The following is a 65445-nucleotide window of genomic DNA, read 5'->3' as shown; positions in this document are numbered from 1 at the left end:
AAAAAAAAAAAAAAAAAAAAAAAAAAAAGCTTCATATTTACATACATTGTTTGAAGAAGGTAGTTGGTTAGAATCCTGTCATGTGATCAACTACTTTGGGTCCGCCACCTCCCTCACCACCATCCCACACTTCCTCCCATCACCTTTGTTACCACCAGCCTCTCTGTCTCCACTGCTATCTCTAACACCATGTCCATGACTGTATGTCAAATGTTACGTTGACAAGGACTTGTCAAAAAAGAAAAACAGAGAGGCGTTAGGCAGAGACTTGAGCTATTTGGACAATTTTTTTTTTTTTTGAGATGGGTCCCACTATATTGCTCAGGCCGGTCTCGAATTCTTGGCCTCAAGTGACCCTCTCACCTAGGTAGTTGGACAATTGAAGCTAAATGATTCATTAACTTGGCCTCTTCCTTCTTTTCTGTGTCCTTTATGATTTCCGTCTTCATCGGTGTGATTGCTCACCAGGCAGCTTAACATTTCTTCAGTCACTGGGGTTGCATCAAGCACTGGTGAGAAGAGAAGTAGAAACCAACAAAGTCCTTGGCCTGTTTGGAATTTGGCTTAGCAAGAAACACCGGGAAATCAGATAAAATGCCTGAGCCTTTCCAGCAAATTGAACTATCTTCTGAGGCTAGGGAGTTGTATGTTGACCAATTGTTAAAATTATGTCCTAATTCCAGTTTTTCATCATATCCAGCAATTTGAAAGCTTCTGTTCAAGGGAAGGAGTAGATCATAGGGACGGAAATGGGGATTAAGGCATGTTGCATGTGTGTGCACAAGAAAAGGAAGAAAATGAAATCAGCATACTGTGACAAAAATACACGAGGAGATACAGGTATCTTGAATTAAATAATGTGATCAGAGAAGCTTTCATAAATGTGCTGGCTATGAAGGCATATCTACTGGAGAAATCTTTCCAAAGCACAAATCTGATCCTACCACGCATCTGCTTAGATTCCCCGCAGTATCTCCCTATGGCCCATAGGATAAAGTCCAAGCCCTTTGATGACATCCAAGTCCTCCACAATCTGGACTCTGCTCACCTCTCCAAGCTTACTTCCTGCTGCCATCCCTCTCACAACCAGGCTCTAGCCATTTTAATTTACTGGCCAGTCCTCCAACACTCGGTTTGTTTCTGTCCTGAAGACCTTGCCCACGTGCTACTTTTGCTTGCATCCCCCTGGTCCCACCTCACATGCTGCCCATCCAATGAATTCCTATCCGTCTTTCAAGACCCCTCCAGGGAAGCCTTTCCCACTCTGCAGGCAGAGCTGGCCACTTCTTCCTTCATGCCCTCATGAAGGCCTGCATAGACACAGCACCTCTCAGTGTGTTACTAATGTCTCTTTGCATGTCTTTCTTTGTGCCAGATGGTGAGCTATCTGAGGATAGAGAGTGTGTCTTAGTTATCTTTACACACCAGCAACAGGCTCTGTGCTGGGCTCAGAGTAGATACTCAATAATGTTTATTCTGATTTTTCGCATAAACTAGTTGTTACTTCTGTTAAACACTGTATAGTACCAGAGTTAAGGACTGGAGTATGCTCTTTATAAGATGGGGAAAAAAGAGGGAACCCTTCTGAGGGGCTTATTTGTAAAAGTGCACATGCAGAGGTCACCATCACCAAAACGGAAGCCTCCAGTGTAAAACATACGCTGTTCAAAAGGAATTGAGCTGGTCACTATTTTTGCGCCTGGCCTACTTTTTGGTTACTTCTGCTGTTGCAAAAACTTCCATTCTTATAAATGAACCAAGCCACTTTTTAATGGTTTTGTGTTCTGTTCTCTTAAGGTAGTTCTTTACTGAAATGACAGTCTGTATGGTCTCTGAAACCCAGCTTTAGTACAAAGGCATCTATGGAAGAGAATTATTCTCAGTAGGACCAGCTTCCACAGAACTCTCTTAATTGTTTTTCCATGGAAGAGTTTAAGGCCAAGAATAGCAAATCTATCCACCATGATGATGGCACTTATTTCCTTAGTGCTTGTGGTTGTACTCCCTGGAGAGCAGGAAGGGTTAGATGCCAGTTACCTCCTGCCACCTCTTCCCAGCTTTGGGCTTGCCCTTGCTGAGCTGTAAGCCTGCCTGAACCTGTGTCTCTGCTGGCTGGCTGAAGATGGGACTCTGGCAGTAGAATATTTTTCAATCCAGATCTCTTCTTTGTGGTTGTTGATTTGCAGAAAACAATTGGTGAGTTTTTAAATGCAGGATATTGTAACTTCACATAGTGTTGTGAACTAGGGTGAGGGGAGGAGTAGAGCTGTATGGGGAGAGAGTACTGAAGGAGAAGACAGAATGCTGGCTCATGATCTGGTATAAAACACATGGGAAACAACTGAAGAATCCTTTATTACTGTTTTATTTATGAAGACCGCTAATAATAAGAGCAAACGATTTAAAGGGCAGCTGGGTTAAAGGGATGCTGAGTAAAACACCAAGGACTTGACTGTGTTGTGGTTGATGATAACCTATAAGAATTACCAAGTAAACGCTGACTCTTCCAAATTTCCCAGTTTCCCAGAGGCACAACTTGAAGTCTTCAACCACCATTAACAGGAGAAAATATATTTAAGAGAATACTAAGGAGTTTTCAAAAGGATTAAGAAGTGGCCAGGTTGGGTGGAATCCCAGCACTTTGGGAAGCCGAGGTGGGCAGATCCCTTGAAGTCAGGAGTTTGAAAATGGCCTGGTCAACGTGGTGAAACCCTGTCTCTACTGAAAAAACAAAAATTAGCTGAGTGTGGTGGTGCCTGCCTTTAATCCAAGCTACTCAGAAGGCTGAGGCACACGAATGGCTTGAACCTGGGAGGTGGAGGTTTCAGTGAGCCAAGATTGCGCCACTGCACTCCAGCTTGGGCAACAGAGTAGGACTCCCTCCCTGGGGGGGAAAAAAAGAAAAGAAGAAATGAGTAAAAATGGAGTCTGAGAGGAAAAGTTATAGGATTCAGAATTATTTAGCTGACAGATTTCGATAGTCAGCAATGCACCCAGAACTGTGCTTTTAAAGACAGGTGATATGTCTGCTGCTGAACAGAAGAAAAGGAAATAGATTTGCAATGGAGGCATAGATAACGGCTAGGAGGAACTTTGGATGATGAAGAGAGTTAACTTTAAGGCAGCAAGAGTGGACTTCCGAGTAACGTGGGAAATAGGTAAAGGATAAAAATGCATGCTTATGACTGTTTCCATGCTAACTCCAGAGCACACAAAGCCAAAGAAAATCCTGTTCTTCCAGATCTCTAGCTCATAGAGCCCCCAAATTTTTGCATCCTATGGAAAATGCTACATTGGTGTGGGCTCCAACTCATATTTTAAAGCTCTTCATTGCAATGGTGTGTTTATTCAATTCAGCAAATACTCAAAGTGCTAGCATTCTTGGCTCAAAAAACTGACTTGCATCATATTTTTCATACATCTGCTGACTCTATTCACAATGACTGGAGCAACCATCTATAGTTGTGATCAAATTCTCCTCGAAGCCATCCATACTTGGCAGCTTTAAGGTCTATAAATGCTGACTCTCCAGGCCAATCAGTTTACCTGTGCCCCAAGCTAGGAGCTTAAAAAGAGTTGATAGGATAACAAGCAGACAGAATAGAGAGGCATTACTTTCTCTACCCTCTCTTCTAGAATCCAAATTTGTCCCCTGTACTGGAGTTAGAAAAGCTACCTGAATGTCCTGCCACTATTCTTGGAATATTTAATGTCAATTACTCCCTGGGCCTCAGTTTCTTCATCACAAAATGAGGGAAGCTTAATGTTTCATCGGTAAGGTTTCATTTCATTCCGAAGCCCCTCTTCCAAGGGAAGAAAAGAAGGATTTTTCTTAAAAAAAAAGACTTTTCCTCCTTTGGTTACCCATTTCCCAAGATGTCTCTCTCACATCTGAGACTTCTTTCTGTACCTCAGTCCTGGTCATGCCTTACCTTTTTCTTTACCTCATAAACTTGTGAGAATTCAAGGGCACTGTGCATCTAAAATTACTGTGTGAAATCAAAAGCAAAATACAGATTTAAGATAATGTTTCTTACATGTTTTGCCCTTTCGTCACACTGGAACACAGCTAGAACTTTGGGATCCTCCTGAAAGGACCTTTGGCAATTTTCAGTTGCCAAATAAATGGCTCCACAGACAAAAGGAAATGCCTTGATCTATCAGGGTTATTTTGTTGAGTGAGTGAATGAGAATTTTACTTAGGAAGGGAGCGAAAGGAGATGTGCTGGCAGGAGAAATCTGCATTGTTCTGACTCTTGCTTTATATATTTAGTTGTTGCTGCTGCACTTTTCCCATTCAGACCAGCGCCCAAGAAGTAATCTTAAATAAGCTATCTTTAGTAAGGAAAAGCGTCTTACAAAGTACAGTAACGGAGGCTATCAAGCATGTTAAGGAAGCATTTTCTAGAAGCTTAGAGATGGATCCCTGAACACTCTGTAACCCTCTGTTGAATTAACAGTCTTGGGAATTCTGTTGGGAATTTGGGTCCTCTTCTCCACGCAGTCGGGATTTCGAATTCTGACAATTCCTCTGCTCTCCATGGCCTGGAATGATTGAACCAAGTCTCTAGATCACTGGAGGCAACATCAACCCTTAACAAACATTTTTGAGGAAGAAGAAAGAGACTCCTAATAAGCAACTGTCTTCTGAGAAGGGATGAGAATTACCCTAATGATGTAACTGACAACACAGTTTCTAGCGTTCCTTTCTTTCCTTCCTTCCCCATTTTTTCCAGCTTCATATCCTGATTTGTTCATGTTACATGAATACTTGAAGTTGATAGAGTTGGCTTTAACTTAGGAACCTTTGCTTAGATATTCAACATCCTGGCCTTTCTCAGAGTACTTGGCTTTCTGCAAATACTTTGTTTTTTAAAATGTTGAAGAATTTCAGCCATTGCAACTTCTTGCTAAGAAGTAGAAGCTATAATGAGAGAGAAGCCACAAAGTGCAGTGGGACCAGGGTTCTCCGGGGAGAGGGGTGGTTTCCAGGGCCCCCTTAGAGAACCCAAGGCCGTGACAGCTGGAGGCGTGGAGAGGCACCTGACAAGTCCTCAAACGCCTCCCCCTTGATTTAGCTCCTCTAACTAATGATATGCATTCCTTTGGGTTTCAGGTTTTTCTTCCCTAAAAAGAGAATCCCCAAACTGGACAAGCAGGTTACATTCACACAATAGCGTGAATGAATTCGCTGGTCGCCCTTTGGATTCTCATTTTGGAATCTTGAAGAAAGAGAGGTGGTGGGAGGAGGGTGCTTGGAACTTCTGGCGAGGCCAGTTCGGATCCATTCCCGCTATGACGGAGCGGAAGGGGATAAGAGGACCCCAAGTCACTGGAGGCACTCGGAGGGCAGCAAGCGCCTGGGGAGGGCAGCAAGCGCCTGGGGAGGCCATCCGCAGGTGGGCGCGGGGCCTGGATTCCACAGTGGGGCGGAGTCCCTCAGTCGGGCGCCGGCTGCAGTCACACCCGAACGCCAGCCCCCTCCAGCATCCCTGAGTCCCAGAGGAGATTCCCCAAGCGCTGGCAAAGCCGTTCCGCGCAAGGCTTTTGGTGCCGAGTCGGCGGCGATGGGAGAGCCCAGTTCCGAGACCGTAGCGCACCCACTGCGGACCTCCCGTTCCTACACAGCAGGCGGGTCACGCCTGGCGGCGGGAGGAGGGGCGCGGGAGGGCCAAGGCCGCCGAGTCCCCGCTGCTCAGCCAGCAGGCCCGCCCCGCAGCCCTCCCGGGACGCGGTGGGCACTCTCGCCCCGGGCCCGGGCGCCCTCCGCGGGAGCCTGCACTGGCCGCAGCAGGGGCGGTCCGGACCCGGGGGTGGGACTTGGGGAGGGGGCGGAGCCAGGCCCGCGGCCGGTATCAGGTTGCTCCGGTAACGGTGACGTTTCGCGGCGTGGGCGGGGCCAGCACGCAGGTTGCATATTTTAGGAAGTGAGGAGGAGGCGCGGGCCGGAGCTGCGGCGGGGTCTGGGGCGCACAGCAGCGGCGGGAGGAGGTGGACACGTGGCAGCAGCAGCGGTAGCAGCCCCGGCGGCGGCGGCGGCAGCAGCAGCAGCGGCGGCGGCATCGGCCCGAGCCGCCGGCCGCCCTCCCTCCCTCCCGCCCCGCGGCAGCCCTAGCTCCCTCCACTCGGCTCCCCCGGCCCCGCTAGCTCGGCCGGGAGCTGCTCTTTGCTTTTCTCTCTGACTCTCCAGCGACAGGACCCGGCGCCGGGTACCGAGCACAGCTACCATGGGGAAGGGGGTGAGTGTCCGGCGCCCCCGGGGAGGGGGCTCGGGGAGCCCTGGAGGGCAAGAGGAGGAAGTCCGGAGGGCGACTGGGGCCCGCGGGAGGCGGCGGAGGAGGAAGCGGCGCGGCGCGGGCTGGCAGAGCCGCGCGGCTTAAAAGACGACGCACTTTGGAAATGGAGGGAGCGCAGTAACGGGGGGCGGGGGAAGGGAGAACCGAGAAGCTGGAGCGCTGCAGTGTTGGGCGGTGCGCCGACCCCGGGTGGGGGCTGCGCGCCGCCGAGGCCGAGCGGGCAGGGGGCTCCGGGAGGCGGTGCTTGGGAAGCCCCGGGGCCGGGAGCAGCGGGGGAGAGCGGCAGCTGGGCGGCTCCGGGACCAAGCCGGCATCCCCGAGCCCGGCTCCCCTCCCCGCGCCCGCCCTCACCTCTCTCCTTCCTTTTCCCTCCGCCCTCCGTACCCGGAGGAAAGGCGCGCTCCTCCCCTTCCCCTGGGGCGCTCTGCCGGGGCCCCTCCCGGGCCTCCGTTCCCGCCGCGGCCTCGGCGCCGGCGGGGGCAGCCTGCGGGTTCGGGGCTCCTCCTGGAGGCGCTGAGGCTTAGCTGGCTCCCCGCAGAGGCGGCCGCCCTCCCCCAAAGAAAAAACTGGCTTCCCCTGAGTGCGGAGCCGGCTGGGCGAGCTGGTGCCAGAAAGGGTGTGTCTTCACCGCCCTAAGATGGCCTTTAATGTATACTTTTGAGAGCTCTTTTGGGCCACTTTCCGTAAACACTGGATGCGCCGGTGCCAACTGGAGTTATAATCCGAAGGTGGGGAGAGGCGTGCAAATTTTTTGTTGCGGGGAGGAACCTTGAAGGAAAATAGGCTGACCCACCCGGGCCTTAGGGTACAATAAACCCGAAAAAGGACTGGAAGCTGCGGGCAATACGGTGGTAGGAATACTCTGCCGGTTTCCAGTGTCGCGGACTCACCAAAGGGCAGTCCCTTAAGGAAACGAGGGGTCTTGGGACAGGAGAGTGGCGCCGAGCGCGGTGGGAATATCATCACAACACCGCTTTCCTACATTTCTGCAGCGAAGCCTTGATTACTGGTAGGTACCTGCTGCAGGAGACTGGGTCCCGGACTCCAAAGGAGCCAAAGGCCAGTTGAGAAAAATTTACACAAAATAACCTCGGAATTCATGGGATGAAAGTGACCAGGTCATTAGAATAGAGATGGGAGAAATGCCAGATACAGTATGCACCTAAAGTAAAATAAATGAATTATTAAAAAAAAAAAAAAGAATAGAGATGGGAGAGAATCCACTCCGTTGTCTCCAGGGTTTAGCACAGTGCAGACACTGAGTAGGTCTTTCAAGGCCCTGAGGCTTCTGGGTGTAGACCGAGTGTCTGGAGCGGAGGGATGCTGCACTCTTTGGGGACTGTCTAAATGGGTTTTGAAGGAGGTAATTGAAAGGCTTGAACCTGGTGAGACGAACAGGTGCAAGTGAAATGCACAGCTCGCCTCGCTTTTAAAAGCATACGGCGTGGAGAGCCGGTCCAGGTCGAGTGGCATCAAAGAGCGGAGTGCAGGGCCTCTCCGTTCCCCTAATGGAAACTGGGTTAGTGGCCTGTGCTTTTACCACACCATCAAACCCTTGATCGTTCCCTGTAAACAAGCACTTGAAAGCTCATTCGTTGTCTCTCCTCCCTTAAAAAAAAAAAAAAAAGTTCCTGAGCTAATTTTGGGGGGTGTTGAGGTCATAGATGTGTGCCCCAGGCCTAGGAAGGTGAAGTGACTTGCTCAAGGTCAAACTGTTGGCTTGTGACAGATCAGGCGTTCCTGATTCTTGAACAGCCTGTGGCGTCAAGCCTGCACATACATTTACTCTTTTAACATCACCTTCTGTACAGAACTCAAAACTTACCCTTCAGATGAAACTAGGATATTTGTGATGTTGAATTAAATGGTTTGGGTAACTAAGTTATGTCCATATATCTAGATGTCTCTTTTATAACCACACACAGGCACACATGCACAATAGTAACCCACCTGAATAGTTAGTAGAGCTTCAACCCACACGTCTTAGAACAAAATGTATGGTGGCTAGCAGACAGAGGATTAAATTACAGCAGGCGAACACTGGGATGATAAGCTGCCTGGCTGCTGGCTGGTAGGTAGTGTCTTGGGTATTCTGATACATACATTGAACATGAGGTTACTTTTATGTGTGTTTGTCCTCAGTGACTTATTGTGATCGTCCAAATGTTCAGGAGAATATTTCATGTTGGGATTTTTCCACATGGGGATTAAAATGTGGGTGGAGCGGTGACTAAAGCCCTGCTGATAATTGGTTAACCAGGAAGCCTGTGCCGGGAGCTAATTTTTAAGGTCATTGTAAATTTCTTCCCCTCCTCTCCTCAGTATCGTTTGTGTCCTAGCTGTTGATGATATTTCAGGTGATTTTGTATGTCCTTAAAAGTCTAATTCCTAAGCATTTGTTAAGAAAATGAAAGAACAGCTCTTGCTGAATCATTCCTGGATGAAATAGGATTTTGTCCCTTTTTTTCATCCTGGGTGTTATTGCCAGTGACTCGGCTTAAACCTTCAGCTAGGCCTACCACCTGCAACCGTTCGCTCACCAAAGGCACACACCATAACTGTGCAGAAACGTGAGAACGTTTGTTTTCTCAAGTGTGTAAAAGATGAGGAGGAGGGGGTCTTACCAGGTGTTTCACTGCATTCGGGATTTAGTTTGACTATTATTACCAAAAAGAAAAAAAAAAAAAACCATAGCTTATGAGTGGTGATTTAAAGAGGAGCAGGGAAAAAAGGTTCCAGGGAAGGTGGCAGGGGGATGCACATGTCAGCAGAAATCTTGGTTGTACGTTATCAGCTGCCCTTTTGGAGCTCAGCTTGCAAGTGTGACTAAAGCTCCTCTGTCTGCTATAAAGCTAGTACTTTAGACTTACAGCATTGTAAGGCAGAGGCCTCAGAGTGGAAAGTTGCCCAGGCCTGGCCCGGAGCTAGTGGAGCAGTTACAGGAAGAACCAGTGCCTGGAGCTGCGGGGCGGAGAAGAGCCCTGTGCCTCACCCTTGCCTGTCAGTTGTTGAGTGTGTAACAGTTCTCTGCTTCTTGGGTTCTTTCTGTACCCTTTTATGAGGGTGTATCCCCTTTTAGTAACTTACTGTTTGTTAATTTGTAGTGTTCTCTGCCAGTAAGTTTGTAACACTGTAGTGACTCACCTTCGGGTGGGAGGGTAGGAAAGAGTAGAGGCCTGCCTCTTAAACCTGGGAAGATGGGGAGAGAGTGGTGAACCTGGTAGCCCAAAAAATGAAACAAAACAAAAAAATGCCTTTTAAAATCCAGTTTGATGTTTGTCCAGATGAAGGCTAACAGTTAAAATATACAGATTCCTGGGAATGTTATTCCTAAATTGCATTTAAAAGTACAAATGAATTCAACATTTTATAGCACAATAGACTTGGCACACATCCATGCTCCAATCCAGTCCCCTCAGTCATTGTTTTCCGATTATTTTAGCAACAAATGAACAGATAAGTGACTTTCTATTCAAATCAGGTTATGTTCTTTTAAATATATCTAAACCGTAAGAAGGGCTTTAACTAAAATAGATTTGAAGGATTTGGTATTGTAAAGTAAAATTGGTTTCTTCACTTAAAAAGGAACAGGTTTAAAATAAAATAAAAGCCCTGAAGCTTCAGTTTCTCACCGGGCTCTTGGATAGAATGTTCATCCTGGGGATCAAGTGAAGTGATCTATGTTCTGTTTATGGAAGGAGTGCAGTGCCAGCCCGAGTTGTGGCTATTGTTACTGGGCTTACATAGGTACCGTAATTAGAGCCGAGAGAAGATCACAGCTTTACAGACTGGGTTTGCTGTTTGTCAGTAAGTCGTTAGCCCTTTCAAAATTAGAGAGCAGGTTTTTTCTTTCATCAGAAGAACATACTACGGTTTAAAAATAATGGAAAATACTGTTAATTGCCCTTCGTAGGAAAGTCAAGTAGAGGTGTCAGTTGACATGACTGCGACTGTTATCTTTGCTCAACAAGCAGATCTGTCTAATAGCATCTTGCTGTCTGCTTTCACTTTTCAGGTGAAGGACTTTGTTCATGGTTGATGATCATTTTTACGTTTTTGAAGCCTTGCAAAATAAAATGGGCTTTTCGGCCTTCTGTGATGAGAGGGAGCCTGAACATTTGTGCTGTGCTAACTTCTTCTAGCTGCCCAGGGCTCTCTGCCAGCCAGCAGGCTAGAAGAAGAAACCCCAGTGTCAGATCAGATGGGCTCACAGTAATCAGAGTGGCTGGGTTTGGACAGCAAAACACCAGGCAAAATGTTTCTCATCCCTGCCAGAGCTGTCCAATTCTAGATTACACTGAAAGTACATGTCCAGTACACGATCATGTGCAGTAGAGAGAACTGTAAAACCTACTCACTCATTTTTAAATCTCTCCTTCATTTATTACATATTTTGGGGAAAGGATATGGAACCTAGTCAGGTCTGAACTTTCTCACGTTGCTATGAATTGAGGGTATGAGAGGAAGTGTGTATTCTTTGGCTGGAGTCATAGAGAGACTGTTCTTTGCATATGACTCACCTCATTAGTTGTGCCGAAATCCGTTGTCAGGAATCCACAAGAAGCTCTTCACATTTATTTGGTGTTTGGGGTAGCAGATTCTGTTAGGAAAGAGGTACCTTTCACTGTATACTTTCTCTTTGGTTTGGTTTTTATTTGGGTACTGAGCAAAGGGATTTTTGACTAGTAGACCTCATTCCTTAGTTCTTTTGTGACTTCACAGTGACACTCTTTATCTGGTTTTAGACCTAACTCACTAGTTCCTTTGGGATTTATGATGAAATATATCTGCATGTGATCTCTTTCTGGTTTTATTCAGACCTTATTTAGTAACGACTGTCGGCTGTTTCGGTGATTTGAGAAGTTGATTCGTGGTAGCTCATGCTTTGTCCTTGGGACTTGTATTGTTTGGGGGCCTGATAATCAGTGTAAGATTTTGTGGCTCAGTGGGGCTTGCTGTGTGGGTCAGTGGGCCATGATTTCTCTTTCTAGTCTGTTCCCATGTGGGGGCAGGACCCTAATGTGCTTTGGGGGTTATCCTCTTAGGTGTTTCTTTTATCTTCCACGTAATGCTTCCATGGCACCATATTTGTTTTATTATTTCAACTCATGTGGCATTTCTTTAGGGCCTTGGACAGCCTTTACCCTCTTCAGCCTGGCGGTCATTTTCCTTCCTAGCCCCGGCTTCAGGGTACTCATTGAGGAGTGATCAGCACTTACTGGGAATTGATTCAGTCCTCTCATAACACGTGTGCCGATTATTAATCAGTTGTCTCTCAAACTGGAGCAGTCTGGCAAAATGAAAAAAAAGAAGGGTAAGGTGGTCAGCAAATAGGGGGAGTTAAGGAGTAATCAGAAAGTTTTAACCCTTCATAACCCATGTGCCTAACATAGAGGTAGAATAGCCCATTGAAGAAACTGAAGTTTTTGTCTGATTGTTCTTAATAATTGTAAAAAACAAAAGTGTATCTAAAGTGCATTGATTCTTTACACCTTTTAGGATTTTTATTTTTTGAATGATCGTGGATGTATCCTAACTACTGCAGGTAGGGTAGGTTGGCAGGCTCCTTAAGAATTGACATACAGGCAGACTGGGGAGGAAGGTTAGGTCATGTTCTTTTGGGCTGAGGGAACCTGCTGGCTAGAACTGTCGCTGTTCTTTGACCATGGCTGGCTGATGGGCTGCAGCCCAAGTTTGGAGATACTGAACTGGGCTCACAAAGGGACCTACTGCTTTGGCCTTGGTAAATTACCTTCTCCAGGATGCATATTTGGGTGGGCGAGAGAAGGAGGATGAAGGCATGGTGGCCCCACAGGCTCACCTCCTCTGCAGAGAACTGCTGCCCCCTGCAGTGATGTGCTGCTGCTGGGGCTGGAGAGCGGCCATGGTGCTGTGACAGTGTCCTCCCTCAACCCTGGCCATCCCTCAGCTCCCCCATCCCTGCCTAGACAATTCCTTGCACATAAACTAATCTACTTAGTCATTTAGGAGCAAATGGAGATGTAATAAACTGGGCCCGATCATTTCTTTACTGTTATTTTCTTTTTTGTTTTTCCATGCTAAACTGGAGAAGACTGTTACTTTCTTTAAGTTTTCACTGATAAGGTCAAATGAAAAATAAAGCCAAAGGAGTTTTTTCTTTAAAGGTTTAAAAGAATTTTCATGGAAAGTGAAAAATGGCAGCAATGTATATGTTAATTAGGACCAAGTTTAGTGATAGCCTTTGTGTAGTGCTTTTTTTTTTTTTTTTTGGGAGACGGAGTTTCGCTCTTGTTACCCAGGCTGGAGTGCAATGGCGCGATCTCGGCTCACCGCAACCTCTGCCTCCTGTGTTCAGGCAATTCTCCTGCCTCAGCCTCCTGAGTAGTTGGGGCTACAGGCACGCGCCACCATGCCATACCTTTACTTACACAGTTGTGTTGGATGGTTTTATTATGTATCATCCAGGAAAATGAGAAAGCACCCCTCCCCCTTACCTTTTGCATTCAGGGTAGCCCAGACTAGGCAGCCTCTAGGAAACCAGCAGGGTCAGAGTGCATCCCCCAACTTTCCTGCTAAGGTGGAATTTGCCAAATTCTGTCCTGAGGTGCCGTTTCTACAATCTTCTTGGCAACTCTGAAGTGGGCTGCATTTGGGGCACTTCCTTTGGCTGTCCTTCGAGCCCTTCTTGCCAGTCCAAAGCTTTTGTTCGTGGACTTTGGAAATAGTCCAGTTTTTAGGTGTTTTATTTTTCAGAGTTGATGGTTTCTTGACTAATCAGATTATGAAAATACCTTCTCTAGGTTATTTAATAGTTATACCAAGTGTTATTCCCATTTTGGGGCTTAGGAAACTGAGGCTGACAGGCAAAGGCTGGTGTTTGGGATGGGCGTGAAGGCCTTCGGCGGTAGCTGTAGCTTATACAGACCTCAAGTGATGTGCTGCTGGCATGGAAGCTCCTGCCTATTTTGGGATGATTTCTACATCTGTCATCTCTCTCCCCAACTCTGTCCCCATTAAATGGCTGGCTAATTTCTAAAAAAGAGGAAGGAACATCTTAAGCTCTAGCAGGTCTTTGGAATGTCTCACTCATTGTGAGGACTGTGAGGATTCGATATATATTTTTAAGTGAGTGAACCTTGTTACATGTTTTAACCTTGGTTCCTCCTGTCAAGAATGTTCTCTTCTCATCTCTTGGGCACCTGTTCCCTCTACCCAGATCAAATAGCAAAATCCTTAGTTAATCTTTGACAGGATGGAATCCATGGGAAGCACAGGATGAAATGGTGACGCTGTCCTAAGCTGTGTCACAGTAGGTAAGCCCCTGCCCTTGCTGTGACTTTCGACTTCCCAAATTAGAATGGAAGGGGAAAAAAAAAACCAACCCAACTTCATTTTTAGGAGTGGCCCTTTTGAGGATGGTGTAACCTGTTGGGCTTTCATTGTACCTTTCCTCAGAGATGCTCACAGGGGTGGGGGTGCCCTTATGTGGAACATGATGAGAGTGAGGATTAATCACTCCCAGTCCTCTGGCAGTGGGGAAGTGACTGAACTTTCTAATTGAAAAAGTAGGAAGTATGTGCCCAATGCCCAGATGAGCCGGAAGGTCACTGTAGTTGATCAAGGAAACACCATATTTATCATTCACCTTTCCTGTGACCTTCGTTTTTCCCAAATGCCTTAAGTCATTGTTTACAATAGCAAAGACTTAGAACCAACCCAAATTCCCATCAATGATAGACTGGACAGGGAAAATGTGGCACATATACACCATGGAATACTATGCAGCCATAAAAAACGATGAGTTCGTGTCCTTTTTAGGGACATGGATGAACCTGGAAACCATCATTCTCAGCAAACTGACACAGGAACAGAAAATCAAACACCGCATGTTCTCACCGCATGTTCTCACTCATAGGCGGGTGTTGAACAATGAGAACACATGGACACGGGTAGGGGAGCACTACACACTGGGGTATGTTGGGGGGAACTAGGGGAGGGGACAGTGGGGGGTGAGAAGTAGGGGAGGGATAACATGGGGAGAAATGCCAGATATAGGTGATGGGGGGATGGAGGCAGCAAACCACATTGCCATGTGTGTACCTATGCAACAATCCTGCATGTTCTTCACATGTACTCCAAAACCTAAAAAAAAGTTAATAAAGAAATACTGTCTTACCTGATTCCACCACTATTCATGTCACCCAGCATGCACTCCCTGACTCTGAATTTTGCAGCTTTGAGACTGCGATAATTGAGACTGATAGGGACTTAAGTAATAATTGGTTCCCACCAGGATAAGCTAAGAGTAAGGTATTATTTTACTTGTGGAGATGAACGGAATTGTATAAGCTGCCTGGTTCTTCTATGCAAACGTTGCCTAGTGAAAAAATTAAAGTTTTGAAGAAAAAGCAGTTTCACTTGGTAATACTGACCATGTCTCATTCACAAATGGCCTCATTTAAAACTTTGCCTTACTTAGCATGAATGGATACAGAAAAGGGAGCGTTATTAGGGTATCTAGATTCCCAGCTGACTTTAGCATTGATAGCGATGAAGCTGTGGGCAAGACAGTTATTTTGTAAGTAGTGGTAAAGCTTTGGAATGTGTTCAGAGCCTAGCTGCTCTCTCCTCTTCTGGAGTGGAAGATATTGGAAGTCTGAGAATAATCAAAGCATGCAGATGATGAAACTGAGGGGTTGCAACTCTGATTTTCATTTATTAAAATATATTTCAATGATAGTCAACTTGCTTAGAGAGAATTTGTGAGCCGTATTTTAAAAATCAATACGAAGTGGTCACATCAATCTTGTGAAGATCCTTAGTCAATGTTTTAAAATGGTTTTTAAGTGTTGTGCTTTCTCGTTAAAGGTACGAAGGAAATAACCACTTTAGCTGTGGTTCCTTTCTGGTAGATGAGCTGCCTTTTCCTTTTTATTCGTCCATTTGTATGTGTTATTATTTTTTCATTTAAACTCTGGCACCAAGAGCTGTACTGACGGAGGTGCCTGCAAATGTAGTTGTTCCATAATGGAGAGAATGTCAAGAATGTTGACTATCTTTAGACCTGCTTCATTAATAGATAAGATAGAAACTAATAACTTTACCCGTTTGGAAGAAGTTACTAGTCAAGTAGTCCTGCACACGTGACCACAGACATTACAAATGTAAATGATGTGTCACTACATGTGGGCCACACCAGTGAATTTGGAGAAGGATTTCTCCTTGGTGTCTTAAGGGAATATTTCTAAATTTATGTGAACACTGTATTTTATTTGCAGCTGTATTAGTTATGACTGAAACACACACACACTTTTTGATTGTCTTTTTTTCATTTCAGCACAATAAAATTATAATATGGACACATGAGTTCCTAATTATTGCTTTGGTAGCTGGTAATGCACTTTGGAAAGTTAGAAATGAGTAAGGGAGAGCCACAAAATAATGGGAATAGCACCACATGTCATGCATTTTAAGAACATTGTTAATGTTGCCGGGCGCGGTGGCTCAAGCGTGTAATCCCAGCACTTTGGGAGGCCGAGGCGGGTGGATCACGAGGTCAAGAGATCGAGACCATCCTGGTCAACATGGTGAAACCCCGTCTCTACTAAAAATACAAAAAATTAGCTGGGCATGGTGGCACGTGCCTGTAATCCCAGCTACTCAGGAAGCTGAGGCAGGAGAATTGCCTGAACCCAGGAGGCGGAGATTGCGGTGAGCCGAGATCGCGCCATTGCACTCCAGCCTGGGCAACAAAAGCGAAAATCCGTCTCAAAAAAAAAAAAAAAAAAAAAGAAAAAAAAGAAAATTGTTAATGTCTACTTTTTGGCCTTCAGTTGTCCTTGTGGGAGGCTGCCTGGGGGGAGGTGTCTGGAACAAGGGGCTTTTCTGCTCCACTAAGCTTTGGAGCACCAAGTTCAGGCTTTGTGTAGAAAAGCTCAGAGATTTTCAACAGGAGTGGGGGAGTGGAACAATCTAAATTTAAACTATAGAATCAACATTTTCTTTAAAAATTGTTCCAGTTTTCAAGAGGCGTAGGTGGATCCTGTGAATTATGTGGTAATGCACATGCTTTTCCTACATCCTGCTTATGTCAAAACATTTCCAGAGACTTTCATTTTGGAGGTTTTATTTTCAGGCTACAGAATGGGGTGGGGGCTCCCTTTTTTATCTCATGGAAAGAATTTTAAGGAGTCTCAGGGTGACTTTTTAATACGAGAAGCTGGAAAAGGTCTGTGCTCTTACGTGAGCACTAAAGATACTTAAATTTGATATGTAATAATGTCTTTGCAAAGCAAAGAACATAAACAATATCAAAGTAACTAGCATTTAGATGTATTATATCATTTAATTCTTAAAAATACAAAAAGGTTGGCACTCTTCTTTATCTCCATGCTATGGAAGAGGAAATTGAAATGTAGGAGTCAGTAACTTGCCTAAGGATACATTGCTGGTAAGTGGTGAAGCCCAGGATTTTAGCTCAAGCCTGTCTGATTACGAATACAGACTCATAAGCACAATATTGCACTCTAAGTTAATAAGGTAAAGTTAGTTTTATTCTTTCAGTAGGGAAGTTGGAAGGCTGCAAAATAGGGATTTTGATAGCAAAAATCTCCTCATTAACCCCAAATGGAAGTGGCACTGGCAGGGCCATTCTGAAGCCTACCACTAGCATCAGAAGCATTAAGACTTTCCTACTGGTCGTAACGCTCTTGGTTGGAGAGGATGTGTCTTGAGATAATGTATTATTAGTAGGTTGCTTTGCATATGTAGGATGCAATATAAGGGCATACGTTTTCATGACTAGTATCATAATGACTATTCCAAATTATGGCTACCCTAAAAACTACCAAAATCCCCTACTCCAGAATTTTCAGTTTCAGATGAGGTACATAATTCACAGCCTCACTTTTCCCACATTGTCCTACAGGTTGGACGTGATAAATATGAACCTGCAGCTGTTTCGGAACAAGGTGATAAAAAGGGCAAAAAGGTCAAAAAAGAAAGGGACATGGATGAACTGAAGAAAGAAGTTTCTATGGTAAGTACTAGGAGGAATGCTGTATTCCATCCTCATTAAAAATTCACTGTATCCTATATCTTGGATCATACACTACCCCCAGGCCTCACTGAATTCTTCAGCCAGATAATTGCTTTATATTAAAAGAGATCATAGCAGTTGTACAGATCTCATCTAGTTGTAGAGGTTAATGTTGAACATTTTCTTCTTTAAAAGCTGTTAGAGCGTTGGAAAAGTTAGTCACTCTGGCATAACCAAAAATCAATGGAAGGAACTGAGGTTGATATCATGAGTCTTTGCTTTCCTCTGGATTATATCAAACATTGGGAAATTCAGTCTCTCCAGGCTATGGAAGCTTCCAAGACTTAGCCTGCCTGGAATTGACCTGGTCATCAGAGAGGGCAGATAAGGTTTTACTAGATCCCTGAGAGCTGCTGGGCTTCTCTGAAGTGTTGTGGCAAGTGGTGACGGGCCACTGTCACTCAGCTCTAGCCATTCTCCAGTGAAGAGCTAGCTGTCACGATAGCTGTGTGCTGGCGAAGCCACGAAGTGACGGTGAAAGGTGTACCAACGTCTGCACTGAAGAAAACACCTGCGCTTCGTTTATTAAGTTTCATGATGATAATGAGTAATGCTGGGGTTTTTTTTTGGTCATTTTTCATACTATAGTGTGTAACTATTTTCTTTGTTTCCGTTCTCCCTTAGGATGATCATAAACTTAGCCTTGATGAACTTCATCGTAAATATGGAACAGACTTGAGCCGGGTATGTTCTCGTTTGAAAGCTGTTATACAGAATCCTGGTTTTCCTTATTACATTTTTTCCCGTATTACATACAGGTCTAACCTCATAGGCACTAGTAAGAAAATGACAGCCACCATCTGTGTATCTACTGTGTGGCATGCACAGAGCTTCGCCTTTTATATCCTCCTGATGTTATTTTCCCTGAAAACGTCCCAGATGTTAAAAAAAAAAAATCCCTGATGTTATTTTCCCTGTTTTATAGTAGTTGAGAGCCAATAAGTGGGAGCCCAGGACTTGCAGTTGGCTTCAAAGCTATGCTTATGCCTTGACCTTTTGGATGATAAATTTTCCCTTTATTTTTCTACATGTGTTAAATTGAGTTGAATATTTCACCTAGTTGAATCTTCAACAGTTCACATTTTTGCACTTTTCCCAGCTAGCCCATTGCAGCCTGCTATGATTATACTATCATTTGTTTAGTTAGTCTATCATCTATTTGGAAATTGTTTTGTACAAAATTTAAAGAAAGCTTTTCATAAAATAGCCATTGTGTATCTTATTATCCAGAGGATTTTGATATTAAATGTGCAACAAATGTTAGAAAAATAAATAGTCTAGGGGTTTCTTCTTTCCAGATAATCACTGGAAAGTCTGGGAATAGCTTGAATAACAAGCAAATATGTAGCATTTTTTTCAGTAAGGCATCAGGAGCCATGAGTACTGTGGTGTTCTGATATATATTGGTTTTTGTCCACAGTTCCTGGTTCATAACTCCCATAGCCCTTATTACAGCCTGTTGTTATAGTGATGGGTGTGTTAGACTTCAGCACAGGCTTCAGGAAACAGAATCTCTCTCCCCTGTCCTCCTTTCACCTGCCCCAAGGCAGGACTCTAATCTTGTTCCACCTTTCTGATTTTCCAGGTAGATAGTGTTGGAATTGAATTGGAGGAAACCTTGGTGATGGGGAGAAACCACCACGCCTTTGGTCACAGAAGTCATATTCTGTGTTGTTTGTTGTGATGTAAAAGTAGAGAAGAGGCCCGGTGGGTGCGGTGGATCACCTGAGGTCAGGAGTTCGAGACCACCTGACCAACATGGCGAAACCATGTCTCTACTAAAAATACAAAATTAGCTGGGCGTGGTGGTGCATGCCTGTAATCCCAGCTACTCAGGATGCTGAGGCAGAATTGCTTGAACCCAGGAGGCGGAGGTTGCAGTGAGCTGAGATTGCACTCCATTGCACTCCAGCCTGGGCAACAAGAGCTAAACTCCGTCTCAAAAAAAGAGAATAGAGAAGAATGTGGTTTGAGAGTGTTTTTCTTGAACAGGTACTTTAAGCTCCAAGAGGAGGCCTCGACTTGACTCAGAACAACATGCCAGCAGTGACTCCGTGCTCACTGTGTGCCTGGCAGTCTCCAGCCACTTCACATATATCATCTCACTTAAGTTTTTATTAGAGTCTTACAAAGTGTGCTCTCGCTGACCTGTGCCCGTTACTCAAATGCTGTGGGTCTGTTTCCTTACTTGTAAAATGAGGTTAATAATGCCTAAAAAGGATTGTCATGAGAATTGAACAAGTTAATTAAAGCACTGAATTCAGTGCCTGGCATGTAGATTAGCACTCAAATGTTTGGTAACATGAGCACAAAATACAGATAAACAGATACTTTAGACAAAATTATTTTCTTTTGTTTAGCTTGGTGTTTTGATAGTATAAAAGTGATCATAATTTTCCTCTCTTAATGAGAGCCTATATCTAATTGTCTGCTGTCAGTGAATCTTGGGGTTAAGGCCCATTAGAAAAACAGCAGGCTTTAGTAGAGTGGGTTTTTCTGGTGAACACCTTTCAGTCCCCAGGTTTACTGGGAGTTGGCTAAAATGCACATGGAGGTGAGCACTTCCCTGCCAGGCAAGCCAAGAATCAAGCTGTATATTTAAAACTTGGCTGTTAACCCAATGGATTTCTACAGGAAGTTCCCTCTCCTTTGATGTTTGGAGAAGGGTTTTTTTCCCCCCTCAGGACAGAATCAATACACAGAAAACTCAAAGCTCTTTATTTGCAAAACTGAATGGTTTTGTGAAAATAGATATCTTTTTGGTAGAAATGCAATTTGGCCTGAATCCATTGATCTAAAACTTAGAAGAAACCAGGCTGGATTCAAATGTATTGATGGGTCAATTTGAAGAGTCTGAGTGTTACGGTTTCCTTGGGAAACGTGGGCAATTGTTTGCCTGAACCCTGGTGGGGCTGGCTCATTAGCAGAACTATTCATGGAGGAATTTGCTAGGTTTTACCTTGGCTCCCCAGCTTGGGACATTTTGTTTCTTCCTTAAATCCTTGTTGCAGCTGTCCAGCTATCAGATAAGTATATTGGCTTGTAAATGCTCGTACGGTTTGCCTTATTTATTTATACTCTTCTGCTTCTCAGGGCTTAACATCTGCTCGAGCAGCTGAGATCCTGGCGCGAGATGGTCCCAATGCCCTCACTCCCCCTCCCACTACTCCTGAATGGATCAAATTTTGTCGGCAGCTCTTTGGGGGGTTCTCAATGTTACTGTGGATTGGAGCGATTCTTTGTTTCTTGGCTTATAGCATCCAAGCTGCTACAGAAGAGGAACCTCAAAACGATAATGTGAGTTGCATAATTCAGCATGTGGATTTGTAGTACACATCAGGTATCTTCTCTGTCTTTGTCTCCCACTTATTCTCAATTACCACGCATTACTTTTTAGCTATGAACACTGGAGAATAGTGTCAGCAGCTGTTGCCTTCAAGACCCATCCATTCTTCGTTTCCGGTTCCTCTCTCTACCACCCACCTGTAGATGCTCTTACAAGTGGGAAGCCCACCTGTGTGTGCTGCTGTGAGCAGGCAGCCCTGTCAGGCGCCCGCCACCACCCACTGGATGGCACAGCACAGCTTTTAATGTTGGCACAGTCACCTGTCCAGAAATGCTTGGTGGCCATTCTTCAAAATCCACAAGTTGGTTGAAAAACATTTTGTTTCATAGATGCATCTAGAACATATCCAAACGTCCAGTTAGTGATCAAGTGTTGGTGTGGCTGACTCCATTTCTGACCCTTCCTGTGTGGTCTCTGGAAGGATAAATAGGAAAACATGAGTTCTATATTTATGAAACCTTGATTTCTCTATTGAAAAATCTGTTTTTTATTCAGTCAAAAAATTAATTGAATGTCCCTAATTCTTGCGTAGAGCCATCGGCCTTAATTTGTCTTTTCCTTTCCAGCTGTACCTGGGTGTGGTGCTATCCGCCGTTGTCATTATAACTGGTTGCTTCTCCTACTATCAGGAAGCTAAAAGTTCAAAGATCATGGAATCCTTCAAAAACATGGTCCCTCAGGTACCAGATACTTTGTCCTTCTCCAAGCTTGTCAGCCTGTGACTTAGTGGGTAGTTAAGGCATTCCAAGTATTACATGACTCCATCAGAGAGATGGATGTCTTCTAGCCCACCCAGAACCACCTATTTTCCTTCTACCCCCAAAAAGTGGCAGCCTTTCTTTTGAAGGTAAACTCTGAATGAAGGCACACCATGTAACAGCAATCTCTCTTAAACTGGAAAGCAAGCTTTTTGTAACATGCATAAATAAAAAAGTGAATAATATCTTTGTCATATATTCAGATAATTAGGATTGTAGACCATTTTTAATTTGATTTTCTTGTTTTGGACACTACTCTCTCTTTGCTGGTATACTAACGGTATAAATGGTTTCCTTTCCAAAGCAAGCCCTTGTGATTCGAAATGGTGAGAAAATGAGCATAAATGCCGAGGATGTTGTGGTTGGGGATCTGGTAGAAGTAAAAGGGGGAGACCGAATTCCTGCTGACCTCAGAATCATATCTGCAAATGGCTGCAAGGTAGATCTTTTATTTTAACAAACCTCATAGCTAGCTCTGCTGTTTGGGCAGTGCGAGTTGAGGGGGAACAGTAGCCCATGATGAGGCTGGTATAGTCACATGACATTTTCCTTTTTTCCTCACATACAGGTGGATAACTCCTCACTCACTGGTGAATCAGAACCCCAGACTAGGTCTCCAGATTTCACAAATGAAAACCCCCTGGAGACCAGGAACATTGCCTTCTTTTCAACCAACTGTGTTGAAGGTAGGCCATTTTTTGGCACTTTGAGCATGGTGTGGTATTTCTCTTGGGCATTAACAGAAACAAACCATAGGCACAATCTCATGTTTTGTTGGCTCCATTTCTCACAACTTGTGTCAAGCACAGAGCAGAGGTGTCTTCCATGCTGGCAGGAAACCTTGTGGCTATTTCCCTTCCCTGCACCTCCACCCTGCCTCTTCTCTCAACACCACCAGCCTGGCATGGGTGTTGGAGCTGCTGTCCTGTTACTGAGTTGAAGGCCCTTTGACAAACAGCATATACAACCAAAGAGCTGGCCCTTAAAAAGTGTGCTGTTGTCAGGTCAACTCTTTTTTTTTTTTCAAGCCATGCTATGTAATTGTGTAAAATCTGTGGCTTCGTTCAGGTTAGATAAAATTAGGTACAGTTCTCCCTCCCCTTCTTTTAAAGGCACCGCACGTGGTATTGTTGTCTACACTGGGGATCGCACTGTGATGGGAAGAATTGCCACACTTGCCTCTGGGCTTGAAGGAGGCCAGACCCCCATTGCTGCAGAAATTGAACATTTTATCCACATCATCACGGGTGTGGCTGTGTTCCTGGGTGTGTCTTTCTTCATCCTTTCTCTCATCCTTGAGTACACCTGGCTTGAGGCTGTCATCTTCCTCATCGGTATCATCGTAGCCAATGTGCCGGAAGGTTTGCTGGCCACTGTCACGGTAAGAGGCAGGTGATGGTCACCCTGACTCAGACCAGCTTGCATGATTGTTACACTTGTCTGCCATCCTCTTCTGAGGGATCACCGCCTTATATTTTATTCTGCATGTTTAATACAGTTTTTATTCAGAGCCACATCACATGTGAGTTTTGACAGTAAGAAAACCTCAGCATGTGTTTATATGTAAGATAATAGCCTCAAAGCATACATTTTGCTTTTAAATTATCCTGTGGTCCAGACAGTACCGTGGAGAAAGGAGAAGAACTTGGGATCCAGTAGGGGGATAGATTGTGGTAGGATCCTGTTATTTTTCTTAATGGATTGCTTTTCTGGAAGGAAGGAGAAGCCTCATGTATGGTTTCCCCTTATTATTTCTTCAGACTTCAGAAGAAGGTTGGGGAGATTTAATTTTAGACAAACTTCTTCCACATTAGGGTGTAGGAAGAATTTGTGTAGAATTCTAACCTGGTCGAATGAAGTAATAATTTTCCTACTATTTTTTAGGTCTGTCTGACGCTTACTGCCAAACGCATGGCGAGGAAGAACTGCTTAGTGAAGAACTTAGAAGCTGTGGAGACCTTGGGGTCCACATCCACCATCTGCTCGGATAAAACTGGAACTCTGACTCAGAACCGGATGACAGTGGCCCACATGTGGTTTGACAATCAAATCCATGAAGCTGATACGACAGAGAATCAGAGTGGTAAGGCCAGGGCTGTCACACACCTCAGCCACCTGCTCACTTCGCTTGCTGCTTTTAAGAAATCACATGAAATTTTTTTTTTAAGCTCATGACAGTTTTTCTTTTTCTTTTTTGTTTTTAATCATTTAGTAATGAGTTGAGGGTATGGGATTTTTTTTTTTTTTTTTTTTTTTTTTTTCTTTTTGGCATGTCAGTAGAAACTTTAAATTGCCCTACAGACGTGATTGAAGAATTCCTAAAACATGATTGGTTTCATTAATTGGGAAATGAGATGTGTCACTGCAGATTTCTATGGGACTTTAATAGGAGAACTGAGAACACAGCATTAGAGGTTAATGCATTATTTTCCTGTTGTGTTTTCTTGCCTCCATCAGGTGTCTCTTTTGACAAGACTTCAGCTACCTGGCTTGCTCTGTCCAGAATTGCAGGTCTTTGCAACAGGGCAGTGTTTCAGGCTAACCAGGAAAACCTACCTATTCTTAAGGTATGCTCAGGAGTTAACTGATGAGTTGCCTTTTGGAGGGTGTAGACAGCACATGAGAACTGCCATTTGAGTGTTAAAAGTGGCACATTACCTTTGCGGTCTGTATGACTGTTCACTGTAGGACATCTGGAGCAGTCTGTACGATACTTTCCTGTGTGTAACTTAAAATATTGTGTTGCCTGTGGTTCTCGATGTATTATAGGACCCCCCCGCTCCATGTAGGTTGATTAAAAAGGGAAGATGCAGTAAAAATCTGACCAAAGTGGGATGGGAGGAGGTAGAAGAGTCTTCATTGCTAAAAAACCTAATTCATCTGCTTTTACTACTCTGAGTTTATATGATCACCTAACCTAGTGGACAGTGAGAGCCGAGGGCTGAGGGCTGTAGTGACTCCATAATCGTCTTTGCATATTAGGATACAGTAGATTCCAGTAAATCCTTTAAGCCATTTATTTTCCTGAAATAGCTCAGCTTATCTTATCTTATTGGTTCTTAGCTTGTTTACTAATGATGTAAAAATAAGCTCCAGGCCAAAATAAGCTCAGCTTCAGCCTGTGGAATTCTGATGCAGTTTGAAATGACTGAGGTTTTACTGTGCTGCTCGAGTGAAGATGCAGCCTCAGAAGGATCATGAATTTGTGTAAAGTCCTGTAGGAGGAGGAGGCTGTGAGCGGCTCTCTGGGCCCTGCATTCTCTGTGAAGCTGCCTGTAGTAGGTGTGGGTGTAAACTAAGTTGCCAAAGGGAATATGGCTTGGATGTAACTCAGATGCTTTCTGTGGTGAGGATAGAGTTCATTTATTCTGCAAAGGAGATTTTCTTGGCATTGAATCGATGTTCATTTGACGGTGATGTTGTTTATCTTGGGGATAAAACTTGAGATAAATGTTTCATGGTTTTCTTTATCTCAAAGTGGAAATGTTCTAGGCTTTGAGCAACAGGTCCCAAAAGTATCAAATCTTTCCTGACTTAAAAACCCCAGAAAGGGAGCAGAAGCTGTATTCTAAGTATTTCCAAAGTGGGGCCATGTCGATGGCATCATTACTAAAAAGCGGGGAGGAAGCAGCAGCTCTAGTCTGCTTTTATTAAAATAACTGGCTTTTATTTAAAATGACCCCCATTTATTTATTTTTTGTTTCTTTCCAAACCTGGCCAACTTTCTTGCTCTATGGAGCTGCGATACTTGTGAGCATTAATTTCTTCATCTGCATATGCAGCCTTACATGTTACAGCTCTAAAAGGTTTACCTATATAAAAGTTGTTTACAACTGAAAATGCTTTCAGTATGTCAAAATGTAAGTGTGTCATCATGTATCACAGAAAATATGTGTATCACCTGAAGCGTGGGCTTTAACTAAAATGTTACCTGGTAAGATTTCATTACTGTTGGAGCTGGTCATAGCTTTCAGTTCGAATCCTTCAGGCCCAGTGAACTTTGCGCAACTATGTGTAGAACGTAAAGTCTTCTACTTTGCCCTTGGCACAGCAGTTTGTCCCCAGTCCTGAGACCCTAAGGCATTTTTTAATAAATTCTAGGGTAATGAAAGGTGCTATAAACGTTTAGTCTCTCACTTGGTATTTTCGGATAAATAACCAGAAACAGGTAGTTGGGAATAGCATTGGCTTTGAGACTTTTCACTAGGCCAGGGGAAGATAAAAATAGACTGGAGTAGTTGGAAGGGTGTGTTATACCTCTGCTAGGGAAGGTGACACCTTCCCACACCCTTCTTTCCCTAGAAGCTGCTGTGTGGCAGGGAAGGAAGTTGGGGTTTGAGCCTGAAGGGCTGTGAACAGCAGTGGTCTGGGCTAGAGGGACTTCTGTCCCACCTGACACCACTGCTTCCTTCTTGCCCGTCCTCTGCTACCTCTGACAAGATTGGAATGTGTCTTTAGGTATTTTTCCAGTTTTTCAGTGATGCGTCAGTGAAATTTTTTTGAGATAATTTACAGATGATGTCTCTGTTCACAGCGGGCAGTTGCGGGAGACGCCTCTGAGTCAGCACTCTTAAAATGCATCGAGCTGTGCTGTGGTTCCGTGAAGGAGATGAGAGAAAGATATGCCAAAATCGTTGAGATACCCTTCAACTCCACCAACAAGTACCAGGTCTGAAGATCAGTGGGCACACAGAGGGCGAGGGCAGGCTGGGGGACAAAGAAGGGGGAGGTACATGAACAGGAAGAGGAAATATTCTCCCTTTGGAGTTTTATAAGCTTTAGCTTTAAATTTTACCCTTGATTACAGACAGGCTGCCATAATTTAGTTGAATATCAGCAGGATAAATGAAGCCTCTTATAAAAACACTATTGAGCCTTTTTGAATACTTGTGGTTTGGGGCCTGTGGGGAGAAGCCTGGAGGTGTGTGTGCACAAGTGTGCCCTAATCCCTGTGTCCTGAAATTTTGTGTTTTTGTTTTTTTTTTAATGTGAACAAGTGTCAGGACTTTATGAATACATCATAGTGCTCTCTTTTTTTCTGTAGCATTCAAAGCATGTTACTAGTATAAGATACTTCAGAGTTCAGAAATAAGGGATCTTGGGTGTTTTAGAGCAATTATTAAATAGTAAGTGCAGCTTTGTTTTCCACCGTGGATTGCTGCCACACATCCAACCATCCAATGTTTACATCTCAACAATCCTTCACAGTTGTCCATTCATAAGAACCCCAACGCCTCGGAGCCCCGACACCTGTTGGTGATGAAGGGTGCCCCAGAAAGGATCCTAGACCGGTGCAGCTCTATCCTCCTGCATGGCAAGGAGCAGCCCCTTGACGAGGAGCTGAAAGATGCCTTCCAGAATGCCTACTTGGAGCTGGGGGGCCTCGGAGAGCGAGTCTTAGGTACGCACATAACCTGGTAACAAAGTGCCTGGGCATGTTTCTGTCAAGTAACCTAGTTTGGTAGACAGTTAACGAGTGATCCCATTAACCTCTATGACTTGCTGACCTTCCTGTACATCTCTCTGGGGCAATACTCCTACTTGTTTATTTGCCCCTATTATTTTGAAAACAATAAGCGCTGGAGAAATGTTCAGTGTATTGGGCTGTGGGAACTGTCCTGATGGTTCGCTTCTGACTTGTACTTAGACCTTTGGTCTCACGCTAGTCACTTTTTTTTTTTTTTTTTTTTTTAAACAATGGTGGAAGAAGATGTTATCTAACCTGTGTTGCTATGAACATGAACAATAAGCTTAAGTAAATTAAAGTTAATTAATTCTTAGTGTGACTAAGTTAGACATAATTATTTCCTGACTGCCTTGGCACTTAAGTGCGCAGCTCAGAAACCAGACTAACGGTAAACGTTTAGTCTGAGTTGCTACCTATTTTTTTCTACCCTGATAGCTACTGAGGCTAAGAAGTTCACTTTACATTGTCTAATGTATTGGGAAAGTGGCATTTATATTTTGTAGGTTGATAATTCTTCCTGTTCTTAACTTGGGTACATTTAACTCATGGTATCTTTTTTTTTTTTTTTTTTTTTTACGGGACGGAGTTTCGCTCTTGTTACCCAGGCTGGAGTGCAATGGCGCCATCTTGGCTCACCGCAACCTCCGCCTCCTGGGTTCAGGCAATTCTCCTGCCTCAGCCTCCTGAGTAGCTGGGATTACAGGCACGCACCACCATGCCCAGCTAATTTTTTGTATTTTTAGTAGAGACGGGGTTTCACCATGTTGACCAGGATGGTCTCGATCTCTTGACCTCGTGATCCACCCGCCTCGGCCTCCCAAAGTGCTGGGATTACAGGCTTGAGCCACCGCGCCCGGCCGGTATCTTTAATATGTGTCTATCCAACCGAAGGACTGCTGTCTTCTCTCTATCTTGCCTTAAGTATTTTTCACTTCCCCACCTCCACCACACTAAAGGGGAAGCAGTCTCTCTTGAGTCCACATGGCATATCATTCTATTTTAAAGATCATTGTAACCTTCATACAGCATTGAAAGGAGTGCCTTATATTATCTTGATTCTGGTATTGATTATACTAGATGATAAACCCTTTGGGCAGAATGCATCTGACCTGTACTTATCCTCAAAAGTAGCTAGAATGATGTCCCATATTGGTGCTCAGTAATATAGTTCAGTTAAATGAATAAGAGAGCAGAGATATGGCCTTGATGTTTCCAGAGAAGACAGCTGAGACAGTTAATCCCATGATTTGCCAAATCCAAATAATTTACTGTCATTACCAGTGGGCAAGTCTAGAACCCCTAATATCCCGGTGCTCAAAATTGGTGTCATCAATTTAGTCTTCTCCACATGAAACAATTTACAATTCCTTTGAAGCTTGGTGTGATGGAGTCTGTCTTTCAAATGTTTTTTTTTTTTTTTCTTTCAGTAACTGTGTATCATTCATAAATGTTAAAGCCCTCACTCTTGTTATAAAAATAGACTTGAAAAATTTTCCAAACTAAACATTCCAGTGAAAGGTAGATGGGCTGAACAGGCTGCCTGCCATCACTGCCTGTAGTACTAAAATTTTCAAAGGCTCCTGTCCTCTTTGCAGGTTTCTGCCACCTCTTTCTGCCAGATGAACAGTTTCCTGAAGGGTTCCAGTTTGACACCGATGACGTGAATTTCCCTATTGATAATCTGTGCTTTGTTGGGCTCATCTCCATGATTGACCCTCCACGGGCGGCTGTTCCTGATGCTGTGGGCAAATGTCGAAGCGCTGGAATTAAGGTAGTGCCAGGCACCTCCTTGGCTTCATCTCTTAGTGTCTTGGGACACCCTACTCAGCCAGTGTTGCCCTTTGAGGTTCTGATGGCTAGCCGTTTTATCTCACCTGGAGTAGTAATTCCTCATCTCCAAAGCTTTACTTACAGCCAGAAAAGACCGAACAGTATTAAAATATGGTGGTGTAAACACACTAGGAATTTAAAATGTTTAGAAATCACTTGTTTAAAAAAATGTAAGCAAAGTAAAAAGAGCAAAAGACTTGAAGTCTTAAAATGCTTGCATTATTCTAAATTAATGTATCTTATGCAGTGAACGGCATGTTTTCTGTGTTTTCAGTTAATTGTTTTTTTTTTAATTATTTTTTATTTTATTATTTTTATTATTTTATTTTATTTTTTTTTTGAGACGGAGTTTCGCTGTTGTTACCCAGGCTGGAGTGCGATGGCGCGATCTCGGCTCACCGCAACCTCCGCCTCCTGGGTTCAGGCAATTCTCCTGCCTCAGCCTCCTGAGTAGCTGGGATTACAGGCACGCACCACCATGCCCAGCTGATTTTTTGTATTTTTAGTAGAGATGGGGTTTCACCATGTTGACCAGGATGGTCTTGATCTCTTGACCTCGTGATCCACCCGCCTCGGCCTCCCAAAGTGCTGGGATTACAGGCTTGAGCCACCGCGCCCGGCCTCAGTTAATTGTTAATGAGTGTTTGCTGTCCTCTGTGTATCTGTCTTTTTTTAAGTAGCTGAATATTACTCAAGTGTACTAATATCCTGTTCTGGGTATTTGATGTTTCTGTTTTTTACTCTCAGGATTTTTTTTTTCTTTTGAGACAGAGTCTCGCTTTGTTGCCCAGGCTGGAGTGTAGTGGTGCAGTCTCAGCTCACTGCAACCTCCACCTCCCGGGTTCAAGCACTTCTCCTGCTCCGGCCTCCTGAGTAGCTGGGATTACAGGCATGAGCCACCAGGCCCAGTGAATTTTTATATTTTTTAGTAGAGATAGGGTTTCACCATGTTGGCCAGGCTGGTCTCAAACTCGTGGACTCAAGCGATCTACCCGCCTCAGCCTCCCAAAGTGCTGGTATTACAGGCATAAGCCACCACACCCGGCCTACTCTCAGGATTAATACTGCCCTGAAAAGCTTTGTAGAAGTTACTCCCTTACCACTCCAACTGCTTCTTTTTAAAGTATATTCTAAGTATAATCACTGCATCAAAAAAATAACAGTTTTGAATTTTTATCACATGTTGCTTTTCCCCCAAATTGGGCCAATTTGAGAATGCTAGCCAGCAGCATTTTTTGCTGGTTTAAGTAATTTTTGAGTATTTTTACGTGACTGTAGAAGGAAAAATAGATATTGTGTATGCCAGTGATTGTATACCAAGATAAAACCTGAATATTGGCTTTGTGTTTCCTTTCTGTGCATACACGTTTATATTTTTGGCTAATCGATGTTTATTAGTTTTATGTTTGCATTCCTTTCCTTTTGATAGTCTAAGCTGAATCCTTAGTATTTACTCTTGCCTACTGACATGGAAGACTTTTTAAGGTGTAAATTTACCTGACAGTCGCATTCAGCACATTGTCTTGTTTATTACAGGTCATCATGGTCACAGGAGACCATCCCATCACAGCTAAAGCTATTGCCAAAGGTGTGGGCATCATCTCAGAAGGCAATGAGACCGTAGAAGACATCGCTGCCCGCCTCAACATCCCAGTCAACCAGGTGAACCCCAGGTAAGGCAGGAAGCTCAAATCACAGTCTGCTGTGAACGAGCAAATAGTGATAGTTTAAAATCTTCAGCGTGGGTCTATAATGGTTTGCATCTAGGCTTGCTCTGAGCAGGAAATGTACCTGCACTGCCAGAAACCAACCTTGTCATTCCTAGGGAGGATTTCAAGTAAGATCAAGTCATAATAACTAGCACTTAGATGGTATTTACTGTTCTAAGGGCTTGATATGGTGACCTATTATTTTCAGAGTGGGGAAGCCGAGGATTCAAGAGGCTTTGAAGTAGCTCAGAACTGGTGAGGTCGTGCAGTAAATTCAGCAATCTGGCTTCTGATTTCATGCTGTTAGCCACTGACTACTGCCTAGCACCTAGCACCTTGACACTTTCCAGGTCCCCACTATCCAAATAAAGTGAGGAGGGGATAATTACTTAGGTCATCCATGCAGACACAGGAAACATTTGTCAATGAAGTAAAATAGGTAACAGCAAATTGGTTTTGTTTTAAAGTTCAGGGCTCTTTCACCCTCCGTTAGGGTTGGGAGGGGTCGGTCTTGTATCAGCTCTGCCACTTTCTAAAACTTCATTATATTTCTTTTCTTCTGTTTCTTTTTAAGATGGAGTCTCGCTGTGTCGCTCAGGCTGAAGTGCAGTGGCATGATCTTGGCTCACTGCAACCTCTGCCTCCTGAGTTCAAGCGATTCTCCTGCCTCAGCCTCCCAAGTATCTGGGATTACAGGTGCCCGCCACCACACCCGGCTAATTTTTGACTTTTTAGTAGAGATGGGGTTTCACCATGTTGGCCAAACTGGTTTCAAACTCCTGACCTTAAGTGATCCACTTGCCTCGGCCTCCCAAAGTGCTGGGATTACAGGCGTGAGCCACCACACTCAGCTAAAACTTGGTTCCATTTCAGTGTGTCTTAGGAAGCTAGGGAAAGGAAGAATATATTAGACAGCCCCCCCGCCGCCCCAGATTGTCATGAGTCTCTAATGAGATAAAATAGATGAAAATGCTCTGTAACCTGTAAAGTACTGAACACTTAATAACTTTCACATGCTGGGGAAAATTCCGTGTATAAAGTGATCCACATAAGAATATCTCCTCTTGAGGTAATGAGCACTGTGCTGGTGATGTGATACGTGACTTTTTTTTTTTTTTTTTTTTTTGTCCTAATTCTAGGGATGCCAAGGCCTGTGTAGTACATGGCAGTGATCTAAAGGACATGACCTCCGAGCAGCTGGATGACATTCTGAAGTACCACACTGAGATTGTGTTTGCCAGGACCTCCCCTCAGCAGAAGCTCATCATTGTGGAAGGCTGCCAGAGACAGGTCAGCAACACAAGGGTCAGGCTGCTTTGGGCACTGTTGGCTTTAGGGATCGGAGTTCCAGTGGAAATGGAGCAATGGTGATGGACACATACCTGGCTGCATTGGACTCAGTATAAATAGGCCAGTACGAAGCTCGCAGGCATAGAGAGGTGACTCATTAATGGTTTAGCAGTGACAGAAGCACTTTAAAGTCTGGGTATCCACTGTGTCCCAGAGCCTGACCCCTCAGTGGAGTCCTCTGAGAGGAGGTCCTAATATTTGCAGTAGAGATGTGAGTGGCCAGGAGACTACAGGGCGTGCGTCCAGGAATGGGATTTTCTGGAGTGCCACACACCAGAGTCATTGAGTAGCCCTTGTTAATGCTGGGATGCTGTGTTTGTTGTCACTTCTCCGTTGTTATTTGGCTAGGGCCTGTGTGGATACTTGGCTGTGATAGTTCTCAGGCTACATAGATCTCAATAGAAAAGGAGCATTGTCTGTAATGAGGTCTCACTGTTTCCATCCCTGGAAAAAGTGGTTTGTATTCACCGGTCTTCCCCTTTCTGGGATAGGGTGCTATCGTGGCTGTGACAGGTGATGGTGTGAATGACTCTCCAGCTTTGAAGAAAGCAGACATTGGGGTTGCTATGGGGATTGCTGGCTCGGATGTGTCCAAGCAAGCTGCTGACATGATTCTTTTGGATGACAACTTTGCCTCAATTGTGACTGGAGTAGAGGAAGGTGAGAGCTATTTAAGGTGTACACCAAGATTGTGTTCAGATACTGCCCATCGGCATCCATTTCTGTACACTTCTTGGATATGTTCAGTTTCCAATGTGCTTGTCTCATAAGCTAACAATAAAAAATCTTGCTTTCATAGGTCGTCTGATCTTCGATAACTTAAAGAAATCCATTGCTTATACCTTAACCAGTAACATTCCCGAGATCACCCCCTTCCTGATATTTATTATTGCAAACATTCCACTACCACTGGGGACCGTCACCATCCTCTGCATTGACTTGGGCACTGACATGGTGAGTGTCGCAACAGCCACAGATCGATAGTAGTGAGGTGTGAGCTGTGTCTTCATTCACTGGCACTGCGCTCCCGGGATAACGAGGCTGGCATTGGGAAAAGAAATTCTCAGGACCCACATCAAGTGTGTGTCCCAGCCCCAGCATCACAGAATCAGTATTACCGCTCTTCAAGGCAACAATTGACATCTGTTTATCAGATGGGAATCTTTATTTTTGTATACTTGACCTAAAAGATTTTTAAATGGGAGGGCAAGAATTTTATAACAAAAGGTTCACAATATTAGTTTCCTTATCTTTGGTAACTCTAAATTCCTTCTCCCCACCCCCACCCCCAGGTTCCTGCCATCTCCCTGGCTTATGAGCAGGCTGAGAGTGACATCATGAAGAGACAGCCCAGAAATCCCAAAACAGACAAACTTGTGAATGAGCGGCTGATCAGCATGGCCTATGGGCAGATTGGTAAGCTGCAGCCTGGAGTGGGAAGCTGGCACATCTAAGGCATCTGAGGTGATGGTGTCCACCTCAGGTCGAGGTTGATTTCGGAGACTGCAAATCCAGGGTGACTTTCAGGTCTAGGGTGAGCCTGTGGAGTTTCTCTAAACTCTCTTCCATGTGAGAATACATCTGTTGCTTTTGCCCAGTTACCTTTTGTGGAAACTGGTTTTTTATACTGAGCTCCTTGAAACTTGGCGCACCTCTGCCTGAGAACTGAAGATGTCCTTCCTCACTGAGCCTTGCGGAACACAAGGCAGAGTTCTGAGGAATGTGTAAATTGACGCACAGGCAGCTTTCCCTGGGGATACACACTTATCTGTCACTCACTTGGATGGAGAGTTAGGCATTGGAGAAGGCATATGTGTTTGAGGGTTTGGCTGGTACGTCACCACCAAAGGGTGACCCTCCATCTGCCTCACGCTGGACTTCTGCCCCCGCAGTGAAGCATAACTAGCTAACAGGCGGTATAGGTGGTGGGCAGTCAGCATGCCATTCATTTTTAAATCCTCTGCCTAGGGCTCCTTCAAGAAAACCTGGCGAAGCCACCATGGATATCTTATTCTCCTGGATTAATGGGTCACATAACTGAACATTTGGATAAAGTCGAACAGATTGGAACATTGTGCAAATTATGGCAAAGATTCACTGGACAGTTGTTGGCAACACAGTAATTGGCTGGTGGTCCAACCTGACCTCCACGGCCTACTTCTGAGAGGAAGAAGACTAGGTCTCTGGCGGTTTAAGATGAAACCCTGCCCCAAGGAACTTGGAGCAGTGTGGTTAGATTGAAGGAGGGTCCTGAAGGTGTGGAGGAGAGTCAGAAGACGCCACAGTGGCTAGAAAAATGGCAGCATGTAGGAATTCTGAGAGATGGAAAAGAAGTTGTCAGATTTTCCCCTAAGGGTCATGCCCTGATAGAGGCAGCTGGTCAGGTAATAATAGAGGTGGGTGTTTTGAGAGCAAGGCACTCACGCCTTTGTGCAAGCATGTGTCTTTGTGTAAGCTCCAAAAGGTGACTCAAAAAGCAGAGGACCCTGAGATTGGAGTGTACCTCTGGGATGCTCCATCCCATCCCTCATAGCCTGTGAGTGACCCGGCAGTTATTTCCTGTGCTTTTATCACACAGTGGGAAACACTCCATATGTGCTGTTCCAGGCCTGCTGCAGTAATCAGCTGAAGGCTCTGCAGGTGCCCTTGTGTGTGAGGTTCTAGTAATCAGGTTGTTTTTCCAACTTAGGTATGATCCAGGCCCTGGGTGGCTTCTTTACATACTTTGTGATTCTGGCTGAGAATGGCTTCCTCCCGCTTCACCTGTTGGGTCTTCGAGTGGACTGGGATGACCGCTGGATCAACGACGTGGAAGACAGCTACGGACAGCAGTGGGTAAGTGGGCGCCTCTCCCTTGAGCTGTGCCACAGCTCCTCACTGCTGCCGGCCACGCAGGTGAAAAGCCAGAGCTCATCTTCTGTCTTGCATTTCAGACGTATGAGCAGAGGAAAATCGTGGAGTTCACCTGCCACACAGCCTTCTTCGTCAGTATTGTGGTGGTACAGTGGGCTGACTTGGTCATCTGTAAGACCAGGAGGAATTCAGTCTTCCAGCAGGGGATGAAGTAAGTAATGAAGGACATGTCAAGGCCTTGGCTCAAAGAAGGGGCCTGGTGATTTGTAACCCTTTGCCAAAAACTCAACATGTGGAACATACAGCCAGGTTTCTGGAATCTCTAGCTTATGCAGCAAATTTAGGAACCAAGAAATGTAATTTTCTAGTTTTTTCATCTGACCTCCAAGTTTTCAAGTACAGCTAATACAGAAAGATGTTGATCTGCCACTTTAGTGCATAGCATTAGAAGATAAACCTTTATTTGCATCTTTGAAGCTTTTTCTCCCCCACTTTGATTTTAGGAACAAGATCTTGATATTTGGCCTCTTTGAAGAGACTGCCCTGGCTGCTTTCCTTTCCTACTGCCCTGGAATGGGTGTTGCTCTTAGGATGTATCCCCTCAAGTAAGTTGACCCTCTTGTAGCCCCAGAAAGTAAGAAACTATGTGTGGCTTTGCCCCCCAATGACTTACAGTAATAGCTGTTATTTTCAGAACTTTGAGTGGTATGTACAAAAATTCCTATGGATTGGAAAACCGGGAAAGCTTGACATGTCAGTAAATGAGACTAGCAAATCCTGAGGCTTCCATGACGGCAGGCGGTGATTAGAATTTGGCCCAAGATAAGATGAAGCCACACAGGCTCTAGCTCCGTAGAATTGCTCAACAGTGAACTGCATGGAGCACTCAGGTCTGCCACAGCTGTAGTCTAGTTGCCTTTAAAGGCCAACTGGGGGTATACTGGAGCTTAGGTATCCGGGCCCAAATCTTCATTTGCTTAATCACTGTCCATTACAAGTCCTCCACCTTTCTGGGACTCTGAATCCTCTGCTCTCAAACAAAGAAGGTTGGAGAAGCAAATCTGAGGTCCCTTTTACTTTATAATCAGTCATGGGTAGATTTGATCAAAGGAGGCATACTGTTAGACTTTGGCTTTAAACACAATAAATGACTCTGCATTTCTGATAAAACTGAATTTTCAAAGAGAAGGTTTATCACACACTCTCTTAGCTTTTTGCAACGTTGAGTATGTTTGGTGATACCTGGTAACTGGTTGAAGTTAAGCAGCTGCAACTTGATTGAAATGTGCTAAGCCACAGATGGGACCCATTTATAAGTTCTTTTGAGAAAGCTTTTGATTTAAAGCATTAGTCTGAATTCCCGTTGTCTCCATCCTTGCTCAGACCCATCTGAACCATCCAAGCTCATGTTAGGTGAATTCAGTTTTCTTCCTCTGCCTTTGTATTTGGCAAGGATCTTCCTCCCCTCAGGTCCCTCCTCCTGTTTCCTCCTACCCTGGCAATCCTGATAGTCCCTTCAGGGCTGGTTTCCTTGGAGCCTGTCCCTCCAAGGCCTGTGCACTTGCACCTCTTCTGTGGCATTACTTGTTACTTGTCATTTCACCTCCCTGCTAGGTTTTGATCAGGAAGGCATGGGCCACAATGTCTTCCTTCTCTGTGCATCCCCAGCTCCCTCCACAGAGCTGGTATACAGCAGGGGCCAGCCGTGTCCAGTTGAATTCTGTCAGCTTGGACCATTATGTATCAAGAGGGGGTGGGAGAGGTCACAGATTTCCAAAAAGGCTGATGGAAATCACACTGAAAAGGGGGCATTTCCAGCTCTGGGTCCTTCCGTGGGGGTTTTTTTTGTTTTGTTTTTGCTACCACCGAAGAGATTGTTCTGACAGGTTCTGCCTAATTTTGGAAGGTGGTTCAGTTACTTGGTGACTGAGTCAAATGAGGTCATCTCTTAGCTTCTGTGGCAGACACATAGGAAGAGGAGGAGACCCCCGGAGTCCTGCCCAGGGACAGCCTTTCTCACCATAGCAGGGAGCTGGTGGTCACATAGGCTGCCTGTCAGCAGGCTGGAGACCATGTGGCTCAGCCTCCAGGCCTTTGTAAGCCTCTGGGTTCAGCGTTTTCAGTCCCCAGGACCAGGACTCAGAACACAGAGCTGCGTATCCCAAATACTGCTGTCAACGAGATCAGATTTGGGAATAAACTGGTTTTGACCCACACTGGCAGGTCTGTATCTTCAAATGCCAGGACATTAGGCAGATGGTCTTAAAAGCTTCTCAAACACTTTAGAAATGAAAGAAACAAAATGTTCAGTTGCCCTGGGATGGTTAAAAGAAAATGTACTCTGCTCATCCTATAAACCAAGACTTATGAAATCCAAACTGAAGATGAGTAGAGATTCGTTTCAAAGTCTGCAGACTGATTTCTTATGCGTCTCTAGGCCCTGGGCACACGAAGTAGCAATCCGTTTTAAGACATTTTTATTTGTTCTGTTAATGACTCAGTAGCTAACTGTGACTGTACTTGGCTTTGCCTTTCAGGCTGATTATTTCGTTGTCACTGTCGTGACGTGCAATTTCTCTTCTTTATTTGAATTGTGGTTGCGTGCATATAAATTGGTACGTCATTCTATTTCCAGACCTACCTGGTGGTTCTGTGCCTTCCCCTACTCTCTTCTCATCTTCGTATATGATGAAGTCAGAAAACTCATCATCAGGCGACGCCCTGGCGGTAATTACGGGCATTCTGACTTTGGTTGGAGGAGGAGCGGGAGAGGCTGTAGTTGTGTTGGCTTTTTGTTTCCATCAAAGTGAATGGACTCCCTCAGTGGTCAGTCTGATTCGATAAGGTTATTGGACCAGCAAGCTGACCATAGTCACATCTTCAGGATGCAGATCTCAGTTACGGTTTGAGGAGTGGTCATGTTTTAGACTTTAAAATACAAACCAAGTATGATTTAGTGAAAACCTGTCAGAAATCTGAACCATCTTTCCAGGTAACGTCGTATTCCTAAAAAAATTTAAATAAGTGTAGTTGAGGTCCCATGTTGAATTTGGATTTTAGCACACCTGACCCCATCATCCTCAAGTTGGTTTTTATCCCTGTTTTCCCTTTCTGTAATGCTGGAGTGAGGAAGACTGACTGTCGTGTGTCTTGTCTGTCCCTTTGCCACCCACAGGCTGGGTGGAGAAGGAAACCTACTACTAGCCCCCGTCCTGCACGCCGTGGAGCACCAGGCCACACACTCTGCATCCGTCACCCACCCCCTCTTTGTGTACTTCAGTCTTGGAGTTCGGAACTCTACCCTGGTAGGAAAGCACCGCAGCATGTGGGGAAGCGAGACGTCCTGGAATGAAGCATGTAGCTCTATGGGGGGAGGGGGGAGGGCTGCCTGCAAACCATCCATCTGTGGAAATGACAGCGGGGAAGGTTTTTATGTGCCTTTTTGTTTTTGTAAAAAAGGAACACTCGGAAAGACTGAAAGAATACATTTTATATCTGGATTTTTACAAATAAAGATGGCTATTATAATGGAATTTGTCTGTGCCCTCGTCACTTCTTTGGTACACTTCTTTTGTCTGTGTGATCTGGAGCTGTGGTTCTCAACATACGAGTCCCTGACCACTTTATCAGCATCACCTGCGAGCTTGCTAGGAAGGCAGGCCCAGACCCACTGAGTCAGAGGTGCATCAGCAATGTGGCTTAATAAGCCCTCAGGTGATTCTGATTTATATTCAAGTTTGAAAACCACTGGCTAAGAGGAATCATTCTGCCTATGCTCTCTTACTTAGAGTAGGTGAGCTTACATGAACCATTTTTCTGGGTATTGCCTGGGGTGATACGGCTGTATCTGCTGCCTTAGCGTCTGGCTTTTTGATGGAAAAGCACAAAGGATCTCCAGACCCTCAGAGTATGATAAACTGCAGATGAGGCCCTTCTAGTCCAGTCTTAAACACAGACCTCAGGCCTTCTTGCTTTCCCTCCAGAGATCACCACCATAGTAGTCTCAAGTGTCTCTAGCCCAGGGCTTCCCTGAGAAGCAGAAATCTATCACACACAGTCTGCCTGGGCATGTGTGCTCACTGAAGAGTGGTTCCCTTCCTTCCATATAACATGTTCCTAATTTAGCATCAAACGACACAATTTCAGCAAGTGGTTATGTGACAGCAGGCACTTAAGAAAAAGGTGAAAGAGATGTGTTTAGGGTCAAATCTGAGAACACCTGCTTTCAGAGCTGCTGTAAAAGGCTCCTCTCAGTCTCAGCCATGAGTGGTGCAGAGTGCTGTTAACTGCCCATGCTTCTCCCAGGCTGTCATTGCCAAGTGTCGCCTCCAAGCAAACACAGCAAGGAGTCCTTACCTCTGGCACTAAACAGTGATCGTGATCTGCCAGATGATCACAGTGTCTTTTTCTCTGAAAAGCTTAACTGAGTCCTCAAGCTTGGTTGCTGTGCACTTCCAAGCTGGGGCAACGGGGGAGGGAGCAGGGGTGACTCCTATACACTGGGGCTGTGGTTCTTGCACCCACCCACTCCAGCCACAGAACTGGGAGGGGCAGGTGGTCTGGAACTCTCCTTTCTTGGGGCACTTTCCCATGGGGTGATCTCTACATTTGTCTGCAATCTTCAAAATGAGCCATTTGCTCATACCAACTTGGGATTAAAGGGTTGTGAGTTAGGCAGTAACTGGGTCCTCCTGGAAAGCAACTTACTAGCCCAGCTGTGACGGCAGGAGTGAGGCCACTCTTGTGTGTTCAGGCTGGCACACTGGTGGTGTCCATACCTCGACTCCCTGTACGTCTACTATGAGCATCCCTGGAGAAGACCAGCACACATACACTGCTGTGATGAAGGTCATGGGCATTTCCTGATGCAGAAGAATTTGAAATACTCTAGCCTCTGAAGAGGGGACCCCCAGAAAGCGTTAAGCCAGGGTTTCTCCGACAGCTCTAAGAAGCCCTGGTCTCCTGGGGAAACCCTAGAGGGAGCGAGGCAGAAGGGAGGTTCTGAACTTCCCATCTGATTTTCCACCAGAACATTTCTGCCCTTTTCTATCTGACAATCCTTTGAATAAACTGTTTAACAGTGGAACGTTTGATTTAGGAAAAGCAGGTAAGTGAGCTAGCTACTCTTCAGGGGTAAAGCTGGCGCCAAAGCCAGGTCTGCTGTGGGTAAGAGCTTTCCCAGCTTTCTAAAAGCAGGAGGGCTTGGGCTCTCATTTCTACCTCTACGCTCAAACTCTTCTGCTGGCCCTGTCACTAGGAGCTAAAGTCACTCCAGAGCAATCACAGAAGCAACTTCTCACAATAACCCTCAGCACTGTCAATTCCCTACAGACCTGTCTCTGACCACCCTTCTAAATGCCCTCAGAATACTTCTCACCACATACCTTTTTCAATATATGGGCCCTCACTGATCATGTTCAACTTCTTACTGGTCCTCCTCAGCATTTAAATTGGAGTCTCATCCCTCTCACATGCTGACCCCCACACTTCTCCAGCTATCACCCTTCCTCATGGATGAACTTTTAAGAAGTCATTGCCACTCCTCCTATTTGCTCACCTGCCAGTCATCCCTCTGCCTCCTCCAGCTGCCATGAACACCAATCCACCAAAATTGTCTGGTTGAGGTCACACTGACCTCCCGATGCCTCTGCTACATCTCTTCCATCCATCACACCCTTCAGGAAACCAGACCTCCCATCTTTCTGTCATTGTCTCCGTGCACTCAGCTCTCAGCCCCCTCTTCACCTACTCGACCCCTTGTTTCCTCAGGAAGGGCCTCCTGCCTGCTCTCCCTGCTTCATACTCTTCCTGGGATGATTTCCAGCTCTGATCTGGTCCTCTCCTGAACCCCAGATGTGTAAATCCAGTTGTCCTGGACATATGCCTTTGTTCAGAAAGAGTACAGCACACTTGAGTCTTGGTGCCAATGGCAAGCCTAAGTTTGAGGTCCCACAAGTAAGTATGCTTTAGGCAGTGATGACATTCGGCACCCTACTGCCCAAGCCAGAAACCGGAAAGGTAGGTGAGCCCTCTCTGTTCCTGCTCTGCCCCACACCCCATTACTGTGGATTCCAATGTTGTGGTAGAGAAAATAGACTTGGTGTCTTTTAACAGCATAGACACAGATAGTGACTCATCTTTGTGCTTCCTTTACAATATTTCAGAGCTGTTAAAAGGATTGAGATTATGCATAAAAGGGAGTCTCATAGCGGCTGCTGTTCAGTAAGTCATTCTCTCTACTGCCCGTGTCCTTCACATCTGGGTGCCTGAAGCAGCCTTTTGGTGGTCTCCCTAATTTTTGCCTTTGTCTAATCCAGCAGTTCTCTTAAGTGTTTCTGGACCAGAAGCAACAGCATCACCTGGGAGCTTCTTAGAAATGCAAATTCTGCTGCAGACCTATTGAATCAGAAACTGGAGGTGAAACCCAGCAATCTACTAAAAGTAGCTTTCCAGGTGATTGTGAGGCACAGCAAAATCTTAACTATTGCTCTAATCCATCTTCCAAGCCCACATGGCTGCCCCTCTCCACTATCCGTCTTCACCCCAGACCCCAGCACATAAAACCCTCTCTGCTCAGCCATTCAAACTCCTGTGCAGTGCTCTAATGTGCCACACACACACTCCTCTGCCATCCCGCAAGTCCCTTTGGCACTCTCCCAACCCGCCCATCATCCCCCCAACCTTCATTCACCTGGTGAATCCACTCACCCTGTGAATATGTCCATTAGGTCTTTTTTCTTTGGGAAACACTCAGTGGATCCTCACTTGTACACCTTAGCGTAGCACTTTCACTTCTGCTGATTTGTTTGTTCCCAGATAGACTCTGAGTTTCTAGATGACATGGACCAGGCTGTACATTCCCAAGCATCTAATGCTATGGATGTTTATTGAATGAATGGATGCACATTTTTCTGTTGCCCAAACAGCTGTCATTTTAACATTTCATTCTCACTTTGGGTCTGCTTCTTGGCTTAGGGCTGACACTTTACCCAAGGGAATCCATGCCCTGGCTTGCCACCTGTCCGTGAGTTATGGCCTCTCCTCTCTCAAGACTTTGAAGTTGAGAGTGTTAAAATAAGTTGTGCATGGAACTGGGGTGTTGGAAAGTTGAGTGGAGAGCCATGTGGCGAGCAAAGGTACTGGGTAAAGAAGAGATCCACAAAGACAGAGACACCAAGAAAGACATCAGCCCTGGATCTGCCTGGTTCCAGAGCTTTTGAGTCCCTGTCCTGGGCTTCTAATGCTCTCACAAGAAACCGCTCCCTTCCCCCAAATAGACCGGAATCTCCCATCAGATAGTTGATGAGTACTCTCTATTTCTTCAAAGAACTCACAATTCTAATCAATTATTTATATTACCCAGTTATGTAATTATTAATTTAATATCCCTTTTTTTCCTGCTAAGCTTTATGAGGTCATAAAGCCAATCTGTTCTTTTCCATTTTATCCCTGGTGCTCAGCTCAGTGCCTCACAAAGAAAACAGCACAGGGGGTCAACACTCCCTCCTGAAGGAGGAGGGCACACAGACAAAGCGACTTGTCCATGGTATCCTGTGGTTAAGAGGAGGAGGCAAGGCTGGAACGAGGCTGGAACGAGTGGGTCTCACATTTCCCACCAGCTATGTTGTGTGCTGCCCTCCTGGATTGAAAACCTGAGTGCACAGATGTTCAGGCGCTCACAGTGGGAGGCATCTCCTGGCTGGGTTCAGGCTCGCTGGTGGGGCTGCACGGGATTTGTGCCCACAGACTTTCAAGAGCTGAGTTTCCTTTTCAGTCCCATCCCCTCACCTGTGTGCCTGGAGAGAGTGGCAGTCTCAGCAATGGGTTGGGGAGCCTGGATCCTGGGCATATTAGGTGGACAATGTGGCCAAGTCACATGGTCTCTCCAAGTCTCTGTCTGTAAAATGGAGATGACCCCCGTTCTTACCTCATGAGGCTATTGTGAAGGAAAATGTGGAAAGGGCTTAGTACAGTGATTGGCCCTACGTCATGGTTCAATAAAAGGTCACTCACCTCACACACCCGCCCATACATACATCTCCACCACAAACTGTGCTCCAGGTGTCTCCTGAAGATAAACAGAGGGGAACACGCTGCTGTTCCCACCTAACAGACGTAGGTGGGAACTTACTGTATAGTGGTTGTTATGTGCCAGGCAATGTCCTAAACTATGACTATTTCACAAGTGAAAAAAACTGAGCCTCGGAGAAGTGAAGTAACTTGCCTGAAGTCACACAGCTACTAAGTGGCAGAGTTGGGCGAATCTGCCTTGAACCCAGACTGCTGGGCTCGAAGCCCAGGTTCCCAACATGCGAGGGAAGTGCTGGCTGTGGTGGTAGAAAGCACGACAGGAGGAGGGCCGTGTTTGTATGAAAAACAAAGAACAGGGAAGGTTAGAGTTGGTGTTAAAACATAAGATCATGGAAAGTTTCTTGGAAATTAAGCACATGCCGTTGAACAGTTACTCAAATGGATTTGCCCCCAGGAGCTGCTGGGTGATCAAGCTGCAACTTGCGTAACTGGGAAGCATGAAGGTGGGAGGCTCTAATCCCAGGCAAGCTCGGCACTGCCTCTCCTGTTAGGTGAATGGGTAGATCTGCTTCCCAGGCTGCGGCTGTCTGCATACAGGGGCGTGTCCCTTGCCTCCCGTGGGCTGTAGAGAAGCCTCCTCTGTGTTCATGATTGTCCTTCAGCAGACAGAGGTGTTAACACTGTCCCTCCCAGCCCTGTCTTCTATAAAAAGCAGGGATCTCATCCCTTCTCATCTCTTCCCTTCCCCATTTAGGACTCTGACGCAGTACAGTTAATCTGTGCGTAGGAAAGCAGAGCTGTTTAAAGAGGTTATTCGTTAATGCAAAGAATGTTTTTGTAGTACAAATTATTGCTCTATTTAAAACTGCTTGCAAGTTTTTGTTGTTGGTGGGTTCTTTTGTTTTTGTTTTAGAGATGTGGTCTCACTCACTGTTGCCCAGGCTGCTCTCAAACTCCTAGACTCAAGAGATCATCCTGACGGCCTCCCAAAGTGCTGGGATTATAGGTATGAACCATAGTGCCCAGCCTTGTTGCAAGTTTTTAAAGTTTTGCTAAAATGACAGGCATATGAGGATATTATTGCCAATTAAATATTGTCCCAGAACGTACATTCATCCTTTGCTACAAAAGTCTTCTGTGTATTGGTTCTCTCCCAAAGAAGAGACAGCAAAATGCTCACAGCCAGCTCTTCACCCCATCTGCATGTGCCAGGAGAGAGCCCAGAGTCCCTGTCAGTCACCCATTCCAATTTCCTTATCACTGGTGCCAACAAGGCAATGTTTTCTAAGGGAAGGGAAACCAACATTCACTGAACATGTACTACTGCCTACAGCACTATTTTGGGGGCTTTTTATTTCATTTCATCCTATTAAGTAGCTAGAGGTAAATATAACCCCCACTTTCCAGAGAGGAGAAACTGAGAGGTTAGTAACCTGTAAGAAGTGATAAATTTACAAAAGAAAAACAACCCCATTAAAAAGTGGGCAAAGGGTATGAACAGACACTTCTGAACTGGTCATTAGAGAACTACAAATCAAAACCACAATGAGATACCATCTCACACCAGTTAGAATGGCGAGCATTAAAAAGTCAGGAAACAACAGATGCTGGAGAGGATGTGGAGAAATAGGAACTTTTACACTGTTGGTGGGAGTGTAAATTAGTTCAACCATTGTGGAAGACAGTGTGCCAATTCCTCAAGGACCTAGACAAAGAAATTCCATTTGACCCAGCAATCCCATTACTGGGCATATACCCAAAGGATTATACATCATTCTGCTATAAAGACTCATACACACATATGTTTGTTGTAGCACTGTTCACAAGAGCAAAGACCTGGGACCAATCCAAATACCATCAATGATAGGCTGGATAAAGAAAATGTGGCACATATACACCATGGAATACTACACAGCCACAAAAAAGGATGAGTTCATGTCCTTTTCAGAAACATGGATGAAGCTGGAAACCATCATTCTCAGCCAACTAACGTAAGAACAGAAAACCAAGCACCACATGTTCTCACTCATAAGTGGAAACTGAACAATGAGAACACATGGACACAGGGAAGGGAATATCACATACTGGGGTCTGTCAGGGAATGGGGGCTAGGGGAGGGATAGCATTAGGAAAAATACCTAATGTAGATGATGGTTTGATGGGTGCAGCAAAACATCATAGCACATGTATACCTATGCAACAAACCTGCAGGTTCTGTACATGTATCCCAGAACTTAAAGTATAATAATTTTTAAAAAGTGTTTGAGCACATATCTATAAGCTGTAATCTTTCCAGTAGATCAAGGTGCTTCCCATTAGGGACATAAAAGAACCCTGTGTTGCCATTGGTAGTTTTTACCTCAACATACTCTAAAGCCAGAGACTCCCATATAATAATGGGGACTTATCAGATTCATGTGAGTCCACACACTTGAGCAGCTAGTTAGGTATACTTATTCCAAATAAACAGCTAGTAGTTAGGCATGGCAGAAACTTATTAGTTGTTCAACAAGCCATACCCCTTCTTCTTCCTAAGCACTCACCACCTTGAACACATTTCTCACCCCACCTTGTGGAGGTACAGCCATGTGACTGTTCTGGGCAATGGAATGGGAGCTGACTTTATGTACATATCACTTGCAGGCCTTGCCGATAAGCCCTTCCACAAAAAAGCATTCTCTTTCTATACCCACCAGCTGAATGGTGGAAGAAACAGGAATGCCCTCAAGCAGTGGTTCTTATCCTTGGCTGTAGATTGAAATCACATGGGAGCTTTAAATACCCCCATTGGTGAGGCTGCATCCTAGACCAATTAAAACAGACGCTCTGGAAGTGGAACCAGGCATCAGGAGTTAACAAAGCTTCCCAGGTGATTCCAATGTGCTGCCAAGGTTAAAAATCACTGCCTCAGAGAAGTGGTTCTCAAAATGTATCCCCCAACCAGCAAGACCAGCAATGCCTGGGAACTGCTTAGGAAATGCACATCCACAAGCCCCATCCCAGACCTACTGAGTCAGAAGCTCTGGGGATTTGCATTTTAAGATGACTCTGTTGTATACTGAAGTTTGAGAACCACTGCTCTAGAGGAGGTAAGCCACAAGACAGAAGGAGCCTGCTCCTGAGTTGCTGCTTGGAAAGGGGCCATGGAGGAGAACCACTCTATCAGGAACACCCATACTGGACTGTTGTGTGAGAAACCCACTTTTATTGTGTTAAGCCATTGACTCAGTAGGTACGCATTTATGTGGCTTATGAGAAAACATGGAAGATTGGAAGGTGGGGTCTACGCAGTGGTGTGTGGGAGCTGGGTCACACCAGCTCATTTGTTAAATTTTCAGGAATTTTGCAAACCAGGTGACTTCTCATTGGTAACATTAAATTGGCCAAGGTTGGAATAGTTACACCATGGAAATCAAATGCTACAAACCAGGACTTATTTTCTCAGAGAGCTGGTTGTTAAACATTGACCAGCACACCACTGGGACTACGTATCAGAGAGTAGAAAGGAGGATGATGGTACAGTGGCCCTGGGCTGTAATGAACCATCAAAGGAAATGCCATTATGTGAAGCTCCCTAGGCCCAGCCAACACTCAGGCTTCTCTTGACAATACTGTCTTTGCCATGTCCTTGTATTTAGAGATTCTGGAAGCTGAGAGAGAAAGACTGTGGAAGGTGGGTGAATGGTCAGAACTATCCTTCAGATTAAGAACTGATGGGTTTCAAGCAGGTTTCTCAATTGCAGCACTGTTAAGATTGTGATCAGATGAATCTGTTTGGGGGGGTGTCATTCTGTGCACTGTGCATTTTAGCATGTTTAGCAGCCTCTCGGGGCTCTACCCAGTAGATACATTAGCCACCCTTCTCCCTCCAGTTGTGACAAGGAAAAGTGTCTCCAGATATGTCAAATGTCCGTCTGCTGGAGGGGTAAAACCACCCCCAGTTGAGAACTACTGATTAAGAACTACCTAAAAGGCAAGAGACATCCCCACAGGGGTGGGCTGCGCCTCAGCCTACCATCTCAACCCCGTAACAATATAGGGAAGATGTTTTTGGATTCAACTGCAATCACTTGCTGGCCATCTGCAGCTGTTTCTCTTTTCCAATGTTCCCTGTCTCTGATCACTCTACTTCCTTCTCAACCACACAGCTCCCAGAGGTTGTACCACCACATTAGCTCTTGGTTTGGAAGTGTCTGAGGGTGCTAGAAAAGTATTTCAAATGTGTTAGCTTCTCTCCTCAACACCACTGGCCTCCATCCCTCTTCAAGAGAGTATGGTGCAGAGATTGAGAACACTGGCTCTAACGGCAGCCGGTCTGCCTGGATCCTTGCTCTGCCACACTTTAACGCCGTAACTTTAGACAAGTCTCTTAACCTCTCAGAGCCTGTTTCCTTGTTAATCAAATAGGTGAAAATACTATTTCCTACTTCATAGAGTTGTGGAAATAAAGTGAGATAATACCCAACAAACATTGGCTACTGTTTCTCACTAAACAGGTTTTAGAGCGCACCCAGAATGGTGGACCCTGTGCCACATGCTGGGGACACAGAATTGAGCAAAACAAACACAAGGATCCACTCCCTGTTACAGTCTGTTGGGGAAGATAGAGCAATGAGCGGGTCTTATGATGATGTGTGGTAAGTGCCAGAAGAAAATCCCCTGGTACCACAGAAAACCAAAAGAGGAGTCTAACCAAGCCTCAAGTGTTGGGAGGAAGCTCCTGGGGAAATAAAGATGGGCGCTGGGCAGGCCCTGCTCATTGCCTGCCAAATGCACACGCCTTCCCCTTGGTCTTTACCCATCCCATGCTCCACTGGGGTATCACAATTTTTCTGGGCCTTTTACACTTTTTTCCATTTATTTATAAAGATATGGAACGGTTCATGAATTTGCACGGCATCCTGCACGGGAATCATGGTCATCTGTGTGGTTCCAATTGTGGCATATGTATGTCCAAAGCCAGCACTCTTCACTTTTTTGTACCACACTCAGCTCTCCTTCCTTCTCCTAAAAGGTAACCAACCATTTTAATGTTCATCTCCTTATTTCAATGTGTTCTTGCAACATGGGTATTGTGTGTGTGTACTTTTAAATTTTTATCATGAAAATTCTCTAAGGTGCACAAAAGTAGAAATAATATCACAAACCTCCAGATAGCCATCACCTAGTTTGAACAATTTTACCAACATTTTGCCAATTGTGTTTTATCTAGTCTCTCCCTTCCATCCCTACTTCTTTCTTTCAGAAGTATTTTAAGACAATCCCAGACATTGTTTCACCCATTATACATCTCAGTATGCATCATCAACAGAAAATGACCTTTCAAAAAAATTCATAACCACTAAATAGATTTTTTCTTTTTTTTTTTTGCTATGAGTACTCCATTACTTCTAACTGCTGCACGGTACTTTCTCATGTGCATGCACCACATCTGACCTATTCTTTTTCACAATAATTGACACTCAGGTGGTGCGCAACTCCCTTCCACCACCAAGACTGCGGGAACATCCTTACACAGGTCTTCTCAGGGCTTCTGTAAGAACTTACCCTGGGGCAGAACTGTGGGTCGCATGATATATTCATTTACATAATTTCACCAAGAAGACCAGACTGCCCTCCAGAATGGCTGCACCAGTCCACAGTTTCACCAGCAGCGTGAGGTTCTCACGACCTCACACCCTGCCAGTCACTGGAATTATCCACCTGGCTTTTTTTCCTTTTTTATTTCACTTTTCTCAGACCTTGCAGTTTTCTATTAATAACTGTTTTCAGTCTAATGCATGTAGTCTCATTTAAATTCACATTTTTGATGATTATCAACGATTTTGAGTATTTTATCATATTTTATAAGACTTTAGGGTTAATTCTTCTATAAACTGCATGTTCATATCTTTTACACATTTCTTCTATGGGACTTCTGTCTTTTTCCTGATTTGTAGGAATTCTTGTGTATTCTAGATACTAGTTAGTTTTAGATATTGCAAGCATCTTCTCCCATTCTGCCATTTGGTCCTACTTTGATCACTTTTGTATGCACCTTTCTCTCTCCTCTTGAGCTCCAGGGCGATTGATTTCCCGCTCAGTCTCATCTATTCATGGGACTCCTATAGCCCCTTCCCAGTGATGGTAGGAATAGAGCTGTGACCAATTCTCTACTGAGATAGTGAATTCAGCCAGAGGGCTTCCAGAAAAAATTTCTTCACTCTTCAGACACACAAGAAGATCTAGTCTCTGTCTCTCCACCCCGAGATTCTCTGGATACGACACGAAGGGTCTGTAACTATTTTACTACCAGTTTGAGGATAAAACCAACCATGAAGGCATGGTACAGTTGGTGGCAGAGTACAGCCACTGTATCAACCACCATAGGGCCAGTACCACCTCTAGTCTTCCCTTTAAGTGAGATAATAAATGGCCTCCTCATCTAAGTTAGATTGAGCCAGGGTTTCTGACACTTGCAGTGAGAAGGATATGGACAGATACAGCCTTTAAGTCAGGGGTTTTTGAATCTTTTTTTTTTTTTAATCACAATCACCAGCAAGAATTTTATTTTTTATATCACGATCCAGCATACACATAACTGAAACAACACTTAACTTCATGGTGTCTAATGTACTCAGACAGCCTCTTTTCTATTTCCTTTGTTCTTTTTGTTTTTGTTTTTTTGGGGGGAGTATGGGGGACGGTAATGTTCGATGTAACCTGTTAAATTAATTACAGAAACTACCAATGGGTCATGACCCACAGTTTGAAAAACATTGCTCTAGCTCAGGCCTCTGAACTGAGGCCTATAAGAATAACAGGCTTTAGTCAAGGAAGATCTGGAGCAGGGAGCAAGAATGGTGGGGAGGGTGTTTTCTAGGAAAGAATACTGTGCAGAAGCCCTCAGCAGGATGGGGCCAATCAGATACCTCCCTCCCCCAAGGATGACCACAGAGTGAGCCCTTGATAAACCTTTGCTGATTGGTTGTATCCCCTCCCATGGCTCTCCTCCCAGGGTGCCTTTCTGCCACCTTATTCTATGAATAGATGAGAGCTCTTATCTCCCCTCTGCCTGACCCTCAGAACACTGTGGGCCCTGAAGTCTGCTAATTAGAGATGGCTAGGAGGATTATTACGGCCCTGCTCTGGCAGCTGCACCCACCTCTAAATTCAATATCCAGCACCTGCAGAGAAAGGGGTCACCTTGATAAGCCCCCAAGACAAAGCAGGGAGACAGACAGGGTTTGTTCTCAACATAGCACTCACCCTCTGAATACAGTTTTTGTTTAAGCCCCAAGGCTGGGAACATTCCACAGCCTGGCAAACTCCCTGTCTCCTCAAGGTCAGTCCTTCCTCAGCATTCCTCTTTGGAAACGTCTCCCACGGCTGGCCCTGCTCCTGCCCCCTGGCTTTGGGGGCAGTTACATAACTCTTAGGAAGACCTAGAAATGCAAGCATATGGTGTCCTCAATTCCCAGCACAGACTTGCTGCTTCACATTTTTAGCTGGTGCTGAGAAACTGGCTTTCACACACAGACACACACACACGTACACATCCCTGACTCATAACTACATTTCTGCTGCAGTATTGCAGATTTTTAAAAAATGAAATCCTACATCTGGAGCCACATAAGGGTGAAAGCATTGGGTATTCTGTCCCAGTAACTGTAGGGATGGAAAGGCCTCTGAGGCAGGACACAGAGGCCATATCACAGTACCACTGGAAGGCCAGGATTCCTAGCACCCCTGGCTTTGGTTCTGAGAGTTTGGCTGCTTGCAGCTGAATTCCCTAACCAAAGCCTATCATGTCAAGCTCACAAATTCAGCATGCATCTATTATGTGTTTGCAATGACTAAAAGGTTAGGGAAAGAAGCCTGGTTTGGGGGGCTGGGGGATACTCAGAAAATATGTTCTGCAAAATGTTTTATTAGAGGTTCAGAAAATTAAGATACAGAAAGCATTTTACTTAATGAAGAAAATAAGGGTCAATATTTTCAAAGGAGTATAGTTGTTAAGAGCAAACTGTTTAGAGTCAGGATCAACCCAGACTCACATTCTGGTTCTCTGCAGTTTACTAGCTGTGACCTTCAACAAGTTTCTCTTAACCTGAGTCTTAGTTTTCCAATAAGTAAAATGGACAGAGCATTGTGAGGGGTGGTTGTGAGAATTAAATGAGATCAGAGAGTTCAGCACCATGACTATAAAGAGAAAGGGCTCTATAAATGTAGCTGGTCCTATAATTCACTTTTTTTTTTTTTTTTTTTGAGACAGGATCTGACTCTGTCACCCAGGCTGGAGTGTACTGGCATGATTACAGCTCACTGCAGCCTCAACCTCCCAGGCTCAAACCATCCTCTGCCTCAGCCTCTGGAGCAGTTAGGACTACAGACATGCACCATCACGTCCTGCTAATTTTTGTATTTTTTGTAGAGATGGGATTTTTCCATGTTGCTAGACTAGTTTCAAACTTCTGGGCTCAAGCAATCTGCCTGCCTTGGCCTCCCAAGTGTTGGGATTATAGGCATGAGCCTCCACGCCAGCCCACAATTCACTTTAAACGCAAGTGAAACATTTCATTAGACAGTGGAATGGACTTAGGTCAATTTTCTTTTCTCTCTTACTTTACAAAGTCTGATTTCCTGAAGAGAGGAGATAGGAGTAAGCCAGTCAAGCCTTCAGTTAGCTGTTTCCAAGAAGCTTAGAGTGTGCCACTTACCTAGGGGTTGCAGGGCCTGTACTGCCAGTAGGGCTGGCTTTTAGGGGTGCTGCTCGTGGTGTGCGCTGCACTTGTTTTCTAGGATTGGGACAAGTGTCCTTGAGCTCCTGGCTTTAGAGACCACCTTTGGGAACTGATGGGTGCAGCAAATGCCCACAGACAGCAAACAGGCCAAAGAGGAGATTCATTCACTAAAGAGGGCCCTGGTACAGTACTGTTGAGGTTTTGGGGCTGCCTGGGTACCGCTGGCTCCTTCGACTTACACAGTATGTCTTCTCTCGCTCTTTACCTGCACTCATAAGAATCGGTGCTAAAGGTATGTGTCCACCACAGTGCAGCTTGTCGATCACCTGGTGAAGAAAGAATTGCTACCATTTCCTCAATCCTGGTTAAACGCCAGGTTCTTCCTATGAGTATTTTCACAATCCTCACAACACACCTACTAACTCCATTTTACAAATGAGGGGGACGTACCGGCAGGCTGCTGCAGGCGTCTGGTTATAAGGGCAGTGACAGTAGAGAAAATGATTTATTTTAGCACCAGCCACCGTGCTAATCCCTTTAAATATAATCTCATTTAATCCTTTTAACAACCCTGAAGCACCATCCTTATTCTAAAGGGACTTCAGACCTCTCCGCCGTCCACACTGTCCCCTGCTCCGTGCAGCAGAGTAGACTGGGGCCTTTTCGTCTGGTGTCCGACTGTTCACATGAAAACTGGCCTTTGGGCCGGGACTGTGCCTCTGTCCTTAGGCTGGCAGCCCGTATTGGGATTGGGCACCGTGATAAGCACTTTCTTACCGCAAATGCACGATTTCACTCGGCCCTCACACAGCCCACGAGGTGGGCACTGTCACAGGGCCCTCTCACAGGCGTGGTGGCCAGGCCCAGGACCTGAGGATGCGCCGCTCAGGTGGGCGCCATCAGGCGGTTCGCATGGCGCCTGGGGGCGCGCAGATTCATCTCCGCGCTACGGCGGCTGCCGAGGATCAACCAGCGGAGGCGGCGCTTCGCGGCGGGTCCTCGGCCTGAGGCTGAGTGACGCCTCCAATCCCGGCCCAGCCTCCGCCTGCAGGGACAGCAGAGGGTCCCCCACCGGTAGCTTCTGCTGCCACCTGAGCGTGCGCGCGGCTCCTATCTCCCACCCGCGCGTCGGCCAGCGTAGCGCTCTGTGCTTAAACATCATTCGTTACAGAAATACTGCAGCCATCACAAGGCATTTTAAAAATACGAATGATGATCAATGGCTTTAATAGGGTGGTTCCGATTCGGCCCCTAAGGACAGTATGATTACCATTTGCATGTGTTTCACTTCATTCTATGTCCATACGTATGGATTTGTTTCTACACAGCTGTGGTAAAATGCACATACATACTAACCTGAATCCAGGGTTGTTTTCCACCCTGTAACATAAACATTTCCACCGTGTTATTACAAATGCTTCCTACCTATAATTTTTAATGGCAGGACTTTTAAAAATTGGGTTGTTATGCTGTCGCTTCTCTAAGCACCTCGCAAATGTTTAACGTTCAAGTGGTTTCCAAAGCTTCCCCATTATAAATTATTTTCTGTGATCTTATTTATTTATTTATTTTTTGAGACGGAGTCTCCCCCCTTGTCACCCAGGCTGGAGTGGAATGGCGCGATCTCGGCTCACTGTAACCTCTGCCTCCCGGGTTCAAGCGATTCTCCTGCCTCGGCCTCCTGAGTAGCTGGGACTGCAGGCGCCCACCATCACGCCCGCCAATTTTTGTACTTATAGTAGAGACGGTGTTTTGCCATGTTGGCCAGGCTGGTCTCGAACTCCTGAGGTAAGGTGATCCACCCCCTCCCCCTTGACGTCCCAAAGTGCTGGGATTACAGGCACTGGATTCAGGTTAGTAAGTGCGATCACCTAAAGTGATCCTCCCACCTTGACGTCCCAAAGGCTGGGATTACAGGCACTGGATTCAGGTTAGTAAGTGCGATCACCTAAAGTGATCCTCCCGCCTTGACGTCCCAAAGTGCTGGGATTACACTCCTGGCCCATTCTTGTGTATAAAGTCCTCTCAGTATTGAGATCCGTTTCCTTAGATTATATTCACAGGAGTGAAAATGCTAGGTCAGAGTGTGAACGTTTAAAAGCTTTTGGTATTATTGCCAAATGGCTTTTCACGGTGACTTAGGGAGGTTTTGGTATTTGGAACATTGCTACGTATATCCTATTTTTTTTTCCCCAGGAAAACATCTCAAATGCACCTGAGAGATAGTGACCCTTTCCGAGAGTGTCTACATTTCACTGGGATCAGAGCTTGCAGTTGAAAATTTTGTGGCCTAATGGTGGGCCTTCAGACATCAGAAAACAGGGTAGGAAGTTTCTCACGGGTTAGGATTTTTCTGGTGACACTGAGTGGGGAGCCACTTATTCTGCGTTCACTTAAGGAGAACCTAGACTCCCAGCCTCTGTGTAGAGTTCTGCAGGACGCCAAAGGTCACAAGGCTGGGGGGGAGAGTTCATTTGAAAGAAGTGAAATAATTTAGGAATTCACAGAATATTGATGATGATATCCTTCCTCCTCCAGTTGACAAGGTAATAAAGAATAATGAGATGTAATCATAGGAAATAGCCACCATGAGCAGCAGCCACCAAGACACATAAATACTGCAGAATTGACTCTGCTGTCAGCGTGTGGGTTTCTAGGGTGAGAGATCAAGTCAAACTCAGCCCAACTTCTTGTTTACTCTGTGTAAATCTATTCACTGTCCAGAATCTTCAGGCCAGTGTTGCCACTACTTGTTCTGTCTGTGATTCCAGTGATGAGTAGGAGGTGACCAGCAGGCAGCCTGTCTCCCTATGGGTAGGGAACCTCAGAGTTCTGCAGGGACTGGGGTTCTAGGTAAAAGAAGAAAAATATCCCTTCTGAATCAATTATTTGCCTGTCTGGGCAAATCCCTACATTTCCTACCCACAGTTTCTCTGCTCTAGGACCCCAGCCTTGGAGAGCTCTCTCTAGCTCACTGATGAGCACACTATACTAGAGTCCTTTTAAAGTGGGCATTGGGATGCACCACCCAGACTTCTTTTTAGAACTGGTGAACTTATTCCCTCGTGCTGCTGGAGATTGGCTGGCAGACAGACCTCTCCAGGAAGTGCCTTAGCTGAAGAGAGGTGCCTCACTCAAGGTCATCCCCCACGCCCCTTCCTGGAGCAGCCACATCCAATGAGGTATGGCACCCTCACCTCGCCTTCAAAGTTCCCTGTGGGGTCAGCGGAGGCCTATGTTGAGACTGCTTTGCAGCCCAATTTCTCTCTCTGCCCAAATTGTTTCTCACTTTCCTTCTATTCCAAAGGTGTTGATCCCAAGAGTATTCCTAATAAATGTCATTCATGGAAGTTTCCATCTCTGGGTCTGCTTCTGGGAAACTCAACCTGTGACACCAGTCCCACATGAAATATTTATGTGCTACTCCCTGGGTCCCTTGTTTAATAAACATTATCCAGCAATAACATGGGGATAAGATCACAACTCAAAATAGGCTAGCTTACAGCTTTGCAGCTTGTTTTGTGTCACTTCTTTTTTTCTGATTCTCACAGGCCCTGTCACACCACAACTCCTATTTCTAGGTGTGGAAGACAGAATAGTGGCCCCCAAAGAGGGCTTTGTCCTAATCCCCAGAACCTGTGAATATGATAATTACGTGGCATAGGGAAATTAGGATTGCAGATAGAAAAGATTGATAATCAAGTGATCTTAAAATAGGAAGATTATACTGAATTTAATGGGCTCAATGTAATTACAAGGATCCCTAGACATGGAAGAGGGAGGCAGAAGAGAATCAGAGTGAGATGTGACTGTGGAAGACAGCCAGGGAGATGTGAAAAGTACTCACTCGCCATTGCTAGAGGAGATGGAGGAAGGAGTCATAAACCAAGGAATAAAAGTGGCCTCCAGAAAGTGTGAAAGGCAGGGAAATGGATTCTTCCCTAGAACTTCCAGAAAGAAGCGCAGCCCAGCGGACATCTTTATTCTAGCCCATGTCAGATTTCTAGCCTAAAAAACTGTAAAATAATACATTTGGTTTTAAGCCATTTAATTTGTGGTAATTTGTTACAGCAGCAATAGGAGACCAGACACTGGGCAAATCTACTCCCTTCCCAAGGGTTCACTTACAGGCGAGGCCTCAGCAGGAGCAGCAAGGAGGAAGCAGCTAGAACAGAACAGCCTCTCACATGAATAACCCTCGGCCCTTCTGTCTTGATGCCACTGTGAAAGAAGAAAGCATCTAATATTTCCCTATAATCAACCTTTTTAAAGCGAAATAATAAATCTGAGAATTTTAGCAGTGAAGGGAAGTATAATGTTCATCTGAATCAATGGTTTTCAAGCTTTCCTTTAACAGAGAAACCTTTTTTTAAAAGAATAGGAAATCACAAACGTACAATATCCAAGACATAAAAGTGGAGCTAATCTGATTGAAGCCCAAGGCCCATGGTCTTTTGCCTCCCCTGAGGAACTCTAACTTTGAGGACAAAGGGCAAAAACCACCCACCTAGGACACGTGGCCCCTGGGCTAGAGAACAGCAAACAAAAATTAGAACTCAAGTCTCTACCTCAGCCCAGAGCCTAGGCAAAGAGATTGACAACAGGCTGTTCTCAGAACACTTGTGTAACAGGCTTCTCTGGTCAATGAGATTTGTGCAGCACCACAGGACATCTGTGAATTTCCTAGAGCCAGGTCTACATGTTATTTGTGTATGTTTCACTTTGTTATATATAGGATCTTCACACCTAGAGCCAGTCCCACTGGAGATGTAAGATAAGCAGTTTACTACATGATGTGACTGTGTGACAGCACAGTCATCATCTGACTCCAAACCCCTCCCCTGGGAGTCTGCCAAGATCGCTGACACTCTACCACTGGAGTCACTAAGGTATTGCCTCCAAAAGTCTCCCTTCAAAATTTAAATACATTTCATTGATTGCAAGGCCCACACTGTATCATTTCTAAACATCTTTAAAATCAGGACCTAACCAATCTCTGGATTCTTGCCGTTATAATTTTTTAATGGTACATAAACAAATGTAGCATCTTGAAATCAATGTCATTTTAGATTTGAAGAAATATGGTATGTGACTTGGGGACATGAGAAATAACCCTTTAGCACCTGTGAAGGCTGAAGCAGATTGGAGTCCTCAGAGAATGGAGATAGGAGTGTGTGTGCATGTGTGGGTGTGTACGTGTGCAAGGTAGAGCCTCCACACTAGGAGGGGTCTTAGCAGACAAGAACAAGCACGACGGGGAAGGGAGGGAGACACGGGAAAGGTTTCTGGGGCTGTGTAGAGTTTATATTCTGACATAGAAATTGAATAAATTAAGATCCTCATTTGGAGACATGAGAGAGGTTTTTTGGGTTGTGTAAAGTTTATATTCTGACATAAGAAATTGAATAAATTAAGATCCTCATTTGTTCTTGGCAGCAAATGAGATTCCAAAATGGTTGGTAGAGTTATGTTACAATGGCATTCCTTATTTCAGAGTCTGTAATCAAGTAAATCAAGTAAATATAAAATAAATAGTTTTAAATGTAACTCCTTCATTCTACCAAATAGACATACTCATCATTTCTCTGTACTAGCTGAAGATCGGATGTCGGCTAATGTGAGGCTTAAAGAGTAACAGTCAACTAGACTTTTGTTTGTCCTTCCAGTCCATTTGGCTAAATGAACAATTAATTCAGTTTACCAGCATCTTCTGCCTTAATTAAAGGTCAGCAGCCCAAAGGTATTTGCCAATCCTAGAATGACATTTAAGATCTAAAAAATAAAAATAGACTTTTGAAATACAGACATGCATTCGTCCATTAACTAATAATTATGATGAAGACAACAGTTTATTATTTAAACAATTTTGTTTAAGAACAGAAGGAGAAACCAAAATTGCAATCCAGGGACTTGTTATTTCGCCTTCCCTGCTGCAAAAATTAGCTATCACTTGGTGATCAGCCAAGGCCACGAAGTCCCACGTTGCTTGCCTTTCATTATAAATTTGGAGATGTTGGCACTAACATATAATAAATTGGCACTAACATATAATAAAACTCTATGCAAAAGGACAACAGACCTTTCCAAATCACACAGAGAAAAAACAACAGTTTTCCGCTGACAAATTCATCATGTCACTGTCTGCAGTTCACCAATATGGGTGCAAATGGTTGGAATATTTTTATGTTTGGCAGAAAAGATAAGGTCTAAAGAAGAAATATCACTGATGGCTTAACTGAACAGAACATAATGAACGAAAATCTCTCAATTTTAGCAGCTCCCTCTCCAGCCCTTAGAGCACACCCAGTGGTGGTGCAAACCCTGTACCCAGGTTTTCCTGCAGAAGCTACTGGCATTTACCAACGTGCAAGCTGATCTGAGGGAAGGTACAGAGATGCACAAGTTGACCACAGAATACAGCCCTAAGTGAGCAAATGGACTGAGAGCTAAAAGTCTTGCAAACAGGTACCATTTGTGAAATCAGTTCCCCTTGTTTCAAACTCATTAATGGTGAATTCCTGTATGCTGAGTTTCTGCAAAACACAGCCCGTCTGGTTAGAAAAATGCCTACAGCATAATTCAGCAGACATTTTCTCAAAACATACCACGTTCAGGGAATTGCACGGGGCACCAAGAAGGATACATATTGGCATTATAGAGTATCCCTGCCCTCAAGGAGCTCACTGTCCATGGGAGAGACAGAAATGCCCACAATAGGAAGAGGGGAAGGGTGACAGTGCTGTCACCCAGCCACAGAGGATAATGGGTATGATGGGACTCACAGAGAAGAGAGAGATACATCCTGATGCTGGACGGTGGGAGGAATGAAGACGGTGTTCCTACCTGTGGCAGGTGTAAGAACATATGGCAGGTGAAAGGAGGTGCTTTTGGTTCACATCTTAACAGAAGAATAGAATTTTAACAGGGAATGATGAAGAAAGTTCATTGGGGCAGAGGACACAGTATGAACCAAGAGATGATCGCAGGAAAATGCGGGGGTGTTTAGAGCAAGGGTGAGTTGCTTGGAGTGATAGTGGTGGAAAGAAAGAGGCTGGACTGTGCTGGTTTGTCCAGATGCTGTCCGGCGGGACTGAGGATACTGGGAGGCTGTGGAGCAGGGGGGTATCCTATCAGGACACACCATCTGTCTTTGCCACCAATCCACCCTTCCAGGGCTCAGCAGAGGGAGGAGTAAATGCCAATTGTAGCCTCGTTTTCCAGCAATTACAGCAATCACTGCCCTGCACGTGTCTGACCTCATGCCTTAGCTTCCATATAAAGAAACCAAGGCTTTATGATAGTCTAGCACCCACTCCAACAAGCCCATTTGAGATCAAGACACCCCCTGGGATACCAGTCAAAGGGAGCAATGAGGGCAGAGCCCAGCCAACTCAGTGATGCTTTCATCCACCCCTCTTCCTGGAGTTGAATTCAGAGAGGTAAGCCTCACACTACAGTTAGAACATTTTCAACACCTCAAAAAGAATTCCTATTCCTCTTAGCCCTTCAGTCCTATCTACCACCTCCTCAACCCTAGGCAACCAGTGATCTACTTCCTGACTACAGAAATCTATAGAGATTTGTCTATTTTGAGCATCTCATGTAAGTGGGGTGATGCAGTAACACCTTTTGCCCCTGGTTTGCTTCACTTAACAGAAAGCTTTCAGGGTTTATCCATGTTGCAGCATCTACCAGTATTTTATTCCTTTTTTATGGCCAAATAATATTTCATTAGGGATATACTACCACATTTTATTAATCTATTCATCAGTTGATGGATAGTTGTGTTGTTTTTGCTTTCTGGCCATTATGAATAATTCTGCTTTGAACATTGGATACAAGTTTTCAATTATCTTAGGAGTATATACTGTATATGAAAGTGAAATTGCTGGGTCTTTTCTTTCCCATTCCCATTTCTTCTAGCACTTAACATGTGTATCTACTAAATGAATGAATAAAAAGGCATCTCATCTTCTTAGAAGATTTTTGGGCAGTTACTACAAAACACACCAACGTTAACAACTACAACTGGCAGTTAAGCCTTGTCACAGTTCGCTTCATGGCTTATTTAGGTTGAGACAAGCCAGGGACTCCTCTCACCTGCCTGATCCTTCTTTTGAAGCTGAGGAAGCTGGGGTGGATGGGTAGAGTGAGTGTGCACTTCCCCAAGTCACCCAGAAGACAGAGGCTTGTCCTGACTCTGGCAGGTTCTCAGAGCAGCAAAGGCCCCAGAATCTGGCTGACTCACTCCAGAAGACAGAGCTGCCAGGAGCCCAGTCAGCCGCAATGGGGCTTCACAAGGATGGCAACTCCACCCTGGGCTGTGGGATGAGGACAAGAGGGGACAGGGGCTGCATTTCCACTGATCCACCAATCTAAAGACGCTCAGGGAAGGGTATGTGTGTGTATGTGGGGAGGTGGGGGTGGTGGCCTGGGGCACGTGCACCTGTGTGCACTTAGTATGTCTATGAGTTTGCTGCTGCCCATAACTCAAGGGTTATTATCAGTAATAAAGGGCCACATGGGGACTTGGAGTTCTTATCCAGACAGCAAGCAGATCATGGTGAGGCCTTAGTGCATACCTCATGCACCTTCCACACTCCTGCTCATCCTGCACCGAGCTGCTCAGCAGGACAGCACAAGCACGGGGCAAACTGCTTTGGCAGCTGTAACCCAGATTTATTGAGGGTTTTTTATTTATTGAGCTGGTGCTGGGTAGGACCATGCCCTTCCACGGGCATCCCCATGGCATGCCAGGCTGGGTCAGGCTCCTCACAGATGGTCTGGCAACACATGCTGTGACCCAGCACACAGCTTCTGGGCTTCATTGGTCCAAGCAAAGCGACAACAGGCAGCTTGGATTTCTAGGGAAGGAGCAAAAGGAAACTACTGGGGCCGCCCACTTTCCTCCTCCTATTGACTTCCCATCTGCCCTTCGAGGCCCAGCTGCCCACACACAGCTCCTACCTCTTGTCACTGTGGGGCCCACATGGACACCCCCTCCTTCCTGTGCTCTCTCATAGTTTGATGGGCTATTTTCTCTCCAGCAAGACTAAAATCCTTACGGAAAAGAATACTTGTCCTTCCATAACAGCTCTTTTGAGACCTTCAGAAGAGAGCCCCCAATTCAGAAATCAGTAAAAACATTGTCTCAGCCTCATCAAGCCACTTTCATGTCTAATAGTCATACCCATCGGTCTGGCCCTTACTCAGTGCCTCAGTGGGTCATTTCGCATAACAGTATAGCCAATATTTCATGCCTAAATAATATTTCAGTCATGTTTCAAAAATGTCAAAACTAGCACATATTCAACATAGAAAATATGAAAGCATTAAAAAAAACACCCATCACCCCACATGCAGAAGTAAGTCCTATAAAATGTTGGTGTGTATGCTCGTTATTTTTCTATTTGTGTTTATTAATCACTTTTTCAAAATTGTGATTCAAGTCTGCATGCTGTTTACAACCTGTTTAACCAATATAGCATACTGCTATTTGATTGGATATTTTTGCAATTTTAATGGCTATTGTAATATTCTGTCACATGGATGTCATGTATTTTATTTAATCAAAGTCTAACTGTTCCTAATATTGATTACTTTCCTTTTTAAAATTTATAAATAATGCCATGATGAATAATCCTGTATAGAAAGAATTTTACATACCTCTGAATATTTTTTTAGGATATTATGGGATCAAAAATTATAAACTTCTTTACATTTTTAAAAGATTTTCTTTAAAGTAGAGACAGGATCTCATTATGCTGCACAGGTTGGTCTCAATCTCCTGGCCTCAAGAAATCCTCCCACCTCAGCCTCCTAAAGTGCTAGGACTATAGGCATGAGCCACTGTACCTAGCCAAACATTTGTAAAGCTTCTTAAACTCCCACCTAATTGCCCCTCAGATGAGTTATAGCAATTTACAATCCTACTGAATTTGCCTACAACGGTTCGTAATAAGCATCTTCTGATTGAAATCCGCAAAATTAAGAGAGAGGACAAGGGCTGAGCAGGCCTAGTGTTATCAAAAGTTGGAGTAAGAAAAGTAATACCCAGGCACGATGCTGCGCAGAATGGAGAGCTATGTGTTCACAAAAATACCTTTATTCGTCGAGAAAATGTTACACCATCCCACATCCTCCCTACCCCCAGTGTCCTCTGCTGTAAGAGACAGGCAAATATATAACACATTATAGAAAGTGTTCCTTCCAAAGCTAGCGGGAAAGCAAACGTCCTTTCAGTGTCAGAGCAAGGAGGAATCTTGGTGTCAGGAACCCTGAGTCTCAAGTCCCAGCTAACCTGCCATTCCCACAGAAATGTACCCACTGGGTGCCTTCAGCCTGACCCTCGGTTTCCCCATCCAATGGTTACAAAGATTATGATAAGCAACACAGTGGGATTATGTGAACATCAAACGAGATCGAGTATGTGAAAATACTAAACAGTCAAACGCTGACCTTATTGCTAAGACTGGATGCTTGAAGGGATACGCAATATCCACTGGAGAGATATTTTTCCCCTGAAGACACTGGAAGGACAGAGCTCTGCTCCAGTATCCCCAGGCACCTAAGAATACAGGAGCTGCTATCGGCGACTGCTTTCCACATTCAGAGACTGAATAAGAACTAGTTTCTGTAAGTCACAGGAGGAGAAAAAAAAGACCTTTGCCTATTTAAATTCTGGCCCACGAGGTTCTGCTCTAGACATGGTCAATTCAAGGCTTTTCTTGGTCCTTCATGTCATGGGGATTTAACTGCTCTACATTTGCAGGAAGCTTAATTGGCCCCGTTGCTATAGGATCTGCTCCTACCATTTTCCTTTGCATTCGTGGCAGGCCTCAGAGGAAAAGCTGGAAATAATAAGGTACCAAGGTGAAATGAGGTGATGTGCTGGAAACTGCTCGGAGGACTATAAAATGCTATGCAAAGGTAAGGTCTCATTGTTACCTGCTGGCGGTGAGAGCAGTAGCTATGCAGGAGAGCCCTTGCGGCACAGTCAGGTGGATTCTGGTGTCAGATCCATGTGTATTGAGTCCTGGCTCTGTCCCCTGCAAAGTGCACGACACTGGGCACATTATTTAGCCCACAAACCCGTGTTTCCTCCTCTTTCCAGCACCTTAAGCTCTCTGAGCTTGTCTTTGTTCGTGCGTTTGCTGACTACCTTCTTCTACGGAAGCAAGCTCCTGGAGGCAGGGAGATTTTCAGCCTTTTAACTGGAAGATCCTGAGACAGGGAAGAGCCCTGCCTCCAAAATTAGTTGTCAAACAAATGAGTGCCTATGGCACTCCCTTAGGACACTGTCTCCAGGAATTCTGTTTTGTCTCTCCAACCACTTCAAGGACTCAACTTGATGTCTGGAATAAGGGTGACAAGTTAGGGCTGTCTGTGGATGACAAGACGGTGGGCAAGGAGAGGGCACCACCGGAAAAATCATTAATCTACGTAAGCTCAACGGCAACTTGCTTTAGAAAACTTGACCCACTCCTTTGTTAAAAAAGTATAGCCACGGCTGGGTGCAGTGGCTCACGCCTGTAATCCCAGCACTTTGGGAGGCCGAGGCGAGCGGATCACGAGGTCAAAAGATTGAGACCATCCTGGCCAACATTGTGAAACTCTGTCTCTACTAAAATACAAAGATTAGCTGGGTGTGGTGGCACGTGCCTGTAATCCCAGCTACTCGGGAGGCTGAGGCAGGAGAATTGCTTGAACCCAGGAGGCAGAGGTTGCCGTGAGCTGAGATTGCGCCACTGCACTCCAGCCTGGCGCCTGGCGACAGAGCAAGACTCTGTCTCAAAATAAATAAATAAAAATAATAAAAATTAAAAAAATATATATAGCCACTAAAGGGATTGTGATTTTCGCATGGTGCCTCTGTGGACAATAACCATTCCCAGAAGGGAGTGTTAGTTTTAGATTGAAAAACACTCCTTGCTTCTGAAGAACATATACTCAATAGAGATAACATTTCCACTCCTACAAAGAAAAAAAAAATGAAAAGACTAACTCCAAACCAGAAAAGCTTAATTCTTAGCGTGTATATGGCCCCATACAGGCCAGGGCACTCTCTCTGCCAGGACAGTACTTCCTGCTTCATGCCTCCCTCCCTCTCTGCATCTCTAGAGGGAAGGCAGCCAGCTGTGACTGCGGAAGGGTGCAAGGAAGCCAGCCTCTCCTGACAGAAATGTCAGGGGCTGTAAGTGCTGAGTCCGAGCTGGGCTCTGCATCCTGGCCGGGACTGCACACTCGCCAGCAGCTGACAGGTGTAGGGGCCGGCTCAGGACCAGTTCTGCTCTGCTTCCTCATTCCTAGCAACCCATGTGGAGCGAATAATGGAGGAGAAGCCAGCTTGAATGAATGAATGAATGAATGAACATGTGTTGAGGGCCATATCTGTGCCAAGTTCTGTAGCAAGTACTACCACCTATTTCTCCATCATCTGCACAGCAATTCTGTGAAGTGGATGATCATCCCTATTCAAGGTCAGGGAACTCAGGCAGTTTGCCAAAGAACTAACCCAGTACTCAACCCATGGTTTGGACCTATCAGAGAGCTGATAAAAGATCAATTTTGGGCTTAATATGTGAGCAGTTCATAAGTGCTTTAATCTTCCCTCTTTCCTTCCCCTTTTCCCTCTTTTTCTTTCTCGCCTTCTCTCCTTCTCTCTCTCTTTCTTCCTTCCTTTCCAGATGGAGTCCTGCTCTGTCGCCCAGGCTGGAGTGCAGTGGTGTGATCATGGCTCACTGCAGCCTCAACCTCCCAGGCTCAGGCAGTCCTTCCACCTCAGCCTCCCAAGTACCTAGGACTATGAGGGTAACATGCACCACCACTCCCAACTAATTTGTTTTTCGTAAAGATGAGGGTCTCACCATGGTGCCCAGGCTGGTCTCAAACTCCTGGGCTCAAGCAATCGTCCCACCTCAGCCTCCCAAAGTGCTGGAATTACAGGCACAAGCCACTGCACCCAGCCTTTTTTTTTTTTTTTTTTTTTTTTTTTTTTTTTTTTTTCCCAAAAAGGTGGTAGGAAAGGAAGACTTTCAGCACTATTATCTGAACCTAGAGAGGGCCTCTGGGCACTGTGCATGTGCTATGGGATCTACAGTAAAGAAACTTGAGAGAGATAGTTACTATATTAAACAAAAAAGTCAAGATCCAGAAGATCTTGAAGGTTTGAATGAGAAGCTGGAATTAAAATAATACCCCACCCCCAACTTTTTCAATTAATTAAACCGATTCACTTAAAGTCCTGTCTGAGTCATTAACCTAACTTTATACGGAGGGAGGAGGAGAGCTTGTTCAGTAATGATTCTTGTCATTAGTTGGCTATGTCATAGCACTCACCCTGTGGTACTCTAATTACAAGAGGAAGGGAGCCGGGGCAGGAAAGGGTTGAGTACAAGATTAAGATTAATCTCACTGTAGGGCAGTCCCCAAGGCCAATAGGCCAAACTACAGCACTTGCTAGGTGCCTGAGGAAATTACAGGAGTTAGGTAGTCATTGCAGTTTCTATCTAATTGTTCCCATCTTATAAAGATGTAGTGAGAACCAGGTGAAATAATATATTAAGAACATCATGATGCCTGGTGCACAATAAATACTTAATAAATATTAGTCATTGCTATTATTCCAAGCCTTCCATGTTATCAGTTTCTGTGATGTCTATTTTTATTTACATGAAGTATTTTCCTCTTCAGGTTGATTTTCTTCAGCTAAATTTTCAAAAGTGAGATTCCTGAATAAAAGGGTCCAAGCACCCTTAGATCTCATGATAGTTCATACATATCATCGAATTACTTTCCCAAATCATTATAATGATGATGCCATGACCAGCCACAAGCTGGGTATTTTTTTTTTTTTCTTTGTTGAGATAGAGTCTTGTTCTGCCACCCAGGCTGGAGTGTAATGACTGCAATTTCCGCCTCCTAGGCTCCAGCGATTTTCCTGCCTCAGCCTCCTGATAGATGGGATTATAGGCACACACCACCATGCGGGGCTACTTTTTGT

At 44.9% G+C, this 65445-nt stretch overlaps 1 protein-coding gene and 2 long non-coding RNA genes across 4 annotated transcripts; 1 reads left to right on the top strand and 2 right to left on the bottom strand.

Moving 5' to 3' along the window:
* The first annotated feature begins 5852 nt into the window (after positions 1-5852).
* ATP1A1 (ATPase Na+/K+ transporting subunit alpha 1) lies at positions 5853-38222 on the top strand. The gene is made up of 23 exons (XM_032249629.1): positions 5853-6239; positions 17206-17316; positions 18001-18060; positions 20470-20673; positions 21289-21402; positions 21785-21919; positions 22049-22166; positions 22593-22861; positions 23365-23563; positions 23938-24047; positions 26015-26149; positions 26689-26881; positions 28543-28718; positions 30314-30450; positions 31626-31776; positions 32328-32496; positions 32636-32790; positions 33129-33252; positions 34526-34671; positions 34770-34900; positions 35193-35294; positions 37325-37416; positions 37865-38222. The coding sequence occupies exons 1-23, from the start codon at positions 6228-6230 to the stop codon at positions 37891-37893; spliced, it is 3072 nt and encodes a 1023-aa protein (XP_032105520.1). The 5' UTR covers positions 5853-6227; the 3' UTR covers positions 37894-38222.
* On the bottom strand, positions 20619-21112 carry LOC116531028. The gene is made up of 2 exons (XR_004260226.1): positions 20876-21112; positions 20619-20725 (listed from the first exon to the last, which is right to left on the bottom strand). It is a non-coding gene; the product is annotated as an uncharacterized LOC116531028 (long non-coding RNA).
* A 9343-nt stretch (positions 38223-47565) lies between the features above and the next one.
* Positions 47566-52383, bottom strand: LOC116531026. Of its 2 annotated transcripts, none has more exons than XR_004260225.1 (2): positions 51420-52383; positions 47566-48974 (listed from the first exon to the last, which is right to left on the bottom strand). It is a non-coding gene; the product is annotated as an uncharacterized LOC116531026 (long non-coding RNA). The 2 variants fall into 2 exon arrangements; XR_004260224.1 differs by having other exon boundaries at positions 47566-47727.
* Between the last annotated feature and the right edge of the window lie 13062 nt (positions 52384-65445).

Source organism: Sapajus apella, unplaced genomic scaffold, assembly GCF_009761245.1.
Source record: "Sapajus apella isolate SASKATOON/1434 unplaced genomic scaffold, GSC_monkey_1.0 scaffold69, whole genome shotgun sequence".
Taxonomy (NCBI): Eukaryota; Metazoa; Chordata; class Mammalia; order Primates; family Cebidae; genus Sapajus; species Sapajus apella.
This window is presented reverse-complemented; position numbering and strand designations above follow the sequence as displayed.

Bases quoted from the DNA above. Each gene is read 5' to 3' on its own strand.
- ATP1A1 (XM_032249629.1), top strand. The intron at 30,451-31,625 runs GTAAGGCAGGAA...TCCTAATTCTAG, and splicing joins GTCAACCAGGTGAACCCCAG to GGATGCCAAGGCCTGTGTAG. The intron at 33,253-34,525 runs GTAAGCTGCAGC...TTTCCAACTTAG, and splicing joins CATGGCCTATGGGCAGATTG to GTATGATCCAGGCCCTGGGT.